The following is a 72,089-nucleotide window of genomic DNA, read 5'->3' on the forward strand; positions in this document are numbered from 1 at the left end:
GAAATGAAATAAACAGTTCCGACCCTATGCATTCAGAGATAAAAGTGTAACTCCGCTTGAACATGCTATTTCTGCCTCCTCTGGGTTATCGGTGGACGACCCTCTACAATCGTCACCATTGACAGGTACCACTACTCCTAGCTCCAACCCACCAAGACACTAACCCGTGCTCGCACCTGTTGATTGACTATGAGTGATTTTTCTTGTAGGTATCGGAAGAATCGATGATTCTGGAGTTCGCTCATCTATAGATCACCAGGTACAGGCGTTGTTAGCCGTCCTCCGTCGCTACGACTGGCCGGCTTTCTCCATCATCACCAGCGAGTTGTCTGGCTACAAGGACTTCCTTCACCTGCTTCGCCAGAAGACGCGCTCGTCCCAGCACTGGTATGGTATTGGTGAGGACGGTACAGATCTGCGCCGCAGGTGACCTTCTCGGTTTCTCGCTATAGCTTTCTAAGTAAATTCTGAGTGGGTGTTCAGTTACGACAGAGTTACGACCACCATATGTAACACACCCAGGGTGCTCTGCGCGCCTTGATTGGTTACGGGTTGTGCACTAATGACGATGAGTCTGTTTTTCTTTAATTACTCACCTTTTCATGCTGATGGATGTGTGCAAAGTGTTTGTGTGATCACAGCATGGTCTGTCTGATAACAGCCCTCATTAGATTCTATCGACAGCTCTTTGTTTCCCCAGCAACTTTATGTCCGGTGATTTTAGCGATTTTGTTTTTAGGCCTGATTTTACTCAGCCTGCATGTGTTAACCAGGGTATCTGATACCGCATGCCGCATGTCGATCAGGTTTAGGGTATAGGGTAATGCATGCCGCATGCGCATCAGACTTAGGGTATAGGGTACCGCATGCAGCATGAGCAACACTGCCGATGATTCCTTCCTTGTTTTATGTTCAACGAGTACCTGGAAATTGTTCTGCTTGCCATGTTGTCAGACATCTGGAGAACGTAATGATGTGCTACCAGCGGAATAACGGTAAACTGACAGGCGTGACCGCTCTTTTGACCTCTACAGCAGCAACGCTTTAAGAAGCCTGCCTGTTGGCTCTTAATCATCTCATTGAGGTTGGCCAGCCTCTTTCCGCCCTCCAGTAATGACCCTGTAAGCATGATAATCAGGGAAGAGGTTAACATATCCAGTGAACACCCCGAAGCGCAGGTATGGGTCACTGCTGCTATGATCTTGTAGCCTGTGCGCTTTCCTGCCTCTGCATGGGCCCACTGTGGGCCACACCTCTGTCACAGCAATAGTCACCGGTTACGTTGTGTGAATAAAACACTTGCTTTTCGTGAACACCTGATCATTCCCATGACCATACCTGACTATCCCCCTGGCGGTACCTGACTATCCCTCTGGCGGTACCTAACTATCCCTATGGCGGAACCTATCCCCCTGGCGGTACCTGACTACCCCCCTGAAGGTACCTGACTAATCCCCTAACGGTACTTGACTAATTCTCTGGGAGTACTGGACTTGCCCCGTGACGGTACCAGACCACCCCATGATGGTATCTGACTACCCCATGATAGTACCTGGCTCGCCCCATAACGGTACCTGACTACCCCACGACCGTACCTGACTACCCCATGGCGGTACCTGACTATCCCCCTGGCGGTACCGGACTCGCCCAATGACGGTATCAGACCCTGACGGTACTTGTCTGATCTCATGATGGTACCTGACTATTCCCCTGGCGGTACCGGACTCGCCCCATGACTGTACCTGACTATTTCCCTGGCGGTAGCTGAGTCGTCCCATGACGACACCTAATGCCCCTGGCAGTACCTGTCTGAGGCATATTATCCTCTTGCGGCCCCCGTGGCCGAGGTAAGCGACGTGCCTGTTCTGCATGCTGGCGGTACTTGATTATCCCCATGCCGGTGACTGACTATTTTCCTAACGGTACCTGACTATCTCCCTGACGGTGCCTGACTATCCCCTGACGGTATCCCTCTGACAGGCTCAATATGACATGCTTAGTATGACAGGCTGATTTTGCCAATGTGATTTTGCATTGTAGTTATGCTGGTGTAAGTAAAGATTGCAGACTAATTACATATCAGTATGACTGTAATGTTTGCAATTTTGTTATGTCGCTATGACCAATAAGGGTTGGATACTAACCACACCATGATCCCTTGTGCCGATATGACTGTAAGGCTTGCCCTCGCCTTATGCCGATATGCCTGTGAGGTTTGCCCTCGCCTTATGCCGATATGCCTGTGAGGCTTGCCCTCGCCTTATGCCGATATGCCTGTGAGGCTTGCCCTCGCCTTATGCCGATTTGACTGTAAGGCTTGCCCTCGCCTTATGCCGATATGCCTGTGAGGCTTGCACTCGCCTTATGCCGATATGACTGTAAAGCTTGCACTCGCCTTATGCCCACATGCCTGTGGGGCTTGCACTCGCCTTATGCCATATGCTTGTGAGGCTTGCACTCGCCTTATGCCCATATGCCTGTGAGGCTTGCACTCGCCTTATGCCGATATGACTGTAAGGCTTGCCCTCGCCTTATGCCGATATGCCTGTAAGGCTTGCCCTCGCCTTATGCCGATATGCCTGTGAGGCTTGCCCTTGCCTTATGCCGACATGCCTGTGAGGCTTGCACTCGCCTTATGCCGACATGCCTGTGAGGCTTGCACTCGCCTTATGCCGATATGCCTGTGAGGCTTGCACTCGCCTTGTGCCGATATGACTGTAAGGCGTGCTCTGCACCTTATGTCCATATGACTGTAAGACTTGCCCTCGCTTAATGCGTATATGACCCGTTAATACTTGCCCTCGCCTTATGCCAATATGCCTGTGAGGCTTGCCCTCGCCTTATGCCGACATGCCTGTGAGGCTTGCCCTTGCCTTATGCCGATATGCCTGTGAGGCTTGCCCTTGCCTTATGCTGATATGCCTGTGAGGTTTGCCCTCGCCTTATGCCGATATGCCTGTGAGGCTTGCCCTTGCCTTATGCTGATATGCCTGTGAGGCTTGCCCTCGCCTTATGCCGATATGACTGTGAGGCTTGCCCTCGCCTTATGCCGACATGCCCGTGAGGCTTGCACTCGCCTTATGCCGATATGACTGTAAGACTTGCCCTCGCCTAATGCGTATATGACCCGTTAATACTTGCCCTCGCCTTATGTATGACCCGCCCGTTAATACTTGCTCTCGCGTTATGGCGATATGACTGTAAGACTTGCGTTCGCCTTATGCCGATGTGACCCGTTAAGACTTTCTCTCGCCTTATGCTGATTTGACTGCGAGGTTCGCTCTTGCCTTATGCCAGTAAATCTGTAAGGATTGCAGATTAACCGTATCGGACATAGTTGTAAATTTGCTGGGGCCTCACGGCGATATGACTGACTGTGGGTTTTCTGTGCAGAGATGACTGTAGTAAGAAATATTACCTACCTAAATTTGTCGGTTACAAGCTGTGTAAAAACATGTCGTTCTCAGCTGTTACGATGTTGTGCTTTTGACACCGATTTGTTTTAGACGCGTTGTGTTCTCCATAGTTACGGGATGGTTATACTGATATGACTGTAAGGGTTGCTGGCGCCTGATGCCCATATCAGTGCTGGCGTCTAATTTCAAAATGGCCGTGAGGTTTATACCGGTAAAACCTTATGCAGATATGACTTTAAGGCTTGCTGTTCAGCTATGCGGATAAGGCTGTTAGGGTCACGAGCTCGTCATGTGCCTATGTGACTAAAGGATTTTCGAACGCGTTTTGCAGAATTTTGCGTTGTATTGTTTTGTGTGGATCTTTCTTTGAACTAGAGACGTTTTTATAGTTGACAGGCATGTCTTTACTGGATGCTTTATTTGTGCTACCCTACCAGAATGCTCCCCCTTCACATGTAGACAGCACATCCCTAGACACCAACCAGCGGCAGCGAACACCAGCGTTCTGGCCTGTCTCATAGTGAAGGATATGCAGAAGGTCACAGCGTCGAATTTCTCCAAACAATAAAACAATATGAAACCCAAGAACTGAAGAGCTATAAATCGTCTTCATAAAATCAACTTCTGTCAGCAATCTGATTACCTTGGGATTTTGCTAAAATTGTTCATTTCCTTCGAACAATAAGTGCAATTCAATGCTTCAGACACGGTATCACTGACGTTTGCTTCCGTCTGAATGTGGATGATTTGCATCTTAGGAGGAATCAAGTGTTGTTACCAGCTCATACATCTACATATATCGTAGTCTGTATATTTGAAGTCATCTGTAGTTAAACACAGCACTACAAATAGCGAGTCTAGTAGATAATGTTCCGAGTAGTTAATCCCTTGGTTACAGTGTAGAAGAGGTATAACATCATATTTTACATAGAGACTGTCGGTTCCCGGAAAGTGATGCGTGTCTGTTCAATCATCTCATTGATACCGTTTTCATAATAAAATATTCCCTGACAGTAAAATATATTTTCCTATTTTCTTATCTTTTTTTCATCATTTTTTCGTATATGCATATATATTTCGGTGTTTTCAGAACTACATAAGGTAATTTGTCATGATTTTATATTTATGTACAAGTAGTTTTAGAGCTTTGTTAATTTACTAAAAAGCTACTGATTCTGTTATGAATAACTTGGCCAGTTTATATTGGTTGGCATGTATCTGGGAAGAGGAGGAAGTACCAAATTTGAGATGATGAAAGAAACAAATGCTGTGAGGTGGGGTCGGGGATATAGGGGTATGACCAACCAACCACGACAGATGGGGTGAGAGCGGGGGTAAGAGGGTAGGACCAAACAAACACGACAGATGGGACGAGAGCTAGAGTAGGGGGGAATGACCAAACAAGCACGATAGATTGGGCGAGAGCGAGGGTATAGGGGAAAGGCCAACCAAACACGACAGATGGGATAAAAGCCAAGCGGATAGTGATGTAGCCGACCAAACACGACAAGTCAAGTGAGAGCGAGAGTATTGTGGTATTTTCTACGAAAACACGACAAATGGGTGGAGAGAGGGCAGAGTGGTACAGCCGACCAAACAGGACAGGTGAGGCGTAGTGGTATAGTCGGCCAAGCACGACATGTGGGGTGAGAGCAGGGGGTAGGGGTAGTGGTAGAGCCGACCAAACACGACAGGTGGGGGGAGAGTTTTGTGGCAGTACCTATGAAACACAACAGGTACGTGGGGTGACAGCGGGCATAGTGGTATAGATGAGCGAAGTTTTTGTGGTATAGCCAGTCAAACACTAGGTGCGTATTAGTATCCCCTATTAACACAGAACTCTACCCTGACTCTGAGCATTTGCAATCTGCGGTGGCTTCTTATAGTAAGCATAATGTTACTCTTTTGCACAAGAAGTGTAGAGACAAGACTAGTAAGGTAATCGTTATGATAGCAACATGAAAGAAATATCTAATATGGGCTGCAAATAAAATAAACCTAGTTTGGAAAGACTGGGTTTAAGGGGTTAAATCTTTAAATTAGCCCAATTTATTATAACGTGAATTGCAGGAATGTATTTCTTCTGTTACGTCCCATGACATCACTCTGCAGTTTTTCGCCCGTCTTTATTTCCTTCCATAAACACTTGAGTTACTTGACAGACGAGCAGTAACCATACGTTGAGGAGGCGTATAAATCCAGATGGTAACAAAGTTTCAATCGTAGGAGTGTAGGCCTACTCAAGTTTTCTCTTCCACACACACATGATTTCATCAATTTAAAGAAAACTCCAGAAAATACATCTGAAGGAACAAGACTCGTACAAACAGATCATGTGTGACATTTATGGTTGTGATTATATACAGGGAGGCTTTCATTTTGTTAAGTTTGTGTTAGGCCTGCTTTTGGAGTCAATGCCATTGACTTTGTCCTGTGGTCTGCCCGTGTGTATGTTTGGCCGTCAACGTTTGTAATGTTCAACGTGTCCTTTGCTTTTCACATCTTGTTGTCAGCTGTCTAATTTGGTTAGTTTCCAGCTGAGTCATTACCCTGGCAGAAAGTCATATTCTGGATGACATATATCATTTACATTTCACTCTTTACAGGTTTGAAATTTTGAATGAATTAATTTTAACCGACGACTCTCAAGCGTATCTTCAGCGACAGCTTTTAAAACTGAAGAACTCGGACACAAGAATTATCCTACTTTATGCTTCCACGTGAGTGTTGTTTTTAACTCTATTAATACCTCTTCATAAATATCGCCCACACCGACTGTACTACTGTACAAATATGTGTAATGTTACTTACATACTCGACGTAAGCTATTTCACAAACACTTGTATAAATGTTACTATTATATACTTTTAATGTGTTACTATACAGCTATGTGATAATGCTGTTTTGATATCTAAACGCCCATATATATGTTGCGGTGTGTTAGAAGAGTCAGTACATGATTTTTTTTATACGACGGCGGCCAGTATTATGGTGGGTGGAAACCGGGCAGAGCCCCGGGGACCATCCGCAGGTTGCTGACAGACCTTCCAACATACGGCCGGAGCTGGACTTGAACTCACAGCGACCGCATTGGTGAGAGGCTCCTGGGTCATTACGCTGCGTTAGTGCGCTAACCAACTGTGCCACGGAGGCCCCGTCAATAGATGAAGGATTAATGTCGTGGTGGAGGGACAAATCGCTAAATAGATGCGTGAAGAATTAGGTTATGGCGGGACCGGCCTGTCATTATATGTGGACGCGATGAGTGTCATGGAGGGTATGTCAATAGATGCTGTTGAAAGTTATGGTGAAGGATAAGACCTGTCAACAGATGTGGAAGCGATGAATTGCGCGTTGGAGGGACAGGCCAGTCATTAGATGTGGAGGCGATAAATGACGCTTTGGAATGAATATCGCGAGGGAGGAACAGGCTTGTCAATAGATGTGTAAGCGATGAATGTCGTGGAGAATATGTGAATAGATGCGGATAAGAGATATAGTGAAGGATAAGGCCTGTCAGCAGATGTTGAAGCGATGAATGCCCTTTATGGACAGGCCTATCAATATATGACTGTCCTGAAGGACACGACAGTCATTAGATTAGGAGGCGATGAATGACGCGTTGGAATGAATTTCGCGAAAGAGGATCATGTCTGTCAGTTGATGTGGAAGTGATGAATGATGTGGAGGGACAGGCTGCTCAGTAGATGTGGAAGCGATATATGTCGTGGAGGATCAAGCCTATCAAAAGATGTGGAAGCGATGAATGTCACGGAGGAGAGGCGTGTGCAAAAAGATGCGGAATCGACGAATGTCGTGGCGGCACATGCATGACAATAGATGTGGACAAATGCTATAGTGAAGAATGACGCCTGTCAACAGATGTTAAAGCGATGAATGTCGTTGAGGGACAGGTCTCTCAATAGATGTGACAAGCGATGGGTAGACTTGGAACCGATGAATCTCCAGTTAAACATGTATATATTAGTAGCCAAGGGCACTATGGCGTAATTGCGGTGGTCATAATTGATAGATCCATGACTGGCGACATTAAATGGCTAATAAATAAAAATGAAAAATTATATGAAAAGTCAAACTGTTGTGCCACTTCTTGATATTGAATTTAGTAGGAAATTGTCAAGTGCAAACGAAATGTCTCGGGATGTGACCAGACAGACTTGGAGCGAGTCTGGGGATGTGACCAGACAGCCTTGGATCGAGTCTGGGGAAAAGTTAATTGGATAGTACATGAAATAAAAAATTTACTAACTTCATCCCAGTGTGGGGTCTGCTGGGTAGTAACTCTATGTTTGATGACACTTTTAAAATGAGGTCCAGCTGTTACCGTCATTATTTACATTGGGACAATATCTCCAGCTGAGACTCGTGCTTGTGGTGAAATTACTCCCTCAGATTACAGTTTGCTCATTTGCCGGCCACACCTGAGCCAAATGCTGAACTGCTTGTGGAACACCCGGTGTGAACGGCTCAAGCGATTTGAAGGCGCGCCTTCATCCCACCAAGGGCTCTGTTCCAGGGGAGATAACTCTTCAAGCTTCCCATCATCGGCCGAGTATCGTGCAACTCTGGAAGGAAACATGTGATTTAGCCTATGCAAAGTACACATGATAAGTGAATATGTATGAAGCCACGCCCTCTACAATAAGACCAAATGGCAGTTTACTGTTCATTATGAAAGTGTGTTTGCTAATGTGAATAAATGCCTTGTGGTTAGTCCAGGGCTAAAAAATATATCGTGCAACTGGTATACCACACAGAAAGCCAGTCCTGTGATGAAAAATATCAGACGCTCATCTACCCCACGTGTTGATTAATTGTTGTTTGTCTCGCTCATGTGACTGCCGAGACAGCTGATAGCTGCGACAATGTAATGATCATACAGACAGGATAGTTGTAGACCTACTGTTAAAGGTGTTCTGGAATATTTCAGAATGTCTCGTGTACTGCCGCCGCGGTGTTAAATAATGCCATAAAACGTCTTCTCTGATACCTCTGAAGGTGTGTTCTGCAGCAACGTAAATGGGCTGTAAGACTTATATTTTCACAGAAGGGTTTCAATTATGGGTAAATTCTAGACTATACATGACATATGTTTGCTGACTTCAGGAAAGAAGCTCGTCACATCATGACGGCTGCGGCTAACGTGTCCCTGACAAGTCCTCGCTACATGTGGCTGGTCACCCAAGCAACCGTGGAGCGACTGGAGAGGAAGGCGTCAGCCGAGTTCCCAGAGGGAATGATTGGTAAATTCATTGTGAGATTTCAACGGTTACAACTAATATTACAGACAATATATAAAAATTTTGCTGTTTTATTTTCACTTTCATTTAAGGTAATTTGAGATCGTAATTGCAGGGTTCGTGATCACGAAACCTCCTAGGTTTTTTTTCAGATATTCCAAGGTATGATGTCCTCATCAATCTAGTCTGAGATACACCAGAGTATGACCTACTGTCTCTAACTGCAAATATCTAGTCTGGGATACACCAGAGTATGACTTACTGTCTCTAACCGCAAATGTCTAGTCTATGATATACCAGAGTATGACTTACTGTCTCTAACTGCAAATATCTAGTCTGGGATACACCAGAGTATGACTTACTGTCTAACCGCAAATGTCTAGTCTGAGATACACCAGAGTGTAAGTTACTGTCTCTAGCCGCAAATGTCTAGTCTGAGATACACCAGAGTATGAGTTACTGTCTCTAACCGCAAATGTCTAGTCTGAGATACACCAGAGTATGAGTTACCGTCTCTAACCGCAAATGCCAAGTCTGAGATACACCAGAGTATGAGTTACTGTCTCTAACCGCAAATGTCTAGTCTGAGATACACCAGAGTATGACTTACTGTCTCTAGCCGCAAATGTCTAGTCTGACATACACCAGAGTATGAGTTACTGTCTCTAAATGCGCAAACGTCTAGTCTGAAATACACCAGAGTGTAAGTTACTGTCTCTAACCGCAAATGCCAAGTCTGAGATACACCAGAGTATGAGTTACTGTCTCTAACCGCAAATGTCTAGCCTGAGATACACCAGAGTATGACTTACTGTCACTAACCGCAAATGTCTCGTCTGAGATACACCAGAGTATGACTTACTGTCTCTAAATGCGCAAACGTCTAGTCTGAGATATACCAGAGTGTAAGTTACTGTCTCTAACCGCAAATGCCAAGTCTGGGATACACCAGAGTATGACTTACTCTCTAACCGCAAATGTCTAGTCTGAGATACACCAGAGTGTAAGTTACTGTCTCTAGCCGCAAATGTCTAGTCTGAGATACACCAGAGTATGACTTACTGTCTCTAACCGCAAATGTCTAGTCTGAGATACACCAGAGTATGACTTACTGTCACTAACCGCAAATGTCTAGTCTGAGATACACCAGAGTATGAGTTACTGTCACTAACCGCAAATGCCAAGTCTGAGATACACCAGAGTATGAGTTACTGTCTCTAACCGCAAATGTCTAGCCTTAGATACACCAGAGTGTGACTTACTGTCTCTAACCGCAAATGTCTAGTCTGAGATACACCAGAGTATGACTTACTGTCACTAACCGCAAACGTCTAGGCTGAGATACACCAGAGTGTAAGTTATTGTCTCTAACCGCAAATGTCTAGTCTGAGATACACCAGGGTTTGAGTTACTGTCACTAACAGCAAATGTCTAGCCTGAGATACACCAGAGTGTAAGTTACTGTCTCTAACCGCAAATGTCTAATCTGAGATACACCAGAGTATGACTTACTGTCACTAACTGCAAATGTCTAGCCTGAGATACACCAGAGTGTAAGTTACTGTCTCTAACCGCAAATGCCTAGTCTGAGATACACCAAGGTATGAGTTACTGTCTCTAACCGCAAATGCCTAGTCTGAGATACACCAAGGTATGACTTACTGTCTCTAACCGCAAATGTCTAGTCTGAGATACACTAGAGTATGAGTTACTGTTACTAACCCCAAATGTCTAGTCTGAGATACATAAGAGTATGATTGTCTCTCCAAAATAGTACATTCTAATACGTGTGATAGAGGGTGTGATTTAGTGTCTCTCACCACAGTTGTCAGGTTTTGAGACAGACCATCGTATGATTTGCTTTGTCTCACCAAAATTGTTTATTTATGCCACACACCAGAGTATGATTTTCTCTTTCCTTTTACATATGTTCGGTGCACACCAGAATTATTTACTGTCTCTCATCGCAAATATTCAGTTTTGAGACACAACAAAACGATTTACTTGCTTTCCACAAACGTTGTTTTGAGACACAGCAGAGTACAATTTACTGTATCTCACCAACACCTGATGTTTGCAGGCATCCAGTTCCTGGCAGACGCCACGGCCATGTCCATGATGATAAAATCCGCCTCTCAGCTCTGGGTGAACGCCCTGAAGACGATTGCCGATGAAGGGGTTCCCAGAGAGAAGCTCAATACCATCAAGCCAAACATGTCCTGCTCCACATCGGCACCTCTCTACTGGAAGGACGGCAAAAACTTCTTCCAGTAAGATAACAATTAAATAAATAGGGTATTAACTCAAATAAAGAATTATAGCCAGGGCAAGAAATTCTGACAGTGCGATTCTACAGGAAATATTTACATTGGCGCCAATGTGCATTTTATGATAACAGGTCACTTAAATCAGTTTTTCTAGCCGCCGATTTTTGTCCTCATTTTAGATATTTAAAAAATGCCACCGTGCGGCCGGCAAGACGCGGTGACCCTGAGGTCAGCTTTGACGAGAATGGTCTTCTGAAATACACAAGCGTTAACATCACAAACCTGAAAGCGGACAGATATTGGGCACCGGTAAGGAACGCCTTTCACACAGGATTCACGTTTATAACCCCTTGGCTATTACACTCACATATGTATTTATTTATTTATTTCATTGGTGGTTTGAGTAGTACTCAAGAATGTTTCACTTATACGACGGCGGCCAACATTATGGTCCAGGGTGAGCTGGACATCAGCTCATAGTGACCGCATTGGTCTGACCTGAATAGTTTCGTATACTTGATGACTTTATGCCGTGTAGAAGATTGCTGTAATAGTTATGTGATAACTGTTTTTAGAACCTCTGTACTTTTCTAATGTCTCCAAAAATTAGATTTTGTTGACGAATGACTTACATTAAACTTACGTTAGTAAACCTAACACTTCATCGCGATAATTTTTTCTACCTGCATTAGATAACAGTGTAATGTGGGTAGATTTTTTGTCTCAGATCGGTACGTGGGACAAGGACGGGCTTATCCTGAACGACATCACTTGGCCTGGGGGTAGAAAATCACCTCCTTCTGGCAAGCCTTCCAAATACCACCTTCGTGTTATGACCTTAGAGGAAGAACCGTACGTTACATATAATGAGATGGAGCCGGACGGAACGTGTGGCAAACGGAAAGCATTCAAATGTAGGACCTGGATAAGACACGGAAAACCTGGGTAAGTGCTGAAATTAAGCGCACCCGCTTTGGAGTCTAGCCAAAAAACTGACAACGTACTAAGCCCTGCAGGAGGCGCGCCTGAGGGTGAGTAAAGGGGAGAGTACTCCGATCGTCAAGAATATGCCACAGTTTTGGCACATTAAACATTTTGTCATATTCATAATCTGTTTACTAGTATTGTGTGATTTCTAACCATTATATAGAAATAATTTTTGAAGAAAACTAAAGTGACTTGAATATTTCTCATATTGAATATTTGAATATATCCTTGCGAAGGCCTTTTTCAGAAAAGCAGAGATCGATAGTAGTATCCCACTGCGTGTGATGATAGTTCGCATGTCTTCACTTCGTCCAGTCTGGCTGGCCACTGGAGAGATGTTATCAAAACTGGACATATAGGTTTTTGGTGTTATTGTTCAATTCGAGCTTGAACCATAAACTCCTTAAGCTGTTCTGGGCACCGGCTTCTATTTGGTTACTTCGTCGCTCTAATTCAGTACATATTGCACCGAGTTTTATTGTGACATTTCGTTCTAGCCATTTTCCTGTATATGCCATAGCAGATTGCATTAGGGTGAGATCGTCTATAAATAGAAACGGGAACTCGGTTGTTTTCGTGATTGTGCACACCAATCAATTTGCCCGCAGGACGTAGATAGTAATTGTGTGAAAGAAGCCTGGCATACGTGTATTTATTTATGTAATTTTAAAAAAAAATATACTGTGAGCAGTTAATATAGTGTAACAATGAAGTGATTGCTGGCACAGATTTTTTGCATTCTTTCAGCCGTTGACAGATGTGTTTGCTGTGGTATAGGCTAGTAACTTTCTCCATCAGTAGAGCGAAGCGTTTGTTCTGGCGTAGGCCAGTCGTGCTGTTCCTGAAGTTGAGCGACGTTTTACAAAGTTGCGTTGATCTAACAGCTGTGTGACGTGTTTGTTCCGGCGTAGGCTAGACGCGTTGTTTCTGCAGTTGAGCGATGTTTGTGCTTACATACGCTAATCGCATTGGTCCAGTAGCTCATGAGCGACATGTTTGTTCTGACATAGGCTAGTCGCATTTTTCTGAGATATGCAAGATGAGGTGTTCTAGAAGTTGAGAAGCAAATTTGTGCTTACAGAGATAAGTCGCGTTGGTCCAGCAGTTGAGCGACGTATTTGTTATGGCCTTTGCTAGACGCGATATTCCAGCAGTTGAGCAAGGTGTTTGTACTCAGGCAGCTACTGTCCAGAGATGTCTTTACACTCACGAAGACTATTTGCTTTGTTCCGGCGATTCAGTGGCGTGTTAGTGCGGTTCCATAGTTGTATCGTCCCACGTATAGCACGAAATTATTGCCAAGTAAGTCTTTTGTGAGTCTAAAGACTGTTACGATAATAGATATTATCACCATATTGATTTGTTATTAGGGAGGCTGACTACTACACCAACGGTACGAAGATGATGTGCTGTACGGGGCTGGCAATGGACCTACTTGGAATGCTGAACCGTTCCCTCGGTTTCGACTTCACTTTGTTTGACGTGGAGGATGGGCTCTGGGGTGGAGAAAACAGGGTATGTTTTCACACACCACATGGACATTCAACACACAACACACGGACATATCTCAACATACCACAAGGACATATCTACACACACCACCTGAACAGGTTTTCACACGCCTCATGGACATGTCTTCACACACCACAAGGACATATCTCAACACACCACATGGACATGTCTTCACACACCACGTGGACATATCTTCACACACCACCTGAACATGTCTTCACACACCACATGGACATGTCTTCATACACCACGTGGACATATCTTCACACACCACATGGACATGTTTTCAAAAACCACATTGACATGTCTTTGCATACCACGTGCACACATGTCTTCATTTATTTATTTGATTGGTGTTTTACGCCGTACTCAAGAATATTTCACTTAAACGACGGCGGCCAGCATTATGGTAGGTGGAAACAGGGCAGAGCTCGGGGGAAACCCACAACCATACGGCCGGAGAGAAAGCCAGCATGAGCTGGACTTGAACTCACAGCGCCCGAATTGGTGAGAGGCTCCTGAATCATTACGCTACGCTAGTGCGCTAACCAACTGAACCACGGATGCTCCCACATGTCTTCACATACCACGTGAACATGTCTTCACACGTCACTTGGACATGTCTTCACACATCACATCGACATGGTCTTCACACAAACACGTGAATAGACAATACTTCGCTAAACATATGTCCTCGGGTAGTACAAGAGGATGACTTTGTCGCGTTTACCATTCACACTATATATTGGTGTATTGTTCTACAGGGAGTCAGTGATTATAAAACTTACGTAAAACAGTGTTTACAAACAAAATACGCCGTAAGTTACATGTCTTGGGATGCTAGATCAAAGTTTTAAGAAAGGATTTCTAGTCGTCTAGTTGTACACTTGTTCAGTTTCGTGGAGTCTTTTGTAAGTTTATTATCCAGATATATGGTCCACACTTACAGATAATATTAGCAAATTTTACCCATGTTATCATTAAACATAGTATACTATTATCATTAAACATAGTAAACTGTTATCATTAAACAAAGTACACTGTTATCATTAAACATAGTATACTGCTATCATTAAACATATTATACTGTTATCATTAAACATAGTAAACTGTTATCATTAAACATAGTATACTGTTATCATTAAAAATTGTATACTGGCTTTTCATTCCTTCAGGAAACTAAAGAATGGAATGGCCTTGTGAAAGCATTGATGGACGACAAGGCTGACATTGTAGTTACCTCTCTTAAAATAACGCCTGAGCGGAACCAGAAGGTGGAGTTTTCGGTGCCGTATCTGGAGACTGGAATCACCATCATTGTTGGTATCAGGGACGGTGCCATTTCTGCCACAGCCTTTCTAGGTATGTTCTCATCTATAACCTCTCGCAGTACCAGGCTCGATCTCGCTTATCCGGACTGTAACCTCTCATGTTGCCAATGGAACAACCCTCCAGCATTGACATGTCTGCTGCAAAGGTTTAATATTTAATTTCTTGTAATAATTTTTCTTCATCGTATAACTAAGTGTAAAGTGTAATTTGAGGAGTAAAACTTTTTGTCACATTCCACTTAATTACTTGGTCTGATTTGAGATGGTATTAAGTGTAATATGAAAATGAAATTTTTGTGATTAGAATCCCATATGTGACACACTTTTAAGTGTACATCCTTTTATCGCTAATCATCCATTATGTCGTTCATGTCAGAAACGGGCAAAACTCATCCTGTATTAATACAGACAGACACTTGGTAGTTATAGGCATAGCTATCACAAACAAAACCTCAAGGTTTCCACACAGATAAACCACACACTTCCACATTCAAGCCACCGGTCATTCACTGCATTAAGTACACCCGCTGTAATCACGGTTCATCCACTGTAACCATTGCTTCCCTACTGTAACCAATCCATGATGTGGCCTGACATCTCTCAAACATTCCTTGCCCTCCACTCTTCCCCCCACCAATAATGAACCAGTGCCCGGCGAACGTTTGCCTAACATCACACTTAGTGAACGTCTGTCATATGACCATTCGTTCAATCAATCTCTGATTTCCCGGACTGAACCGCATGTTGCTCAGGCATATTGAATCTCTGTCGGCAAACGTTTGCCTAACATCTGGTAATCACCTTTTGTTTCCGTATACTGAATCTTAGCCCAGCGAATGTTTGCTTAAGATCACTTAATCACTCTTTGTCCCCGCATGCTGAACCAATGTCCGGCGAGTGTTTTGCCTAACAACAGTTATCATTCTTTGCCCCTGTATACTGAACCACTGCCTGGCGAACGTTTGCATAATATCATGCATTCACACTTTGTTCCCGCATACTAAACCATTTCCACTTTAGCCAAATCATTTTCATGTGTTGCGTTTCAGAACCGTTTGATATGACCTCGTGGATTCTAATACTCCTGTTGTGTATCCACGTTGTGTCCATCTTGGTTTTCACCTTTGAGTATACCAGTCCAAATGGCCTCAATAAAGGCCTTTATGTTGGAGGTAATTTGACATTTGACCGTCTCGGGTGTTGTAACATATTTACATGTGTATGCGCAGTAGGACGTCCAGACTCACGCTTGTCGACAAACGTTCCCACTTACCATTTCTCTTGCTTGTATTTCAACACTCGTCATTGACAGTCCCTTTTCTATTGCTTGTATTTCGACACACGCCAATGACATTTCCTTATCATTCGTTTTATTTCAATACCCATCAGTTGCACATCCCATTTCAGCATTCACAATTGACATACCTTTATCTTGCACTCTCTCTCTCTCTCTCTCTCTCTCTCTCTCTCTCTCTCTCTCTCTCTCTCTCTCTCTCTCTCTCTCTCTCTCTCTCTCTCTCTCTCACCCACCATGAGCACACCTCTGCCTCACGCCCTCTCTCTCCCACATGTCTCAACACCCACCAGGAGCACACCTCTGCCTCACGCCTCTCTCTCCCGCCCGTCTCAACACCCAACATGAGCACACCTCTGCCTCATGTCTCTCTCTTCCGCCTGTCTCAACACCCACCATGAGCACATCTCTGCCTCATGCCTCTCTCTCCCGCCTGTCTCAACACCCACCATGAGCACACCTCTGCCTCATGCCTCTCTCCTCCCGCCTGCCTAAGCACTCATTATTGCCATATCACCTTTCTCTCCGGCATCTATCCCCACATTCTCCTTTTTGCGTTGCGGCCACAATCGCTAATCTTCAACTGCGATCAAAGAACATCCACACACACTTTATTTCAGTCTTCACTCAGGTGAGTCCTGACAACAAAAGCTTTATTGATTTGTTTATTTTATGTCTCTTTTTTATCTGGCTTGCTATCTTTCAGAGCCGTATGACTTCCCAGCGTGGTGTTTAATTCTAGTGTTTAGTGTTCATGCCATCGGAGCGTCTATTTTCATTTTTGAGTGGCTAAGCCCCCAAGGCCTCAATCAAGGGAAAACAGCAAAGAGAGGTAACTGGCTGAGGTAATTCTAGTGGTACTGGTGCGCTCGTCAGAAAATCGCACCGAATAGACGTAGAGCTACATGTAGTCTCCCTAGCGGAGGACAAGGTAAAGTGACACGGCACACAATCACTGCTCTAACTGTACATCGTGAATAATAACTTCTCCCATGTAAATGAAAACGTTTTCCTTACATATCCTAGAAAAAGAATAGGTGATCTACTTATTTATAAATGAAAGCATGTTTAAGCATGTAACACAAACCACTTCTGCCACAGGGGGCCTTATGACTACCACGGTTTGAAATTCAGAGTCAATATACAGCATGTCCATGAACTTCAACGCTATCGTACACCATTACTGATGACCAATTAGTCATATCGTAGACCAGAAAGCACGAGGTGACTACTGCTTTTTGTGATTTAAACAATGAGAATATCGATAGTTAAACATGGCCTGTGTTTTATTTTCTTCCTCACAAGGCCTTGCTGACAAGCCCACCAGCGGTGAGTGCATGTGTATTTTGAGTCAGTGTGTAAGGAGTAAAGATCACTGGGGTTAGGCAGGTTAAACCCACCCTAGCCGTAATATTACATGTAGCTAGCACCGGCGTGTTGTGGTCTGTTATGCAAAGAGTAGTTATGTTTACATGTAGTCTGTATCTCGTACATAAAACGGGAAAATACTCCTTAGAACCCAGTAGTTAGACTGTGGAATCACCAGCCCTTAAGACAACGCAAACAAAGCTACTTATTTCATGGTAATGCATTACGCGACCTGACGTTTCCTAAAACATTGCAAGCAAGGTCACATATGTTTTGTCAAAACAAGAAGTTAGCTATCCGTAAGGCAAAGCAAGGGTATATACACTGAGAAATCCCCCTACATCGTAAGCTATATATCTCCATTAAAACCTGAAGAAAGACAAAGCAAATAAAAATACACCAGAAAACCTAAGCAAGAACTATAAAGTAAAAAACTAAGAGAACTTAAAAAATTAAAATATGAAACTTACTCATGTAAGATAATCAGTTATCGGATTTCAGTGATTCCGGACAGACGCAAAGACTGTTCTTGGCGTAGAAATTTAATCAGAGCTCAAGTGGTGTTCAGTGCGAGAAATTCAATAATACAACTAGTAATGGTAATGCCACAAGCTCTGTAGACTCCGACCACACGTACTTACAAGAGGATAATAGTCTTTTCTAAATGTAAGAAACATAGAGTGAAGGAATTTGATGGCTTATCCTTTACACGCGTCTAAACAGTTTTCATAGTAATAACTTGTGACGTTGATTGAAATCATCCCAATAAACTCAGAATCTAATAGTGCAATAAGGTAAGATATGTAAAGGCACTATGTAGGCCCTGTGGTATATCCAAATAAGGATAAAAACTAAAACTAACAAGCCTGGGTAAGGGGAATCACCTGTCATTATATAGATGCATTAAAAAAAGATATATATCTCCACAAATACTAACAATCCCCCAGAGAGAGAACAAGCAAAGCTTTACATCTCAGTCAAAACCCGCAACTGGCCTGTTAGATGGAGCACAGGAAGCTACATATCTCTGTGAAAACCTGAAGCTGGCGACCGTAGCTCTACCAAGAGTCCGCTTACTTCAGGTTTGGAAGGAGACGTACATGTATGTAATGCTTTTCTTTGCCTGTTTTACACTGTCAGGATGTTTTCACTGGCTTTAGCTTTCTCGCACACAAGTGACTTTCTTTGCGCTGTCTTGAAGGCTTTGAATCTTAGTTACCTAGCAAGTAAAAAGTGTAATTATGGGGGAAATAGTAAAGTGCATAAATCTGTTATTCTCCATGAAAATCAGAAGCTAATAAGTTTTAATATAAAGCTACGCTCACGTTCCATCAAATATGAAAATTTCCGCTCTGTTTTTCCGTTTCATCTTCCCTTTTACCACGCATGATGTCGCTTACAAGGTGTCGTTTACTTCTCTAACACTTATTTCAAGGTGAACAAATCCACTTTAAGGAACACAGCAGTTAAAAGATTTATTACGTTATCATTTGAATGCTGGTCAAAAATTATATTTTGAAGAATGTGTATGTGTTAAGGGTAAAGAAACCTTGAATATGTGCTAAGAGATAGGTAAAGCTAAATGGCACAATGAATGTCTGGTGTAATGTGGTGTGTCTGTCTGCATGTTTCTATATCTCACTCCTTATTCTAAACTGCTATTTGTCTATAAATGCATGACGAACACGTTATTACAACATTGTGACAGTCGCTCGCTACAATACATGGAATTATTTGAACTGTAAGTCTTCTTCAATCATAGTTATTGTACATCGCTGTTGTGTGGGGTGGCTAAGGCGAAAGGTCATGTCCACAAACTGGCCTCTGGTCAATGATCGTGAAGGTGTCGGGCCCCACATAACCAGTGCATTCTGTATTAAACTTGTGCTAATATTTAGTAATACCCGCCATAGATTCTCTAGGATAACGATTTTAAGCGACAAAAAGGTTTACAGATAATGTAAAAGCTCAACTCTGCGGTATGCATGTACGTTTTTGACATTTTCCGCAACTTTGATGACGTCAGTTTGAATGTTAATGTGAGACAACCACATGGTATCATCAGATTCGACGAGAAGTTTCTTGACCGTGTTGTATTTTAGAGCACAAGTTCTCGTTGTTTCGCTCCTTCTGGCTTATCTGGTCGATGCTGTTCCAAGCCACAGTGACCGTGGACAACCCTCGCGGCGTCTCCAGCCGCTTCTTGGCGAACGTTTGGGCGCTGTTCGCATTGGTCTTCCTGGCCAGTTACACAGCTAACCTCGCCGCCTTCATGATCACTAAGGAAGAGTACTGGGATTTGAGCGGCATTACCGACCTTAGGGTGAGCTCATATCAATCTTTCCACTGTGAATTACCGCTTTTAAACACTCCCTTTAAAACATCAAACAAAACTGTAAACAGCTTGAAAATTTACAAAAAAATCAAGGAACTTAACTCATCAATGAATTTGTAAAGTGTCTAGCGTTGCTGGAGCATCACTTATCCTTTGCCAGTGTGTCTGTACAGATCACAAAGCTTTTTGCTGGACGTCGATGAGGTATTAAACTTAGGACGCTAGCACAGCGTAATGACCCAGGAGCCTCTCGCCAATACTGTCGCTGTGAGTTCAAGTGCAGCCCATGCTGGCTTCCTCTCTGGCCGTACGTGGGAAGGTCTTGCAGCAACCTGCGGATGGTTGTGGGTTTCCCCCGGGCTCTGACCGGTTTCCTCCCACCATAATGCTGGCCGCCGTCGTATAAGTGAAATATTCTTGAGTACGGCGTAAAACACCGATCAAATAAATAAATTAAGCTAGATTGATGCGACTTCCTCTTTCTGTCAATAAGACAGTCTGGTATGGAAAGCATGAGGTGCAGAAACAATCCTTGTTTATCGTCAGTGGTCATACAGCTAGTTTAGTACAGTCATTTCTAGTTTCTCAGGCAAGTTTTGTTAACTAAATTCAGTCTCACGATCTCTTTACAACATACATGGTATAGTTTTTAAGCCTGCACATTATTTTCCTTATCTTATTGCGGCAGCGCCATGTGTTCTAGTCTGATATAATTAAATACTACATGTATATGTTTTTTTTCTTAGATCAAGAATCCGTATGTGACAAAGCCCCCATTCCGGTTCGCGACGGTTCCGTACGGAAGCACAGAGACTAATCTCATTAACAATCATTACGAGGTGTACCAGTACATGAAGAAGTTCAACAAGAGCAGTGTCAACGAGGGTATAGAAGCCGTCAAGACAAGGTACGTCTTCACAAGAATCTGAGACAAAATTTTATTCCATTTCAGAAAGTACATATGGCAGATATTGTCATGATTGTGAAAGATTCCTTATTTTATGATAAATAGATGGATAAATAGAAGAACTTTGCAAAATATTCTATGTGTTTATTAAAAACACATAGTCATGGGTTTCCACTGGGTTCTGTCCGGTTACCTGCGACGATAATACTGGCCGCGTCGTACAAGTGAAATATTCTTGAGTACCGCGTTTAACACCGATCAAATAAATATTTATAACAAGCTTATGTGCTGTATTGTTTATTATTGAACCGTAACCTTGACATTTGATATACTTGCACAGTTCCATTGACGCGTTCATCTATGACGCCACGGTGCTGGAATACCGAGCTGGCAAGGACAAAGACTGTAAGCTGAGGACTGTTGGCGACTGGTACGCCCGCACCGGTTACGGCGTGGCCTTTCCCTATGGCTCGAAGTGGATCGACCCTATCAATCAAGTGATCCTCCAGCTTCAGGCAGATGGTATGTTCCACCTTAGGTTAATGGAAACTGACAAATTATTGGCAGCTTTTAATTCTTTGGATTACTGAAAAATGGCAATGTTTTGCTAACTTCTAAACAAATCATCCTAAATTATACAGATAGTGCATGCTGTGGATTGGGGCATCGGGATTTACAGCTCGAGAAAAGTGATGTTCAGCGAGTACTATATCCCATCCCTAGCTTGCAGTTTATATTTTATTGCACCGAAAAAATTGTACTTGCTCACCTGGAACTTATTTGCACAGAACTTGTTTGTCCAGAGCGGAGAAAGCCCTCGCTTTATTGAGTACTGTACGAACACGCAGACGACGCAAAGAACGCATAGGGAGACAAATACAATAGAAAAGACGCACGCAGTCGGTGGAGATTAGCTCGAAATCGTTGGTTATGAATTAGAGCGACGTTACTAAGCATGGGCGCGTTATCGTTGTGTGGCTGTGTATTGACCAATGGAAATTAAAAATCAGTATAGGAGGTATAACAATATTCATTATTATACCTCAAAGAGTGGTTCTTGTTTGTCATTGGTCAAGACACGGTCACATGATATCCCACAAAACATGATGTTCAACGATCTCGCGCTCAAGCAAAGTAACGTTACGCTCACAAATTAATATCGCACGTTCACCAGGCAATAGCCAACGATCTCGTGCTAATATCCAACGATGACGTACGTTTATTCTACCCCAGTTACCCCCCTTTGTGTGCCTCTCTGACGTCTGTTCGTTTGTGACGTAAACAACTGGACCATGGGTAGCACCGCTATCGGTTAACACCTGTTTTTCCGTATAATAAAGCATATAGTGCATGCTTGGGATGGAATAGCAGGAATTAGCAGCTCTCAAAAAGAGATATTAAATCACCCTCGATCGTTTATTATTGCTTCACTGGAGCTGACAATTCCTGATAGTTCATCCTTCAGCATACACTATTTGTATACTGGTGTCCCCATTGTTACCATCCAGTGAATATAATGTTTATAAATTATATTTATGACAGCACGGCACGATCGCAGTGAATGAACAGTTAAAGGGAATTAATATGTTTGTTACCAGACTTCACTGTAACAAATTTGCTTAGCCACTAGGGCTTTTGTTGACTGAGGCAGTGTTTGGGATTTGAGTAAGACCAGGATAAACCAGGAACAGAAAATGATGAAATATTGTACATGTAATCAACTGATTTCATACCGTCTATTTACACTGGTTTTTCATTGACGAAAGTTGCCAAATATGATTTATGTCCCGTCATCTTATAAATCGGTGTAAAAATTTCCTCTGTTTTGCTAGGCGAACTATTAGATGTAAAAATTTCCTCTGTTTTGCTAGGCGAACTTGAGCGGCTACAGCGGTTCTGGATGGCGGGCGCCTGCTCCAAGACCAAGAAGAAAGGAGAAAAAAGTCATAAACTGGGAATACCGAACTTCACCAGCGCCTTTATCCTACTTTTAGTCGGCATGTTGCTGGGGGCCATTCTCCTCACAATGGAACACTCCTACTTTAAATTCGGTCGTGGGTGTTTACGGAAATGGGACAAGTGTGGCTGTTGTGGTTTGGTCAGCTTGGTAAGTCCAGAATACCTCTCTCTGTGATTTTGTTAGCTTGGGGCGTCCAGAATATCTCCTTGACATATTCAGCCTAGTAGGCCCCGCTTTATAATATTAAATGTGTTTGACTATACTGATTCATTGCCAGCGACACCTTGGTTGTTCACCCAATTTGATCCTCATCAAAATAATGATCGTTTCTAGCTGATAACAGTATAACAGCATGACCTTTATTGACTGTTTGTGCATCGCGTTTATTGTTTGTGTTTGCATCTTTAGCCAAATACATTATGTGGTTGCAGAGTATGGGAAAATCTCTAACTTTTGAACAGTCAGTCATGGAGGCCATAGCTTTCCACAAAACTCACAAATGTAAGGATGCCAGGTGTGAGACACAGCTGTGGAAGGTTAGGCATGAGTTGGATCTAGCGCTCCTCAAGATTGACCGTCTGCAGGAGACACTGGCGTGAGTGACTTTAGCTTGTTATTCTTTTTTCTATGGACCATTTTGTTAACATATCACGGAATGTAACTAAGTCTGACTCGGTTGTTTAAGTATTACACCAAAACCCAGATTTTCGGAACCAAATGTGAGGATGTGTAAATGTGAGTGAAACCGAGGCGAAGAATGGCCATTAATTGTCACATGATCCTTGCCACAAATTCTCACAATTTTTTTTCTTTGTTTTACCAGAGACAGCGGCTTGAAAACAGATAGACGTGCCGTGTGGAGACTGGAGAACGCCGACGGGGAAGGAAGGCGGCCTAATCGGAGGCTTCAGCCTAACGGGATGACGCGGCTTGAAGGGGATCCCAGCCAAGTCGGGGAGTCCTCCCAGGCCCGGTCCCTATCCTCCGCTGAGGACATAGAAGGTAGCAGAGACTCGCCTCACAAGCTTGACTACACACCGGGCACGTGGCCCGTACGCCGTTCGCCCAGCTACACGTCAGCCATGCTGGGCGCTGAGCGTAATAAGTCCCCAACCAAGGTGCGTTACCATAACGGTAACTATTACGTGGAGGTGGACGATAACATGGAAATGGAAACAGTCTTGTGACAGTAGGACAGGCAACTTCCGGAACCAAACGGGTGTGCGTCTGACGCAGTGGATTACCAAGGACTAGTTTACCTGCACTCAAGACGTTAAACTGACACGGCCATTAATTCTTTCTCATTGAATACATCGAAATCATCCTGGCCGTGCAATATACTGCCCATCTCATCCAATCATGTTGCTCATACTAAACAATTCTACAGGTTTGACCAAAGTGGCCACGCCTCACCAGAAGAGCTTCCAGGACCAACAAGCTGTGATTTGTGTATATGTCATAAGGCTTCCGACTTTTCTCACATCAGACCCCCGATTTCTTTTTGATGACGATGCCTGTGTCTGTTGTAGACTGTGGCAGGAGAATGTGTATGATAAGCTGTTACGTCCAATCTGTCACCATCATGACCCCAACACCATGGAGCAAGTCTTCAGGGCAGTGGTTCTTCCATCCTATGAGGGATATATACATGCCATCTTTTGTAAATTACTTTAGGTATCATATATAGTAATGGCGCTTGCCAGATTGTGTACTCATGCGCAGAGCCCTCGACACTTTAGTATCACTGAACTTGCAGTCATCAGTAGTTTTTGGCAAACGCCAGAAGTGTCAACAAAGTCTAAGCTAGATACTAATGCAATTACACTTGTGCGTGAGAGTAATTCAGCGCCACTGACGCAGGACAAGACAAATACGGGCTCGTGCTGCATTGTTTCTTGTCGTGCTGCTCACCATCAGCTCTCATGATGTGACGTCGTGGCTGTGACAACACAGAACAGTTGCTTGACACTTGCCACTGTTGCTGTGACACTACGAATGAGCACGGGACGCTTAGCTATTGTGACAAGACTACGGCAACCCAAACTGCGTGACACTTGTGGCTGTGACAACGCTGATATGCGGGGCTTAACCATTGTGACTGACGACATGAACAACACGTAGTGCTTAGCAATGATAGCTGTGACCACACTGATGACCATGTGGAACTTAGCCATTGTCGCTGTCACAAAAGTGTAACAGTCATTGTTTTGAGTTAGAGCGCAGTACCGGTAGATGGTGACACAGTAATTGGTGTCCACGATGCTTACTCAGCAGACGTGCTAACTACGTCTTTTGGTGTCACTTACATGTACATAGGGCATATATGCCGAGCTTCAAACATGAGATTGTGAGGACATCCACCATCTAAAATCGTTTTACCCGTACAGGTGTTCGCATTCTCGGTCATTCACACCATGGACAGGGGCTATGGGTGAGAGGCACGCTATCAGGTGCATGTTGGGCATTCAATTTCCAGTAGAGACGTTTTACATGTACCTGTATTATTTTTCTCAGACATATACGCCATGCAGACCTTGTAATTTAGAAATAATGGACTGCAGTGGATTTACCGTGTTATCATACATGATCTGAAATGCGCTACCAGCGATCAGTGTTCACCTTGATGCTAACGGAGGTCCAGTGAACAAGCGCAGGGCTGTGTATCATGTGACGACTGGGGTAGATATGTATGATTGCGGCCAGGTTTGATACATACCATCTTAATAGAAAGTGAGCGTTTCCTTTCCTAAGTGAATAAGCCTTCGGATTAAGTAATAGACCTATTCGTTGGTCATTAAATATTACAGTTTCCAGAATTATTTCCTGGTTAGAAATATTGTTTTTTTATCAACTATAAGGACAGTTTCTTATATAGTCAGGAGGTATGTTCATCATAATTGCATGAATGGATGCGGAAAATCTGAATTGATTGGAATGATCTGTGTAGACTAGATTCTGTATTGCTCATACACTAAGGCCAGCTGTACCATTCGAATGGAATTGATAATATTCAGTAACTTATCTCAATAACGTTGTAAAAATAACATTTGAGATATTTGGTCATTGTGTATGTAAGGGGAGAGTTTGTGATTCAGCAAGTATTTTCATTCTCAGATAATATTGTCTTGCTGTTATACTGTAAATAAGTTAGATGCATACAGACATTATTTGGCACCGTGCAAATTAGCTCCCAGTCGCACTCAAGGCGTTTTTGGTGGCCGCTTAAAGTACCTCCATTCAGTTTGTATTTGTAACCCTTCAAACTAGCTCTCTGCCGCGTTCCTTCTGTGTTTGGCACCGTTCAAACTAGCTCTCCGCTGCGTTCAGTCTGTATTTGGCACCGTTCAAACTAGCTCTCTGCCGCGTTCATTCTGTATTTGGCACCGTTCAAACTAGCTCTCTGTCGCCTTCAGTCTGTGTTTGGCACCGTTCAAACTAGCTCTCTGTCGCCTTCAGTCTGTATTTGGCACAGTTCAAACTAGCTCTCTGCCGCGTTCAGTCTGTATTTGGCACAGTTCAAACTAGCCCTCTGCCGCGTTCCTTCTGTATTTGGCGCAGTTCAAACTAGCTCTCTGCCGCCTTCAGTCTGTATTTGGCACAGTTCAAACTATCTCACTGTCGCGTTCATTCTGTATTTGGCACCCTTCAAACTAGCTCTTTGTCGCATTCAGTCTGTATTTGGCACCCTTCAAACTAGCTCTCCGCCACGCTCAGCCTGTATTTGGCACCATTCACACTAGGTCTTTGTCGCGTTCATCTTGTATTTGGCACCGTTCTAACTAGCTCTCCGCTGAGTTCAGTTTGTATTTGGCAGTATCTGTGTACACTCAATCAGTATGCTTTTAATGAGACATGGATCTGGCTTGACTGACGCCAAATACTGGCTAGACGTGCCAAGCAGTCATTTCAGTCCATACTTAATACTGCTTTTATGCCACAATAAGTTAGCATGATACTGTGACCACAGACAAGCTTTACCACCCCAGCTTACTGTTCTTCAGTCACCGAGGACCAGTTTAAAAATGTAAAATACCATGGTTTCAGGATTCGTGAAGATTGGGCAGGCGAAAGATAGGATGTTTTGTAGTCGCATCAAGGAAGCAACAGAAGGTCAGTTTGACCCAAGTAAAAGACTGTAACCATAAGCTGGTTTGATTACACTGTGATCATCTGGGCCACGTGCAGAATATAGCATTATCTATGGTATAGTGTGTTATGTTGATTTAGACAAGCCCCCTTCTGTTCCACCACGCCGTTCTCGCTGAAACGGGTTGTATATGTTATGATATACACATTACACTTGGCTGTTTACAGGGAATCAAAAAAAAAAAGAATACTCCAGTACCCTTCATATTGACACAGTTTAGGGATTCCTTCGACCTGTGACTTAGACAGCGGAAGGGCTCGACACTGGACTTATACACAGAGAGTATAAAGTTCTCGCCTCCGGACTTGTCATAGAGACAGCGTGTAACGCTTGTTTCTGCACTAGTCACGGAGAAGGCTCATAGTGCTCGCCTCTGGACGCAGTCAGTGTAAAGCGATCCCCTCTGGACACAGAGACAGCATGTTCTCGCCGCTGGACGTCACGGAGACAGCATGAAGCGCTCGCCTTTGGACTTGTGATGCAGACGGCGTGAAACGCTCTCTTTCGAACTTGAGACGCAGAAGTAAAACGCTCCCTTCTGGGCTTGCGAAGACGACTTGTAACTCGTGAAATTTGGTTTGTGTTGGACAGAAATAAGATGTCCAGTTTGGGGAATGGCGGTTTAATGCTGTGTCAAAAACTGTATACTTTTTGCCATATGACTAAACCTTTAACTCTGACCATATATTTGGCTGCTGTGTGTGTGTATGAGTCAGAACAACTACATGTAGACTTCTCTGTCCAGTGTCAGTACAGGATATGTATATATGTCCAAGTGACCATCTACCATAATTATACTAAATTAAACTTTCTATTCCCTCCCTGTTTTTGATTCACTTATTGAAACTTTTGACATTTACAAGTATATCATGATAAATATGCCATTTTCTTTGTTTGCTTGTCGTTAAGAACAATTACCTGTACATTGTGCTCTCTCAGCTCATGAAAGTTATATGGTTTTATGTTACTTTGATTTACTCGCTGAAATGGGGCATTTTTATTTATTATTTGATTTCATGTCTTGCCGTTTTGACGCCATTTTCAAGCAATAAAACGAGTAACAACAGATCGTGTTGACTTTCATCGTAATACATAGCGGGTATAGAAGACTGGAGAGCGCTTAAAAAGTGTCAGATGACAGGTCTCCTCGACTTATGGCTTAATCAAAATTGGGTTAACAATGCAGTGAAGTTGATTAATATTTGATAGTCATCACTGGACTAGAATTACTCAAACAGCTATGTTGTCATAACATAAAGAAAGCTAAGGGATAAGGACTCGGGGACACCATAGTCCACCAGTATAGAAACCTTGTTCATGCGGGAATAATAATATATAGGTCTTATGTATATAAAATTCTTAATCGACGAAGTGATTGTGAACTGACTAGAGACACTGACCTAAAGGAATCGTTCCAAATCATTACTGTAATATCCTTGTTGTTGTTGCTGTAGGGCACTAACTCAAATGTACTCTCTCAATGGCCCAATGGAGCGCTGCGCATGGGCAGAAATAGTGACGTCCCTTTGCTCACGAGAGTGCGTTGAAAAAGCGGCTACCCTCAGGTGCTATGCTTTGTGAACGTTATTCAGAAGTCATTATTAGGTGAATGAGTGGCGATATTGGTAATCAGGCAGCTATCGATTAACCAATCACAGTTGACATCCTTGAATGAAACACAGCATTACGCTTGTCATTTGAGTACGATTTAGCTTTGCTTTTAACATTGCTTTTAACATTGTTTTTGGCTTATATCAACACAGTGCAACAATGCTGTGTAGTCTTGTTTCGGGACGTACACAATGAGCGGTTACGCACATACTGCTGCCTTAGTGAAGGAGCCCTCACTAGTTTTCCGTAAGCGATAATGTTAACGTTTAACATCCTCTCCGGACGTATGAGGGAAGGTCTGTGAGCAACCTGCGGAATCGTGTGTATCCCCAGGGCTCTGCCCGGTTTCCTCCCACCATAATTCTGGCCGTCGTCGTATAATTGAAATATTCTTGAGTACGGCGTAAAACACCAAGCAAATAAATAAAATTTCAGTTAAATGACGACGAGAAATCATTAGGTGTGTAAACATATATACTGTGTGTTCTTCGTTTGTTTCGTTGTGCTATCCTCTCAGTGCTGATCACCAAGCGAGGCAGCAACAAGTACCATTCGTTGTGCTATCCTCTCAGTGCTGATCACCGAGCAAGGCAGCAACAGGTACCATTTTTAAACTCGGGTTTAACCCGAGCAGGGCTTGATCCTTCTAGGCGAAAGCTCTAACCATTAAGCCACCGAAGCGGTCCGTTCAAATTTGTATCAGTGAAACTCATACCTGCTCAAAGTTTGCTCAAAAATACATTATCATTATTATTTTTATACCAAGCATGTGTATGTACAAAACAAAATTTGAAATAAAAACATTCACATAATTACTTTGGCGATCTAAGGCTCCTGATTACTACCATGTCACCCACCCTGTAATATGTCAAGGACATTGGTTTGACCAGCCCTTCCGGCTCTCTTTGCCAATCACGCGTTGTCAAATAAACTACATGCCGACTGACTTGCGGAGTGGAGAAAAAGAGTTGGATAACAAAAGGAATAAGTGGATCACAACTTCTATTTATTCAGAGAGCGACGATTTGGTATACTAGGTACTAATACCGTTATCAAACATAATGCTTTAAGCCGTATGCAGGAAAGCATTATGCTTGATAACGGTATTAATACATTTACCGAAACATTGCTCACTAAATAAACAGAAACCGTGATCCATCTATTCGTTTTCTTACATGCAAACTGTAGGCAACCTTCATAACAGAGGAGTCCTTTGTGCAGAGGTGTTGATTCAGAACAGTGATTGTCAAGGTGATGGTTAACTGCGTTATGGCGAGCGGCGGGCCACCCACCCTACTCACAATGTCTTCATGTAACGCTCTACACTGAAAGCATATAATATTTTTGTTGTCCCCGTATGTGGGATACACCACAAAGAAGATCCCTGCTGTGACATAGAATCAGTTATTAGCAAGAGGTATTGGCTCGTAAAGGGCATTTGTTCTTAAGACATTGATTTTCCATCTGGCTGACAGAAGTTGAAGTCAGCAAGGTGAACGCCGGCCAGAGATTACTTTACGCCCGGTGGCCGTCGTCCTTTATGTTGAGTGGCTTCTCAGTTCAGGACTTTGCGTTCTAATCCACCGTTCTATAACCAGATCGTTAGACCGAACCACGCAGCTTTCTCAAACACCCTTTCCGGATACGACTTTGTGACAGGTAAACGCCATTTGTTATAACGGTTTCTGGAACGTAGATTAGACACGAAATACAACCCATGGAACAATTATTTTTCGTGAATACAAGCAAACTTAAGTTAGATGATTGCGCACACCTTCAAGTTCAATAGTGCATTGTTCAGAGCACAAAACAAAGCAGTAACACACTTGAACACTCTGGTATTCAGACATATAATACGATGAACGGTAGGATATCTACTGCTCTTCACGAAAGTAAGACAGGGTCAGAAAGGATCGTAGTTGTAAGACAACAGAAGGATGCAAACTGAAAGATTTGTGCCAAGTGAAGTGTTTATTTATTGCCATTTAGTAGGTCATACGGCATAAAACACCAATCAAATAAATAAATAAAATATTTATTGCTGGTACAAATCATATAGCAATTATTTTGGGGTGGTGAAGGATGATAACATTTTTCCATAAAACAAACTAAGAATATGATTCTGAAACAGAAATTATATTTATTAGTGTCATAATGATGCTTAAATGATGTATAGACATTCACAAAGAGGTCACATGGAAATAGAACAACAGTTGTTGAGAAGTTTGATATGGAGAATATCAAAATAGTTAAGAAAATCATATACTAAATGAAAGGCTAAATTGTACGACATTTATTGACAAAATTAGCTAAAGATTGGAATACTTTGTTGATATTTATTTCCGGCTTCATTGTTGCTGCATGGTTTATACACTCCTGCACAAACAAAACACGAGTGAAATTCCGGCCTTTGGACTTTTATCTTTCCTCAGTTAAACTGATAGTGACAGAGGGATTCTCGTAACAGACAACCTGGGAAAATTGGATTTTACTCGAACTGCAGTTAAAAGTGACCTATGCAAGTGTTTGAGGTCAGGGTGGTTAAAATTAAAATTAAAATGTCCACTAATCAAAAGGGTTCTAATCTCTTTGCATCACTAAAAGACAAATAAGTGATAATACAAGAAAGAATAAAGGTCTTCCGGATTAGTTGGCATGCCTTTTTCCATAACGAACAAACCACGGCATGTTTGGAATCTGAGAACAATTCAGGATTTTTATTGCACCACAAAAGGCCCAGCATTTTCATCTTTCAGTCACAACTTACACGTTATAACGCCCCTCGAGTTCATTTTGTTTATAATGACAACAAATGTGCTATCATCTTTAACGAATAGACAATATCCCGTCTTACTTATGGCTGAACAAATATTGAATCAGTTACCACACTTAAGGAACGCCCAGCCTTACTTAAGGCTAGACAAAGATCGAATGATCCAACAAGGTTTAATAAAGAACATTCAGTCATATTTGAAACTGAAAAACACCGAATCAGCTACCACACTATACACACCAGGAACACCCAGTTCAAGGACTGGACACACCTGAAATCTTACATCATATTCGTACTGATAAGAATGGAATTGAGCTTGGAGAAAGAAAGAACATCGAATGCTAACGTTAAATTAAGTTAGGCCAGCTACAGGTATGGAATGCTCAGTGAAGTCAGAACAAATATTGAATTTTTTTGTGAAGTTAGAACAAGAAGGAATCGTCCATGAAGTCAGGAACAAATATTGGACCTTGTAACATGCTGTAACAACAGACATTGAATCTTTCTTGATTTTGCAGCAATCGGATCTTATAGCAGGATTAAACAATAAAATATTACACCGGCTTCATTAATCATCACTGTCCACATTGACTTACTTTACGTTAGAAAAATCGAGTCTTACTCCTTGTATAGAATCTTTCTTCAGATTAGAATAACTATCTGATGTTACTTGACACTGGGGCAACAATGAAGGTTACTTAACGCTGTTACAATCATTTATTCTTTATTGTTCAACCATCAAATGTTACCTAACGCTGAGACTGGAATCGAATGCTACTTAACGCAGAAACAACCACAGGGTGAGACTTGACGCTGAACCACCATCGAATGCCACTTGGAGCTGGAACAAGCACTGAGTGTAGCTTAATCCAAGGGCAACCATAAAATGTTATACCTCACGTTTCACGCAGAAAAACCATTGCATGTTTCTTAACACTGGAACAACCATTCCATGTTACGTGACGATGGAATAACCACTGAATGTTAAGTACTTGGCGCTGGACAACAATCATATTTTATATGACAATGGATCAACCACCGAATGTTCTGTAAAAATGAAACAGCAATCAATTTCTACTTGATGTAACATACATCCGACTCTAGATCAACCCTCAAGTCTTACTGGACACCAGGAAAAAGAAGAATGTTACTTCACGATGGATCAACCTTCAGATGTCACCGGACGTTGGGATAACCACCGAATATTTCTTGATGCTGTAAGTTACACACTTGAACTAAAGGATTCGATACAACGTTTTCTGTCGCCGAGAACATTTTGTCCCACGTAAGACTTCCTACACGGTGACTCTTTTCTTGCTTTCGTTCGCCACAGCCCCCTCTTGTAATGTCGCGTGTTCCGATGTTTACACACACAACATCTACAAATAAGCAGAGACTTGAACCCCAGTTTGAACGTGTTACTCATCCAGTAATAGATGAAGGGGTTGTAGCAGCTGTTGCTCATAGCCAGCCAATGGAAGGAGATCCAGGCGATGGGCATGAAGGGACGATCGTAGAGGGCCGGATTCTGGTCGCCTAGCAGAGTGACCACGTGCAGCGGAAGCCAACAAATGGCGTACAGTATCACAATGATCATCATAATTTTCACCATCTGCAATATAACCATATCATGTCATCAGAGTTGTTGCCACCCTTATATATCTGATCTCGCTAATTGGCTTTTGTAATAGCTTCTGACCGAATATCTTAACGAATGAAGTCATCTGTTCGAATCTAGCTATTGCTGGTTCGGCTGACTACCTTTGAATAAATAGGGTGGTTTTTAGAGGAGGGAAAGGGTTTCCCTCTGGCACATTCAAGTGCAGAAATGCTTAGTATCCATGGCTACACAGTCAACATAAATTGGACGTTTGCATTCAATGTGGACGGCAAACTCACACAATAGAACAAAGTAGTTCGGCGTGTGTGTAGTTTTTGATAGGGTGATTTTTATCAATTAACTGTCGTGAGCCAATAAGGTAGATCTCAACATTCTTCCAAAGACGGGGTACAATATTTATCTCACTCGCTTTATCCCATGTCCAGGGTCACATTTATGGAATAAATAACCTTATATAAGTCTTTTTGAGGGAAGAATAGAAATATAAAGGGAACTATAATGGAAGCCATACTACCATCGTTTATTAGAGGAGGTGAAGTTAATTTGAAGAAAAACACCTTGATAACCCCGCAGATGTTTAAAGGCCATACACCCTGTGGAGGATCGTCTGACTTTCTCACCCACTAGCGCACGAACAGATGGTGCATCGACATGAGGTAGAAGCATAGCGTCATTAATTCCGGACACCTCACTCATACAATGAGTAGCACAAGAACCCACCCGTAAGACTTTAGGCTCATGTTCAGTTAAAACTCACACACACAAAATCAACCTATCGAAAAAAGGTACAACCAAAAATTTCCTTCCCCCTTGTACTTTCGTCTCTTTCATCTCAGATCCATCATCAGTATACTTTTGTCTCTGTTATCTCTGACCCGTTATCAGCATACAGTAGGCCTGTTATCTCAGACCCGTCATCGGGTGGTCTCGGTCATCTCAGGTCCGTCATTAGTATACTGTAGTTCCTGTCATCTCAGGCCCGTCAAGAGTATACGATAGTCTGTGCCACCCCAGGTTCGTCATCAACAGACGGTAGTCTCTTTCATTTCAGGTCAGTCGTCAGCATATGGTAGTCTCTGTCATCTCAGACGCCCTCATCAATATACCGTAGCCTCGGTAATCTCCGTCTGTCATTGGTATACAGTCGTTCCTGTCATCGTTGTACTTAAGTATTTGTCATCTCAGGCCTTTCATTAGTACACGGTAGTCTTTGTCATCTCAGGCCCGTCATCAGTACACGGTAGTCTTTGCCATCTCAGACCCGTCATCAGAACACTTTAGTTTCTGTCATTCCAGGCCCGTCATCAGCATACAGTAGTGTCTGTCATCTCAGACTCGTCGTCAGCATACGGTTGTCTCTGTCATCTTAGGCTCGTCATCAGAACTGGGTAGTCTCTTTCATCTCAGACCTGTGATTAGCATACTGTAGTCCCTGTCATCTCAAGCCCGTCACGAGTATACGGTAGTCTCTGTTATTTCAAGTCAGTAATCAGCACACGGTAGTCTCTGTCACCTCGGTCATCTCAGACCCCCCATCAGTATACTGTAGTCCTTGTCATCTCACACCCCTGATCAATATACCGTAGTCTCGATCATCTCAGGTCCGTCATCAATATACCGTTGTTCCTGTCATCTCAGACCCGTCATCAATATGCCAAAGTATATGTTATTTCAGGTCCATCATCAACAATCAGTAGTCTCTGTCATCTCATACCCGCCATCAGTACACCTTGATTTTGTCATCTCGGGCCCGTCATCAGAATACCGTGGTCTCTTTCATCTCAGGCCTGTCATCAGCACACTTTAGTCTCTGTCTTCTCACGCCTGTCATCAGTATAGGTAATCTCTGTCATCTCAGACCCGTCATCACTATACCGTAGTGTCTGTTATTTCAGGCCCATCACTAGCGTACAGTAGTCTCTGTCATCTCATACCCGCCATCAGTACACTTTGATTTTTTCATCTCAGGCCCGTCATCAGTGTACCGTGGTTTCTTTCATTTCAGGCCTGTCATCAGCATAGGTAATGTTTGTCTCTCAGGTCCGTCATCACTATACGTTAATCTCTGTCATCTCCGGCCCGTCATCAATACACTTCAGTGTCTGGCATCTCTGGTCCGTCATCAGCATACGGTAGTCTGTCATCTCAGGCTCATTATCAGTACACTTTAGTCTCTGTCATCTCAGGCCCGTCTTCAGAATAGAGTAGTCTCTGTCATCTTAGGCCCGTCATCAGCATACAGTAGTCTCTGTAATCTAAGGCCCGTAATGAGCATATCATTTTAGGTCTCTATCATTTCAGATCCGTCATCAGCATACAGTAATCTCTACTATCTAGAAGGCTATAATCAGACGTTAGCCTCTGTCTATCTACAAACATGTCATCATGTCAATAGCTTGTCATCTATAACCATGCCATGAGCGTATTAAAGTCTCCGTCACCAACAAGAACATCATCAGCATACGTGGTCCCTTGTCATCAGCATCAGCACACTTTAGTCTCTTTCATCTCTGGTTCATCATCAGCATATGGTAATCTCTGTCATCCCAGGCCCGTCGTCAACAGACAGTAATCTGTCATCTCAGACACGTCATAAGCATACGGTTGTCTCTGTCTTCTCATGTCCGTCATCACAATAAGGTAGTCTATCATTTAAGACACGTCATTAGCACACGGCTGCCTCTGTCATCTCAGCCGGTTATCAGTGGACTTGATACACAAGGCCAGCAGTAGTCACCATCAGACGATAGTCTCTGTCATTCCAGGCCCGTCATCGCCAAGCAGTAGTCTCTGTCATATCAGCCCGTTATCAGCGTACTTTAATTTCTATCATTTCTGACCAATCATCAACAGACGATCAAGCAACAATCTCTGTCATCTCAGGCCCGTCTTCAGCATGTGGCAGTCTTTGTCATCTCAGTTCCGTCATCAGTATACTTTAATCTCTGCCATCTCAGACACGTCGTCAGCATATAGTTGTCTTTGTCATGTCAGGCCCGTCGTTAGTACACTTTAGTCTCTGTCATCTGATACCCGTCTTCAGCCATCGGTAGTCTTTGTCATGTCTTGTCCGTCATCTGCATACAGTAGTCTCTCTCCTCTCAGGTTCGTCTTCGGAATACGGTAATCTTTGTCATGTCTTGTCCGTCATCAGTATAGGGTCGTCTTTGTCATATGCGGTCCATCATCAGCATGCGGTTGTCTGTCATCTACGATGTGATCATCAGACGCCAGCCTCTGTACCCTACAATCCGCATTTTGAAATCTTCGTCACCTACAAGCCCGTCACCAGCGTACGGTGGTTTCTGTCATCAGCATACGTCAATCTATTTTCTACAATGCTATCATCAGCATACGGTAGTATCTTTCGTCTATAAATCTGTCATCAGTATTCTGCGGTTTCTGCCTTCAGCATATAATGATCTCAGTCATCAGCACATAGTGGTCTCTGTCATTAGGATGCGGCCCCCATGTTTTGGTTCCCATTAGGTGTACATCCCTATATCACTAACTGCATTGTACAATTACCTGCATATCTGTAAAAGCTGACAAAAGCTGTTCGTATCAAACAGAAAATATCCAGTATTTTTCCAGCGGGTTTTGTATACAACGGTGTAAGGGCTCCTGTATACGGGAGCCAATTAGATGGTTCAGCGAAATTGTTCAGATTTCGACTGATTTAGTCGTATATATCCAGGAAATTATAGACGAGTGGATGTGTTGAGGTTTATTGTTTTTATATACTAGAATGACACGTTCACAAAAACCTGGAAAATAACAACTTATTACATGGCAATCTATCTACTTTTCTCACACCATTCATGTCATTGATGGATATATGATATCGACGGCTGCAATTTCGTGGGACTTATTTTTTATTGACTAAAAAGTATTCGATCTTCTGAGCTAAGATATTATGATGCAAAAGTTGTCGATTTATCAATTAAAGGACAATGCGATAATGGCTCTTTCATTTGTATACTATCGAATGTGTTACATTGTCTGCACATCACAGGGCACAAATTGTGTAAGAGGCGTTCCCGTTTTAGAGCCACTGTCGTTTTTTTCTCTGTAGGCCGCTATTAACGATAGCTTCTTGGCAGATGACTCTTTTAAATTAAACTGCAAAAGATAAACTGAAACTGAAATATAAGCTGAAATTAATTAATTGTCAACTTGGAAATTTGAATGAGAAAACAAAAATTTATCTAAACGATGAAAAGACTAAATTACGACCAACAATAAACAACTACGCCTGGAAGATGCAAAAGTTAGTTTATATGCATTCAACAGAAAAATGGAAATTTGGCACACAATAATTAAACAGTGGTCAACTTTAATTCAAAATAAATGCGAGCTCATTACGACCAACCATAAACGATTATACCCGGAAGATGGAAAACTTAACGTATATGCATTGGATAAACTCTGCAAATTTTCCGTACAAAATTGTTTGGTATAGGCCTATGTATTCAAAACGATCCTTCAATCTTCATCTTAGAATTTAGCTAGAATTTAAATGCTCTTACGACACAATACCACTTTTTAGTTTTATTCTTATTTTTTTTACCATCTGGAAAAACTGTACGCAGAGTGTTAATAATAGACAAGACAGTTTATTATTAAAGAGATCGGCATCGGCATGGGTTTTTTTTACGTCTAAAAGCATGTCCTTAGCATGATGTCACCATCAAGTCTGCACCTGCCATCTACATAAGTGGTTCTGTGCTGTCTACATAAGTGGTTTTGTGCATAAGATGTTCTGTGCCATCTACAAGCCTTCAGGAAATGTTTGTACACCAGCGAGCCTACCACCAAAGTCACTTATTTTTTGAACAGCATATCTGAGAATCATTTGTCAGTCGTATATTAAGACTTTTTTCGTCTCACGGGTTTGATTTTAAAGGCGTCGTCTGTCTCTGATTCAACAAAAGAATGGTTGAAAACAACCGTGTTTGGTTGACTTGAATAAACCATCGCCGTTTTTATAATCTGAAAACATCTTCGATCGGGTTTAATACTGATCCCAAATGGCCTAGAATGAAGGTATGCGGTTGATACACAAGGCTACGCTGATCCAGTTGACGGGTAACCTGGCGTCCCAAATCAATACGCGGATGGTGGCAGGGGAAGACTATATACAGATTCTGGAAGTGTCTGACATTAAGAAAGCTGTAAAACTACCATTTACTTCAGTAAAGAGTAACCGCACAGAGATCTAGTTCTCTTGACCTAGACATTATAACTCTGAAGTATCTGAAGCAGAGGCTGCTTGACATGTTCTACGTAATGTTGGCATTAATTAGGTTCAGGCCTCCTAGACTGTTTGTAAATGTTAAATTGGTTGCGGTCGTTTTTAGAACTCACCTTTTGTTTATTGTTGGTAAGCCTGGCATCGGAAATCCGTTTGCTAGGACTCTTCCTGAACCAGATGGCCGCGGCAACACGACTATAGGCAAACGAAAGGAACAGGATGGGCAAAAAGTACTGTAATACCATAACCACCAGGCTGTAATGATACTTCAGTAGTGATTCTTGCCAGTTTTCCTGACATAATGGGACACCGTTGTCTAGCGTGACTGTGGAGGTGAGGGCTGTGGGTAGAGAGATAGTCAGAGACAGTCCCCACACTCCAATAATCATGAGAACGGCGTGTCGCTTACAAAGACGGTACCGCATCGGGTACACTATAGCAATGTATCGGTCAATGCTAACAGCCACCATTGTATAGGCGCTAACAAAGACAAATACAGTCTGGAGGTAACACACCAAGGGGCACATGATGGCCCCAAAAGGCCAGTACATGAGTATCAGGTTGGACACAAACGTGAAGGGAATACACACACTGGCCATTAGCATGTCACTACAAGCCAAGTTAACAATGAAATAGCTTGTCACGTTCTTAACTTGCTGGAACCACAAAACTGTGTAACATACAACAGCATTGCCACCAACAGCCACGAAAATGACCGTGACATAGAGAAATGTGACAAGTAGCTTAGTTTTAGTATCCGGCAGACCGGACACCGTGTTCAGGTCGTCGTTTTCTGCACTCTGGTTTGCATCTTTTAGTTCCGTTATGTCGGTAGAGTTACACATATAGTCAACAATTTCCATGTCTTCTCTACGATATGTTTGCACTGTGGCACACTTGTTACAGAAAATGGTAGAGTGAGGAAAATTCCGCATAAACAGCCCTGCAAACGATCTCTGCTAATTGGCCAACTGGGTCGTCGTATTATCACATATTACCACCCAGAGTACGTCAGGTGCAGCATACGTCGTATCACTCACAGTCACATGATGGTCTTCAGCACCTGTGCATGTGTAACACCCAGCCATGTGTCTGGCTTGGCTTTGACAAGCTTGTTGTATCCATCACGATGACGTAATCCTGCTGTGCTTGTGAATGGACTGTGGCATGCGCCTTTCCACAAGGTCCTGTGCAACTCGGCATTCCTTAAACTACTTACTACGAGAGGCCAAACTTACACCAAGCAAAGCCCGTCCCTAATACCCGGGGAAATTCTCAGACTGGGTTCGTCATTTCGGTTAAAGAGCTCAGGCACTTCAGTCTATCTAATCGACACTAACGTTCAGTAACCCTGACAGATCCGAATTTTCCGTCCCTTTTTTTGCAGAACAAAAGGTTGAGGAATGGAGCTCTTGTCACCTGATGGGGCAGGGTTTTCTAGAGGCTTTTTGAGCACATTACTGTTACTGAAAACCTGAATGGAAAAACGAAGCCATCATAACGAGCTACAAGGCTTTGAAAGTCATTGGAAACGAAGCGCCCTGTAACAACGCTACTAACTGCGGTGGCCTAAAAATTAATACCGATTTGCAGCCGAGAATCCTTCATGTCAAGACGATAAAAGGGAGCAGAGCTGCCATTGTCAACAATGACGTCAAATCACATACCCTGAAAGGAGACCTCTGAGTAATGAGCAGGCTGGATATCAACAGGCGAACCATACGTCTGCATGTATCGCCTTTTTTCTACAGCGACATACATGTACTTATCTATTTATTTATTTCATGGTTGTTTAGTGATTTTAATGATATTTAATGATTTTTCAGCCCCATGTATACACCATGGTGGCCTTGTCTTGGATGGAGTCAACGTGGCAATATTTTTTTCTGCACGGAAGAAAGCACCAAAAAAATAAATACTTCAGTAAGTACTGCAGACTGTATCCGGATACTAAAGGCGGGCACTAGTTCAAAAAGCAAATGCATCGTAACAATAAAACCAATGACCCATAGGAAAACGTTGAATTATTGGTAGGTCAACTTTAAAATTCCACTGAAAGAAACATGCCTCGTAGAATATGAAATTACATAGACCTACCTTACTATAAATAGGCAGGTGAAAAAGCAACAATTATAGTTAATATGACCACGCCTTGACCAAATAACTTAATCCGATTTGGAATGAAACATTGCACTTATTATATCCTTGCGCATCCGCAAGTGCGTAGCATAATCAAAGTGTCACCCTTTTACACATACAGGCTTGTGGCTTTAAGGTGATAATGCACAGATACCTATCCCCCCCCCGCTCAATTTCTTAATCAGTGTGTGGTATGATCTTAGCATGTGTATATATTTCCGTGTGCATACGTGCATTCCAGTTCTTCTATAAGCCGTTTTAGAGAATTAATTACATCTGTGAATTTAGCGTATACAGACCTATTCACCTGACATTTCGTTTTTAGTAAAGCAGTAAAGAGATCATAGTGAACGCCGAAATTTGTCCTAGGCTTTCAGGGGAATCTGCCTATAGCATATACATGTATAACCCCTCAGGCTTGAAGGCAAAAGCTATCACGCACCGCATCAAATCGATTTGCGTGCACGGATGTACCACTAGATGTATCGTCCTAGTGAACTTTTAGCAGTGATGTTATTCGTAATCAGGATGGCGATTTGATAACGATCGACTTAAACGAGCCGCTCAATACCCAATCAAGTCGTTGATATTTTCAAGATTGACCTTCGTTTATTGCGCTGTACTTTATTAGGTTGGTGGCCTGTTCACACAAATATGTTTAAAGACTGACAGGACAAGCTGATTGTTAATCCGAGCTCGATAAAGGATCTCAGGATATCGCTTGATTCTGACTGATAGTTTTCTGCAGTGAATTACCTTCAAGATTACGGCAAATTATTTGGAAGAAACAGTAAAACTGAAATTCAAAATGTAGCGAATAATTCGCACATACTTTTAGCGACACCATTTTAGCATCTGGTGATAACAGGATGTCAAAGGCCGATGACAGGTATGTCTTCATACATTCCACATAATACTTGCACGCATGCGCTCTACGAAGCCACCACCCCGTTCTTGTATCAGTTATGCCGTAATCACACGGACTGGTTATTCTTCTCGACCAAACCTTTGCTAAAATAACTCTTTTAACTGAAACATAGGACTGTTTCTTCAACACATTGACTAATCGTGATGGATTGTATTTTAAGCTGGCTGTATCGTGTGTATTGTCCTTCCATTTTGTATTTCTTACAAATCATAGTGCATCCAGAGAACCGGACAGTTAAATTCCACGACGAGCCAGAACTTGGCCCGGAACAAATCGTGATAAATCGTATCTATTTACCACGGCGTCTATATCTAATGCGCACGTGTGCACAGAGATGCGTAAGATTTATGTTTTTTACCCCTGTTTACGCCTCCGGTAAACGTTTTTCATCTTTTCCAAGCAGATGCTCCACTATTCTACGCAGTGTTTATTTATTTCTTACAATCAGTGATTTGATGTGTTTGTAGACAGCGCTCAGGTCGTTAAGAGTGGTGTTTCAAATGGAATATGAAAAATTCAGGAGAAGAAATGCCTGGCTGAGAATTTCTTCATCTAAACGCAGTATTAAGTTCTATGACTTTGAATGTGAGTAGACTACTGTTAATTATATAAATTCCGGTGGTATACATTATCAGCTATTATCTCCTTTATAGTGTCTGTCTGATTCTTATTATTCCGAGCGCGTTATTCTCTGATACACATCATCACCACGCGGGCAGCATGATATAACTAGCCTGATGTGTAAAAAGCACATTATTGACTAGAAAACGTGTACTACATGTGATCACCATGCGGACAGCATGAAATAACTAACCTTTTGTGTAAAAGACACATTATTCACTAGAAAACGTGTACTACATGTGACCACCATGCGGACAGCATGATGTAACTAGCCTTTTGTTTAAAAAGCACATGGTCACCATACGGACAGCATGATGTAACTAGCCTGTTGTGTAAAAAGCACATTATTCACTAGAAAACGTGTACTACGTGTGATCACCATGCGGACAGCATGAAATAACTAACCTTTTGTGTAAAAGACACATTATTCACTAGAAAACGTGTACTACATGTGATCACCATGCGGACAGCATGATATAACTAACCTTTTGTGTAAAAAGCACATTATTCACTAGAAAAACGTGTACTACATGTGATCACCATGCAGACAGCATGATATAACTGACCTTTTGTGTAAAAAGCACATTATTCACTAGAAAACGTGTACTTCATGTGATCACCATGCAGACAGCATGATATAACTGACCTTTTGTGTAAAAGACACATTATTCACTAGGAAACGTGTACTACATGTGATCACCATGCAGACAGCATGATATAACTAACCTTTTGTGTAAAAAGCACATTATTCACTAGAAAACGTGTACGACAGGTGATCATCATGCGGACAGCATGATGTAACTAGCCTGTTGTGTAAAAAGCACATGGTCACCATACGGACAGCATGATGTAACTAACCTTTTGTGGAATAAAAACCACATTATTCACTGGAAAACGTGTACTACATGTGATCACCGTGCGGACAGCATGATGTAACTAGCCTGTTGTGTAAAAAGCACCTTATTCACTAGAAAACGTGTACTACATGTGATCACCATGCAGACAGCATGAAATAACTAACCTTTTGTGTAAAAGACACATTATTCACTAGAAAACGTGTACTTCATGTGATCACCCTGCGGACAGCATGATGTAACTAGCCTGTTGTGTAAAAAGCACATGGTCACCATACGGACAGCATGATGTAACTAACCTTTTGTGGAATAAAAACCACATTATTCACTGGAAAACGTGTACTACATGTGATCACCGTGCGGACAGCATGATGTAACTAGCCTGTTGTGTAAAAAGCACCTTATTCACTAGAAAACGTGTACTACATGTGATCACCATGCAGACAGCATGAAATAACTAACCTTTTGTGTAAAAGACACATTATTCACTAGAAAACGTGTACTTCATGTGATCACCCTGCGGACAGCATGATGTAACTAGCCTGTTGTGTAAAAAGCACATTATTCACTAGAAAACGTGTACTACATGTGATCACCATGCGGACAGCATGATGTAACTAACCTTTTGTGGAAAAAAAAAACACATTATTCACTGGAAAACGTGTACTACATGTGATCACCCTGCGGACAGCATGATGTAACTAGCCTGTTGTGTAAAAAGCACATTATTCACTAGAAAACGTGTACTACATGTGATCACCATGCGGACAGCATGAAATAACTAACCTTTTGTGTAAAAGACACATTATTCACTAGAAAACGTGTACTTCATGTGATCACCCTGCGGACAGCATGATGTAACTAGCCTGTTGTGTAAAAAGCACATTATTCACTAGAAAACGTGTACTACATGTGATCACCATGCGGACAGCATGAAATAACTAACCTTTTGTGTAAAAGACACATTATTCACTAGAAAACGTGTACTTCATGTGATCACCCTGCGGACAGCATGCTATAACTAGCCTGTTGTGTAAAAAGCACATTATTCACTAGAAAAACGTGTACTACATGTGATCACCATGCAGACAGCATGATATAACTGACCTTTTGTGTAAAAAGCACATTATTCACCGGAAAACGTGTACTACATGTGATCACCACGCGGACAGCATGATGTAACCTCCATGTGACCCATTTTTTCTGGAACACGTTCAAAGAATGTTCAAAGAAAGCTAAATAAAGTTTTTTTATCAGGACTTGAATTACTGGAGCATTACGCAAATGATATCGTCAGACGCATATTTACAGGGTGTCTCATTTTTCTTAATTGTTTAATAAAAGTAGAAGATGTCAGATAACGAAACATAACAAGTCCTTTTTGTCATAAAGGTTATATATAATCTATCTATCGTTAAATGTAGCTGGCTAGACCAGCGGCAATGTAGACAAACTGTTTCAGGCTGTCTCATATGATGTTTCCTGAAGCGAGGAAGCTCGTTATATACTTTATTGAGTTAGGGCTTCATATATCACAACCAGCTTATACAGCTACATTTCCGATCATATGGCACTTTACTGCACACGAATAAAAATTGGAACAATTTGCATTTCATCAAATCACAGGAAGGCATGCATGACCCCACTCTAGAGCACGATACATGTTTATACTGGGGACATCAATGCAGCACAAACATTGCAATGACGTAACACAGCGCACGTAGAACACGTAACAGCCAATGCCATGCAACAGCTATCGCCGTGTAAAAAAACAAGCGGTAACAGAATTTGCAATGTAACATATAATGACACGTAACATTAAACAACTTTTAAGAGTTAAAACCAAGTATATAGAATAAATATCGATGTGTACCAACCATATAACAGTTAACGTTATGTAACATTTATCTCAAAATACAAAAGAACTAAGAAAGTATATGAGGCACGAAAATAGGACGGAATCTTGAAGGCACGTCAAATAAAATAACACACAGAACACTGTAAATATATCTGTTTTCGTCTGTATTGTATTCACTTTCACAAACAGGAGCATCAGCACAAATTCTGTGGATAGTTTCCAAGGAATTAAGACTGTTAAAACAGTAGTGCCTACCCTAGATTGAGCTTGACCGGTTTCCAAGTGACAGTCCTTTTCTGTCAGTGGTACATAGTCGATTGCGAGTACTGTAGCCAAAACTAGCCAGATCGATCAAAATGACTATTCAACTGATGTCTTATATACATACAGTTGTTCTAGGTTAATTTGAAATACGATCTTAAACCATATTTTGGGTATTAGAAATTAAAATTGTGTCCACTTCATCAATGTTATTTTAAACGAAGCGTGTCCAAATTTCAACTTCCAGCACCAAAAACTTAGCATCGTAAAGAGTTTTTAAATTTTGTCTGAAGTCAGAAATAGCTTTGTGAAATCGGCCCTAGACAACGTCATAAAACAGTTATTAACGTTAATATCGGCAATTGTTAACGTCATGTAACAGGTAACGTCATGTAACAGGTAACGTCATGTAACAGATATGTAACAGGTAACGTCAAGTAACAGATAACGTCATGTAACAGATAACGTAATGTAACAGGTAACATCATGTAAGAGAAAACGTCATGTTACATTTGAGGTCATTTTCACCGCAATATGTGCATGCCAGTCAAACAGCACTAGTGACATGAATTTTATCCAAACACGTAATATTAAGAAAAAGAAGATTTTTAGCATTCTATCAGTTTTATTAATAAGTTTACTGAAAAAAGTTACAACCGCATTGGCCTATCGGTTTACTTTCACTACAGTCGACTTATTCTGTGAAAGAAAAAGCTGAAAGCATTATTTTCTTAACGATATTATTTTAATCAGAGACAAAAAAGAAATGCAATGCTGACAAATATGTTCTAGGTGACATGGAGAGTATAACATATGAAGCAGTATTGTCACGTGATTGTAATTATAATATATCTTAAACAAACACACTGTTTATGATCGACAAACAAACTTTATCACACAGGTTGGAGCTGCCATGTGGGATGTTGCTGAAATCTTGTTGCCTTTGGAACCTTAGTTTTTATTTTCATGCATGCATGTGGATACATCAGGTGAGACAATTATACAACGTTGCTTTGATTGCAAGGGATAACAGGTCTCAGGTGTATACAAGCAGCCCCACCAGTGTTATTAGGTACTAGTCAGGCTTACATCTGCTGGGCATGGACCTCCTGGGTCAAGATGAGATGTTGTGCTTATGAGCTATCACAGTATGTGCGGGTAGGGCAATTAATTCCGAGAACAGCACGCAGGTTACGTTATAAGAGCTGATTTCTTGTAAAGCATTTTATCTGCAAGCAGTTAGCGATTCAGTTTTTCGTTTACCCCCTTGGCTAATCCGACTTTGCCATCGGCATACGAATGTAATACCTTCTCATCATTAATAAGCCTTTCAATTAAAATAAATAATCTGATTTTATTGGCCACTCTCTGAGTATATTTTATAAACTGTAATTCGTGTCCAGGTAACCATTCAAACTACGTGCCCGAAAGCCTATTAGAAATATCCAAATCTCACGAACAATGTGGCTTAAAGAATAGTTTTGGGCATAAAAGGGCGAATAAAATTGAAACATCCTGACCACTGTCCTCAGTTATCACATCCTGGTTACTGTCCTCTGTCATCTAATTCTGGCCACTGTTCTCAGTCATCATGGCCTGGCCACTGTCCTGTCCTCAGTTATCACATCCTGGTTACTGTCCTCAGTTATCACATCCTGGTTACTGTCCTCTGTCATCTAATTCTGGCCACTGTTCTCAGTCATCATGGCCTGGCCACTGTCCTGTCCTCAGTTATCACATCCTGGTTACTGTCCTCAGTTATCACATCCTGGTTACTGTCCTCTGTCATCTAATTCTGGCCACTGTTCTCAGTCATCATGGCCTGGCCACTGTCCTGTCCTCAGTTATCACATCCTGGTTACTGTCCTCAGTTATCACATCCTGGCCACTGTCCTCTGTCATCTAATTCTGGCCACTGTCCTGTCCTCAGTTATCACATCCTGGTTACTGTCCTCAGTCATCACATCCTGGTAACTGTCTTCATTCATCACATCCTGACCTATGCCCTCCGTTATCACACTCTGATCACTGTCTACAGTCATCACATCTTTAATACTGTCCTCAGTCATCATATCTTGACCACTGTCATCCGTCTTCATACTCTGACTACTGTCTTCAGTCATCAAACCTTGAATCCTACCGGGCCTCCGTGGCTCAGTCGGTTAGCGCGCTAGCGCAGCGTAATGACCCAGAAACCTCTCACCAATGCGGTCGCTGTGAGTTCAAGTCCAGTTCATGCTGGCTCCCTCTCCGGCCGTAAGTGGAAAGGTCTGCCAGCAACCTGCGGACCGGCTGTGCCCGGTTTCCACCCACCATAATGCTGGCCGCCGTCGTATAAGTAAATTGAACCCTACCCTCCGTTCTAACTCGTTACTCTGACCACTGCCCTTAGTGGTCATATCCTGACCACTGTCATAGGTCATCATATCTGATCACTGTCTGTGGTCATCACATCCTGACCACATTTCTCAGTCATCACATCCTGGCCACTTTTATCAGTCATCACATCCTCACCAATGTCCCCCGTCTTCACATACTGACTCTTGTCCTTAGTCATGATATTCTGACCACTATCCTCAGTCAGCACGTCCAGACCATTGTGCTCAGTCATCACATACTGACCACTGTCCTCAGGTACCACATCCTGACAACTGTCGTCAGTCCTCACATCCTGACCTATGTCATCCGTCATCACATTCTAACTAATGTCCTCTGTCTTCACATCCTGGCCACTGTCCTCAGTCATCACATCCTGACCATTGTCGTCAGTCCTCACATCCTCACCATTGTCCTCAGTCCTCACATTAAGACCACTGTCCCCAGTCATCACATCCTGTTTACTGTCCACAGTCATCACATCCTGACCAACGTCATCAGTCATTCCTGTTCTCGGAATTAATTGCCCTAAGACCACTGTCCTCAGTCATCACATCCTCACGAATGGCCTCCGTCTTCAGATTGCTGACCATTGTCCTCAGTCCTCACATTAAGACCACTGTCCTCAGTCATCACATCCTGACCATTGTCGTCAGTCCTCACATCCTGACCATTGTCCTCAGTCCTCACATTAAGACCACTGTCCTCAGTCATCACATCCTTACACTGTTCGCATGTACGTCATAGGCTTGTCACCGCCGTGTACATGGAGGTACCTCATGACGGGGTTTGTTTCTGTGTACGACATCTAACTGTCGTACCGCCCTTTAGATGAAGGTACACATCATGATGAGGTTTGTTTCTGTGTACATCATCTAGCTGACGAATTGCTCTGCATGCACATGAAGGTGCACATTATAAACTAAGTTCCTTTATGTGTACGTCATCTAGCTGACGAACCGCCCTGTACATGAAAGTATGCACCATGATGGGGTTAGTTTCTGCGTGCGTGATCTAACTGACGTACCGCCCTGAACACAAAGGTATACATCATGATGGAATTAGTTTCTGTGTTCGTGATCTAACTGACGTACCGCCCTGTACATGAAGGTACACATCATGATTGGGTTTGTTTCTGCGTGCGTGATCTTACTGACGAACCGCCCTGTACACAAAGGTATACATCACGATGGGGTTAGTTTCTGTGTTCGTGATCTAACTGACGTACTGCCCTGTACATGAAGGTACACATCATGATGGGGTTTGTTTCTGTGTGCGTGATCTAACTGACGTACCGCCCTGTACACAAAGGTATACATCATGATGAGCTTAGTTTCTGTGTTTGTGATCTAACTGACGAACCGCCCTGTACATGAAGATACACATCATGATGGAGTTAGTTTCTGTGTTCGTGATCTAACTGACGTACCGCCCTGTATATGAAGGTATACATCATGATGGGGTTAGTTTCTGTGTGCGTGATCTAACTGACGTACCGCCCTGTATATGAAGGTATACATCATGATGGGGTTAGTTTCTGTGTGTCTAATTGACGTACCGCCCTGTACATGAAGGTATACATCATGATGAGCTTAGTTTCTGTGTTTGTGATCTAACTGACGTACCGCCCTGTACATGAAGGTATACATCATGATGAGCTTAGTTTCTGTGTTCGTGATCTAACTGACGAACCGCCCTGTACATGAAGATACACATCGTGATGGAGTTAGTTTCTGTGTTCGTGATCTAACTGACGTACCGCCCTGTATATGAAGGTATACATCATGATGGGGTTAGTTTCTGTGTACATCATCTAGCTGACGAATTGCTCTGCACATGAAGGTACACATTATAATGGGGTTCCTTTCTGTGTACGTCATCTAACTGACGAAAGAATCAGAGATAACTCCTGCATTTCGCTCGTGCATATCTGTGTTCTAATTTTTGTTGACAAAGAAATTCTTTTGTAGAGCAGTTTTTCTTTAGACTTCTGAATAAAAATACATCCACATAGCAATATCTCACCTTTTATTTGTTGCTTTCTTGTATTTTCATTTCGTTTTTTTAAGTCAGAAATTTTTCTTGTCGATCCAGTTATTTCTTTTTTTCTGAGTTGGCGTAACATGTTCATTAAGAACTGATATGACAAGCCATTGAACAACAATTTTGTGCGGTTTTTGTTTTGTTTTTTTTTCTTTCCCCAAGCGTTGTGGTGTTTCAAATATAGAAGTATCTAAGGTGCAGCTCTACACCTCGGCTGACGCACATTGTCCATACTCATTTCTAAACGATAAAGGATGGGTGGAAAACTTCAGATGTGATAAGAATATATTAATTCCATAAATGCATAGGGGATTAATCATGGGGTGTGAGACTTTTATCACTGAGCAGTTTTCATTCCTGATCGTGGAATTAAGTCTTCAGTGCAATAGTGTAGTTAAGATGGGATTCACGTTTGCCTGTTTTTCACAGACAACAAGCTAATCAGATTCGTCATATAGACTAAAAGTGGGGTTGCCTTCCAGCCAACTAATGTATTAGTGTATTCACCCTGGAAAAAAGTCAGAACTGAAACAAAAAAAAATCATACACGCCATCAAAATTAAGAGCAGTGAACCGTAGGGTAGTGAGTCTGTGCTTCTACGTTTATGTTTTATTTGTGTAAAAAAAATCTATAAATCAGCGATATAGGATATTTGTCTACGCTGACATCATAATTTATCAGTAAGACCCGACAGGAGGTAACGGAGAGTGGTAAAACCTGAGCTCCGTACATATCTCTCTGCTAACCCACGGACGCTAAATCCAAACGCCGGCTCAAAACAGGTAAGGCATAAAACCATGCGCAGAACCGTGTGTTGTAACTACTGTCAACACTAATTTGTGCTAAAACCTGCTGCAATACTGTTATGTTTGTAAATGATATAGATTCAGTTGATAAGGCAGAACTTCATGGTCACCTTTCTATGATAAACAGAAGTCAGTGCAAGCCTGGAAACCAACGTATCGATTACTGTTGAACGGTTTGTGACTCAGTATTTCTTGTTTACAAATGATAAAATGTCTGTTGTCATTGATATCAGCGGTTTTACTTAAAGAGATTTCACTGCAAGTGTGTAGTGTCATTAAATGAACGCATTCGACATGTGTCAGGTATATATAGGTGATCGTCCGAGTAACACCTCCCTTGTTTATATAAAGGTGAAGTCATACTTCATGTAGTGTTGTATCACTTTTTATACCTGGAATTTAATATGGCATTACTTTAATCCTATCTTGACGGTGAAACGAAAAACACCGGACATACAGACCGCGTCGGTCAGCGGTTCCATAATTATACGGAGCACGTGTTGACAGCTACAATGGTAGGGTTTCTCTCACTTAATATACAGCCTACATTAGAACAGAAATATCACATAGTGCGGCTTTTCTCTGATGTGTGCATCAACACACAGCCAACATCAACATAGAGAAATATCACACAGTGCAGCTTTTCTCTGATGTGTGAAGCAACACACAGCCTACGTCAGCACAGAAATATCACACAGTGCAATGTTTACTCCAACATCCACATCAGCACCAGAAATATCACACAGTGCGATGTTTACTCCAACATCAACATCAACACCAGAAATTAACCTAACGCAAGACACAGTGACATGGTTTTTGTCGCCTCTACACACAGCTTACATCAATATTGAAATATCACACTGTGGCGTGTTTTCTCTTGCAACAGATACAAATTATATCAACATAGAACTATCACACGGTGGCGTCTTTTTTCTCTCACCTACATACAGCTTACATTAACACTGAAATATCACACAGTGCTGTGTTTTATCTCGGATCTATGTACAGCTTACATCGGCGTAGAAATATTACGCAGTGCTATATTTTCCCTCATATCTATATACAGCTTCCATCTGGCCCTCCTATTTATCTATTTTGCATGACTGATATTTCAGGTATATTTTTTTTACCCCGTAATTTTTAAAGAAATTTAAGTAAGGTTTTTATAGTTTTTAACCCTGCTTGCCGAAAAGTCTCTATGGTCTGTTTCTTTAATTAAAGTCCTCATATCGGAGGAAGGTGAACACGTATTTACCAATGGAGTAAATATTCAATGAGGCATCTTATAGGCCTACCTTCTTATCTAACTTAGCACAGCTATTTGTATTAATCTCAGCATCTTGCCAGGCTCTATCTCCCTGGATAATCAGCTATGAACGTTTAATGTTATCTTGGGCGCTATCTCATCAGTGATCTGAAGTTTGTTAGTCTGAGGGAATACTTTTACGCCACGGGCCAGCAAGTCTATTTACTACCGCCTTTGTGCCCTAGCAGGAGAACAAAAAATGTAGTTCAACCCAGTCTGCTAATCAAACATGTAGTATCTAAACCTGCATTTACCATGCCTACATACCCTACAACTAAAAGTGTACCTAACTACATTACTCTACAGCTAAAAAAGTAGACAACGAAGATGTCAGTCTACAACAGAACCACACAGTCGGCCTATCTATTTCGCCAAAGCTACTTACACTACAGCTTAATGTGTAGACATAACGAAGATGTCAATCTACAACAGAACCACACAGTCGGCCTATCTAACTTGGCAAAGCTACTTACACTAGAGCTTAAAGTGTAGAGATAATGAAGATGTCAAACCGTAGCGAAAAATAAACATCTACATGTAGGAATCATCACGCCTAGAGTAAAATTAAATATCAAAGGAATATATAAAAACTACTGAACAGCACAATTGAAGACCACACGTGTAAGGAAGTTATCAAACTTTCAGTACAAACAAGCGTGTACAATTAGATATGCACATACTTAACCTATGATACAACCATACGCATATAAAGATATCAAATCTGCAGTGAAGCCAAACGTTTATGACAAAGAATAAACATAAAGCTTAGTGCAACTAAACATAAAGTGAAGATGGCGAGCACACGAATGCAACAAATTGAGGAGGGAAGGCTTCCAACGTGAAGTACAACTGCCCACCAATGGAAAATACTGAGCTTACAGCACAGCAATGCTTGCAGTGCTGACATCAAGCCAACTATACAACCACGTGTGTCAGAAAGGTGTCACACTTACAGCTCAATTAACCGTGAAAGAGTCAATGAAACATGCAGGGAATATACACATACACTACAATATAGCGTCTCGGGAAAACTACGAGGAGTTGGAATAGTGGGTATGTCCATGTAGCCAATAGGTTCTCATGGTGACATGAATCACTGTGGCAACCTTGTGATGTCTTCTTCATATTCATATGTAAACAAAAACAATGAACGGATGGTGATGACACGTGAATTAACTGTTAGATGTACACAGACTTCATATCTAAGTTGAACATAATAAGATGTAGCCCGCGGTATTGTGTTCTTTGAACCACGGAAAGCAAGGTTTATAACATCGTAATAGATCACATAAATTAACTGGATATCATTTACTTTAAAAAATTTCCTAATTATTTAAATTTTTTTAACTTTTAATATTTTTCTTCCTGTCTTGTCTACTTTTGTCATCGTGATCTCATCGAAAAGTGCTTGATATGGTTCTGCAGTACCAGATCTCGGCTACTTCGGCTGTGAATAAAACGTGAAAAATGAAGGCTTTTTAAAAAGTCTTTAAAGACATTATGTGACGAGGAAAGAATGTCCCTCTGGCACAAGATACGATTTAACTTCAAGCACATGCCAATGCCATCACCTTAACGAGAACATCTTTATATTTTGAACAACATTTAATATATCGCAGGATATCACGTCTTTTCCAAATTTCGATTTGAATTGACCTAGAAAGAATGAATGAATGAATGCTTGGGGTACTTAGCTATTTTTCAGTGATATGCCAACGTGGAATCATTAGCTGTGTGTATATATTCAGCTGGACTGTGTCTTCTTGTGACAGGGCGGGTTCTGGCCGCCAAGGTGCTGCTGCCACTGAACCGGTCGTGTTTCCGTGCTGTAACCTGTGCTGAGGTAGCAGCAAGTTCATTGGTATGACCTAGTTTTGATCCCGAGCCTCCCGACTTGGAGGCGGATGCTCTAACCATCATGTCACCTAAGTGTTCAACCTAGGAGTGATTGAATGGGTGCTCAGGATGTGAAAAAGTGCTTACAATCAATTCTTCATTAATATGACGAGGAAGGAGTCCTTAGAGAGCATGCACGTTTAATGTGCCTCCTTATTGCAGGACAGACTTCCAACGCTCTGTTATCTATTGCTGCTTGACTGAGACGACTTACCGAAGGCAAGTAAGCCCCCCACGAGCCATTATACTGATACGGGTCGACCAAACATTGCACTATGCCCTTATTGCTGAACGCAGAGCGAGGAAGCTACAACTTCCTATTTTAAGGTCAAAGGTGTGGTCCGACCCAGGATTAATCCTGGATCTACCGCGACGAAGAAGACGCTCTGCCAACTGTCCCATCGAAGGCCGGTCGGTTAACCTAGAAAGAAGTGGTTACTCTGTGAACGCTCCTGGGAGGTATGGGTCACTCTGTAAATATACCTGGGAGGCTGAGGTTACTCTGTCAATGTACATGGGAGGTAGTGGTTACTCTGTCAATGTATCTGGGAGGTTGAGGTTACTCTGTCGATGTACCTGGGAGGTTGGGGTTACTCCGTCAATGTGCCTGGGACATTCGGGTTACCCTGTCAATGTACCTGGGAGGTTGGGGTTACTCTGTCAATGTACCTGGGAGGTATAGGTCACTCTGTCAATATACCTGGGAGGTTGGGAATACTCCGTCAATGTACTTGGGAGGTTGGGGATACTCCGTAAATATACATAGGAGGTTGGGGATACTCTGTCATTGTACTTGGGACGTTCGGGTTACCCTGTCAATGTACCTGGGAGGTATAGGTCACTCTCTCAATATACCTGGGAGGTTGGGGATACTCCGTCAATGTACTTGGGAGGTTGGGGATACTCCGTAAATATACATAGGAGGTTGGGGAATACTCTGTCAATGTACCTGGGACGTTCGGGTTACCCTGTCAATGTACCTGGGAGGTATAGGTCACTCTGTCAATATACCTGGGAGGTTTGGGATACTCCGTCAATGTACCTGGGAGGTTGGGGATACTCCGTAAATATACATAGGAGGTTGGGGAATACTCTGTCAATGTACCTGGGACGTTCGGGTTACCCTGTCAATGTACCTGGGAGGTATAGGTCACTCTGTCAATATACCTGGGAGGTTGGGGATACTCCGTCAATGTACTTGGGAGGTTGGGGATACTCCGTAAATATACATAGGAGGTTGGGGATACTCTGTCAATGTACCTGGGAGATATGGTTACTCTGTAAGTGTACCTGGGAGGTTTGGTTTACTCTGTAAGTGTACCTGGGAGGTTTGGGTTACTCTGTAAGTGTACCTGGGAGGTTTGGGTTACTCTGTAAGTGTACCTGGGAGGTTTGGGTTACTCTGTAAGTGTACCTGGGAGGTTTGGGTTACTCTGTAAGTGTACCTGGGAGGTTTGGGTTACTCTGTGAGTGTACCTGGGAGGTTTGGGTTACCCTGTGAGTGTACCTGGGAGATTTGGGTTACCCTGTGAGTGTACCTGGGAGGCTTGGGTTACCCTGTGAGTGTACCTGGGAGGGCGAGGTTGCACAATAGGAGTGACTGGGCTGTGGACCTACCCCATTGATTTAACTGGGTAAGTCACCTCGCTCTCTGCCTGGGTAACCCGCTGGTATAACTGGGTGTTAGCTTCAAGGGTAACTTCGAGGGGTCAGCTCACTGTCAACCAGGGCTACCCACTGCTATAATTGGGTGAGTCAACTCACTCTCTACCTGGGTATCCTCACTCACATAACTGGGTGAGGCAACTTGATCTACACCTGGTTAGTGAGTGAGTGAGTGAGTGAGTGCTTGGGGTTTAACGTTGTACTCAACAATTTTTCAGTCATATGACGACGAAGGAATCCTTAGGGTGCATGTACGTGTAATGTGCCTCCTTGTTGCAGGACGGATTTCCACCGCTCTTTTATCTAGTGCTGCTTCACTGAGACAACTTACGGAAGGCAAGTAAACCGCCCCGCCTGAGCCATTATACTGATACGGGTCAACCAGTCGTTGCTATATCCCCTTCATGCTGAACGTCAATCGAGGAAGTTACAACTTCCTCTTTTAAAGTATTAGGTGTGACTCTATCAAGGATTGATCCTGGATCTACCGGTCCCGAAGCGGACGCTCTACCGACTGTGCTATCCGGGCCGGTCACCTGGTTAGCTCCGAGCACATGATTGGCTAGGTTCTTCACCCCTGCATTTCTGTGGGTATGAACTGGTTGTACATCGTGCAGTTGTGTAGAAATGATTTATTTCGTGACCAAATAAGAACAGGAGGAAAGTTTCATCTTGATGTATTATAGTTTAAGTTCAAGTTAATTTGATTTGAGGGCATTCGCTCCTCGTCACATACATATAGACATGTGGAAAACTGGCGGACAGCATGGACAAATAAGTCAACAGTCTAGAAACAAACGAACAAAAAGAGATGAAAAGTAGGGCACGTGAGAGAGATGAAGTTGGGAAACGAGAACAAATCTCATCTAACATCCTAGCTAACACTTAACGTCGGGGACCTTTGAGAAACACTCTGACTCATTTTCTTTTTAAATACACAGGCGAAGAGGGAGATTGACTCCCATTAATGTTGATAACGGGAATCAAAATATACGATCTGATCCCTTGCAGCAGATTAATTGTTTTTTGTCAAAGCTACGTCATAAATTATGCATAACGTGTTGCCTTTACTTAATTAGACCGTTCACGCAAAGCGGATTTACTATCTTCAGTTAGTTTATAGGATAATCGTTATTGGCTTACAGATAGGTAAAGAGATTTCTTCTGAGTAGGGGTGTGAGAATGGATTTCTGTGGACCCGTCACGCAAGTCTGAACAAAGCATTCCGCCGTAGCTATAACGTGGAAAGAGCGTAGCGAGAACACTTTTTTGTGGTAATATGTCATGTTCGTCACATTTGGGGCTGGTAAAGATGACTCAAGTACTATGTCTAAAACAAAATGTTTATACCTACCGTTAAAGTGTTGTCTCTCTGCAACTTTCAGGCCCTTGACCGATGAGCTCGTGTGATCGAATTAAGCTCTCGGTTTTGACAGGTTAGTCAGGTAAGGTCAGTTGTTTACCCTGTGCAGCCCGGCTTCCCAGACCCATAAACCAAATCGCCGACTGCGGCGTTAAACATCAAACAAAATACATATAGCACACCGAACATGTCCTGTAGAAGTTGAACTCGTCGAATTGTCCCTATTTAAGTCGAATTCGTATCGCAGCGAAGTATTCGAGAAGTTGGAGAATGCATCGGAATCGGCCTCACAAACTGGGGTCAAGACTAGAGAATTGATCTCATAAACCGGAGTCTGGGCTAGAGAATCGGCCCATTAACCGGGATGAATTTTACAGAGTTCGCTCAAACCAAAACTCAGTGTTAGAGAATCCGTTTTATATGCCAGAGTTAGGATTACAGAATCCACCTCAAAACCGGACGGGGCCTCCGTGGTTCAGTTGGTTAGCGCGCTAGCACAGCGTAATGACCCAGGAGTCTCTCACCAATGCTGTCGCTGTGAGTTCAAGTCCAGCTCATGTTGGCTTTCTCTCCGGCCGTAAGTGGGAAGGTCTGTCACCAACCTGCGGATGGTCGTGGATTTCCCCCGGGCTAAGCCCGGTTTCCTCCCACCATAATGCTGGCCTCCGTCGAATAAGTGAAATATTCTTGAGTACGGCGTAAATCAAATAAAAATAAATAAATCAAAACCGGATTCAGTGTTAGGGTGTCCGCCTTATAAACCAGAGACAAGATATCCAAAGCGTAGGCAAGGTTAGCGTGCCCGCCTCATAAATCTTCTCTGAATGGGGATATTAATGTTCTAAATTTGAAAGCTACAGACTCCTGTAACATGTAATAATATAGTCATATCAAACTGATTACTATGGCTCCGTTACTTTCAAGATCTGTCCTTGTCAGGTACCATGGTCGTCATGTTGACCTTAGTGTCCATCTCGTTGCTGTTCCTCTGCCCAGCCCTAGCAGAGATTAAAGAAGTCGTATCCAGTCCGGAGTACACCTTCTGCATTAAAAACGTTGAGAGGGCCAGAGGAAACTTTACGGCTGGCATCAAAGGCAGCGAAGAACTGGCCGATTGGTATTGCATCCACAAGGTGTTGTGGCGAACGGCCCACGACGTAGGGGTTATGGCGCGCCTTACGGACTCCCAGAGGCAGTGGATCACCAGTCTCTTCAGTCAGATCGAAGATGACTTCAAGCAGAGAGAGTCCTCTCCCAACACCCCTGTGAGGGAGAGGAAGGAATTCCGCACACTGACGACAGAACAAAGACGAAACTTTGCAGAGGCGGTGAAGTCCCTCAAATCAGACACGGTATGGATAGCATAAGATGCTGTTACTATGCTAAAGACTTAACTCTGGCACGGCTTTGTCTTAATCATCATACTAATGGTCCATTTTGCAAAGTTTCTTCCCATGCCCCATTCCCTACGATAATTACCCATTTTCCAAAGTCTTCTCCCCGCTGAACGTATGTAAATATATTACTTCCCATACTGATTGTCTGTTTTGCGAAATAAGCTTTCACTGTTTAACCACCTTACCCTTTGTCCATTTGACAATGTTTTCCTTCGGTATCCTAAGCCTCAATGTGGTTGTCCATGTTTCAGAGTGTTCTCGCGGCATTATAACCGCATATGCCTACTGACTCTATGTTCTGCAGAGTAGTTTTCCAGGGCTTTAACCTTAAATATATATATATATATATATTGCAGAGTGTTCTTCCCAACAAGTACGACGTATTTGTGCTGATGTATAACGGGGTCATTTCTGCGCCTGCGCATTTCGGCCCTGGATTCTTTGGCTATCACCGGCTTTTTACTCTGCTGTGAGCTGACGGTCCTAATTCTCTGTCACATATAATATGTATAATGCTCTAATATGTATGTCTATCAAATACTAGTACACTATTGTCTACTTCGAATCTTTCTAGGCAAAGAAACCGACGAATGGGTCCTTATATTAGGTACCCGTCTACATTTGAGGTACTTAAACATTAATGGCCAAATGAAGTAACAAGAAATTGATAAATTTCATAAAATGTCCTAGTGTAAAGTAAAACAACTATCACAAAACCACTGCTTACCAGAAGTATCTCTTACCACTAGATTAAAATGCACTGCTTTAAGAAAAGGAGTATATTCCTTCTTCACTAGGTTTGAGACTGCCCTCCGTGAGGTAATGCCCGGGATGACCTTGCCCTACTGGGACAGTACATTGGAAGGCAGGCTGATCGACCCACGGGAATCCTCATTCTGGAGCGAGGAGCTGATTGGAAGCGGTGAAGGTCCTGTGCTGACTGGCCCCTTCCAGGGTTGGCAGACCGCCGATAGCTCTCACCTCACTCGTAACACTGGCACGGGAGGCGGCTTCTTCACGAACCTGGACATCGAGAGGATGTGTTTCAAGTCAAAGCTGGAGCAGGTGACCGAGCCTTTTTCTCCCACCAGCAGTGTATTCGAGAGGACACAGAGTCAGGTCCATCTGTTTGTTGGCGGAGAGATGCGGGACTACTGGTCAGCCCCCAACGATCCCCTTTTCTTCCTCCATTACGCCTTCATTGACTGTATCTGGGAGCAGTTCCGTGAACATCAGCGTAATGTCAACATTAACCCGGAAACAGATTACCCAGCTTTCTACGGCACGGCGGCACATGCGCCAGACTTTCCAGTGTTCCGTGATTTCCTCATCACAAATCAAGATGCCCTAAAAGACAAATATGGGAAGAGTCTTTATCGTTGTGCACCCCGACCTCGATGCGTGGATAACTTAAGTTGTGGTTCAGAATTTCTCCAGTGTAACTTCGAAACTCTCAACTGCGAGCCAACAAAACGAAATTTAGGCAACTTTTGTCCTAACCATGGTACATTTCAGCGAAAAGGTTATCAGAATTCGTACTGCGCGAATGGCGTGTGCGACACCGACCAGTTGGGTTATATCCCCATAGAGGTGGTGTACGGGCGCCCACCTGACTTCCCTGTGTACAACTCCCACCCATACGATAACGGACAGCCGAACTTTAGTGAGGACATCTACAACCCGAAATGCTACAAGGAATCTCAGATGTTCAGCTCTCGACTGAGTCGTCATCTGGACACCCCCGAGTTCACCGACTGTGGATGCAAGACCCGGGGTGTCAACCACGGCGGTGTGTACTTACAGTCCCACGGTATCAACTATCAGGGCAGTTACCGGGAGTATGCCGTCGTGGACAGACGACTGGCTGTGTCTTCTAGCGTGGGCATTGTGGCCGTGAAGAAACCCGTGGGAGGGGAGTCACTGGCGTTTATCCGAGCTTATGACGACTGCGGGAGGATCTGCCGCCCGGTCTGCCATATGCCTAACACCGAATGGTACGAGACCTGTACAGGTGTTGTGAAGGTCTCATCTACCCAGCCCCTCCAGTACGCCAACTCATACGAAGGGGCCTTCCTGGATCTGTGGGACTTCAGTCGCGGTCCCTTCATTCCGGTCATCAACATGGACATGATTCGCCTGACGTTCTACTGTGACTTTAGTGGCGCCTGGCCGTGGATGTTCTACCAACCTGCAGCCCCCATGACTGCCACGCTCGCACCCATCACTACCACTGTGCCCACCCTCATCGGCTCAGACCAAACCAGGGAGGACGTGATGCACACTGCACCCCCACCAGTTACTACGACAACGACAACCACATCCACAACGACGACTACGACGACTACAACAACACCTCGCCCAACAACCACCTTGTTACGCACCAGAGCCCGGATACCCCGAACTACCACCACTCTGGCACCCACAACCACCAGATTCGTCGATCCTGGTACGTACACAACTTCTGCTTGTACTCCTTGTAATTGTGCCATATCCTATCTCTGTGGCATGTTTCAATGCAGAAAACGCAGTGCAAAAAAGCCAGATCTTTGGGTGTATCGTTGAGGTGCGTGTTTTTGCCTGGGTTGGGTTCCATCCCAGCTTCGGCCATGAGTACACATTGAGATCATTCTCCAGGTAAAACTCTATGCGCCCCTTTGGGAAAGTTCGTCTTTTACCAATTTACTGCCTGTTATTCCCAATCCCTAGGTTCCCTTCATTAAACCAGCTTCGTATTTGAGGAAAATGTTCTTGAAACGGCGTTAAATACCAACTATCAGTTATAAATAGACTCTTTCTACATATAGGCTCTACGTTTTGGAAGTATAACTAAAACGAGAGTAGGAAATACGACTTGACGAATAGATTGACAGCCCAACAGATCCCTTTAAATACTGCCCTCCAATATCGTATATGTCCAAAAAAAAAAAAAAAGAGCTGTGATTGAAAATATTGTGACGAATTCTCCAAGTTTGAGTTCTGATTCAACTACATGTTCTGACAGCAATACAGATACATGTATTTATTCATGTATTTGGTTGGTGTTTAACCACTTGCTCAAGAATTTGCCACTTATACGACGGGGTCATATTTATGGGTGGAGAGTAAACCGCCGACCTTTTATCAGGTGCCTGACCAACCTCTTGACTTAAAGTGGAATCAGCAAGAATTGGTTTCGAGCACGCGACTTCACTGATCAAGGGTATCGAACCAGCGCTTTTTAGTCATCTGAGCCAGCGAGACCCCAGCGAGATACATCTGTAATTAGAATATCAGAATATTTGTGTTGGTAAACGCATGTATCAGTATGGGGAAGTATGGACTTTATCAAGGTGTCTTATGAGATTTTTAACTGGTGTAACGAAAAATGTCGATGTGAAATAACTTGGTAGGTGAATGTAAAAGAACTAGTTATGTCCATATTTAAACCGTGCATTAAGTGAGCATGCAGTCAACTGCCGAGTGTACTGACCTAAATCAGATTTTTGTGATGGGAAAACACCTGCGGGTAAAACTGGTTTACAATAATTATGCCCTTGAAAATGTTAACAAGTTTATTTCATTTGTCTTCTTTACACCAGATTGTTATCAGAGAAAGATATTAATGTTTTAATCTCGATGTATCAAATGTACTTTGGGTGTTCAGGCTATTACTTTTGTTATATGGACGTTTACTATCATCACAGACTGAGGGCGCGGCCTTGCTAGTAGCTTTGACTATTATTAGCCATCACATAATGTTCTGGTATTTTATAACACCACACAATGACAGAGTGGCCTTGCTTGTAGCTACGACTTTTGGCATACGTTACAACCATCACAGGATGCTCTGGTATAGAGGTTTTGTGTAACCACCACGAACGACAACACAACACAACGACAACACAGACTGCAGCTTGTGAATTTTAAACAAGTCTCATCTAACAGGATGTTCGAGTTTTCATGACACCACACAACGACAGATTTGCCGTGGGACTTTTCACACAAGCCACAAGATCACAGGAAGCCTGAGTTGGAGGTTTTCAGACATCGCGAAGTGAGATCGTCGTCTTTGATGTAAAATTTAAGTCTTTTCGAAACGGTATGGCTTCATAATACCTAATTGAGCTGTAGGAATAAGTACTACATTTTACTGATTTCCTTGGTGGTTAGATTGCCTGCAAAATCAGCATACTCATTATTCACTATCATACCAAAGACTTGCTTTAATACTTGATGCTGCCTCGCTTGTCGCTCAGCACAGAAAGGTCAGAGCAAGGAAACAGGAATGGATCAGCCCGTCTCAGTATAATGTTACAGGGTGGGTTGTCAAGTATGGTGTCTCTGGCATGGAGGAAGCACTTTTGCGCCATAGACTTGCCCTGTCACAAAAAGACACAATAAATATACACACACCTTATGACACACCATATGACTAAAAATTGTTAAGTACGACGTAGTACCCCAGGCATACATACATACATACGTACATACATACTTACATGTATGCACATATACATTGGTTCCTAGGGGTCAGACCTTAACCTTTGTCTGGTTTCATACATGTCATCTACTTTTCACTCAGACTTATTGATACATGGAACTCAGGAAATTCACTTCGTTTAACACAATTTGCATTTGTACTTTTTTTTTACAGCCTGCTTTATCCCAGACATGTGCTACAAGGGTAAGAAGGAAGTGGATTGTAAGATGTGCGTGAATAACGACCTCGTACCTTGCCCGGGAACGTGTGATCGTTTCTTACAGTGCTCCCAGGGTTACTGGACAATCATGGACTGCACAGGTGGCACCAGTTTTGATATGCGCTCGCAGAACTGCGTCTACCCTCACCATCGACCTCAGTGCGAGCTGGGGATAATGCCCAGATATGTGGGTGACAACCTGACCTAACAGAGCGGGCCTACATACACAACTATACACTATGGCATTACCTTTAATGGACAGGTTGAGAGTGTTTCGCGTTGTATAACTTTACAATAACATAAGACATTGTTCATTTACATAGTGCTGCTCGCTTTTCTTCTCTCTGAATTTTGTGGTCTGTTCATTAAAGTTTTACATCAGTACCATCATACAAAGTAGTTGATCTTGTAAACTCACATTCCCTCCCTGTCCTGAGACCGTAGTGAATTAGTTTATGGCCAGTCTATCTCCTGTGCCTGGAGTAGGCTACTCTCTATTCATTATAATAGTGCCTCAGCATTGTATTAGCTTCGACCCACAACAGCATTGCCTCGTCACTGCAGTAATCGTCGCTATAATAGTCTCTCCTCACTACAGGAGTCATTACACTAGTACCTCGTTACTACACTAGCATCTTGTCACTATGGTATCCTACACCAGGTAACTCCAATAAGGCCAGGGCCGCGTGGTTAGCTTTTTCTGCCGCCATAATACTGGCCGTCGTTGTATAAGTGAAATGCTCTTTCAGTACAGCATAAACAACAATCAAAACAATAAATAAATGTTATTTACAGAAGCGGTCTCTCGTCACTATGAAGTCACTGCAATAGTGCTTCGTTACTAGAATAATCTCTTATTACACCAGACTCCCATTATTACAGTAGTCCATCGTCACTATGTTCTCATTTTCAATCTTAAACTACCCGTGTAAACTCTTGGTGTGGTTAACCGGTATCAAGGATTATCTTCATTTTGCGAATCTATTAAACATTGCCTGTCGGTTCAAAATACATAGAATTTACAAATAGGCGTTGCATATTCTGAATAACGGGAACAAATATATATGTGCAAACTAATACAAATGGCTGAAAAAGAGTGTTTATCGTCATTTCCTGCGTCTTTCTTGCTCAAGATTTCTCTCCGCCGTTCACTACGAGTGGCTGTCATGTACAAAACCATGTGAAGGTACGGGAAGTTCCGATCCGGAGGTCTGCGGCTTCGCGTTATCCTTGAATGCATTGGACACAGGCATATACAACTGGATTCCTTATCATGCGAAATCCGGAGCTTGAGACCCAGTCCAATCAGTGAACAAGTGAATTAGGGGCTGCTGATGCACAATAACCCATACTTGCACAGAGCGGGTCAAAAGGGGAAACAGAGAAACGGTGCTCATAGCGAGTTATGCCTTATGCTATAACACTGCTGGTTAACATTTCAGTTCAATTGAATTGTTTCAGCTGCCTAAAACTTTCGTTTTACTTGAAGAGCGAGAAATTGGCTGAGTTTTGTAACTGTTACAAGAGTTACAATGTTTTAGCATAGGTACACAAGTCGTTGCGTATTGGGGTGTGTCATCCTGCCTAGAGGCCCCTATCTACAGCACTTATTACACTGTCTCTACACACACACATAAAAATTCACTGAGGCTTAAATACACTAGAGAAAATATACAAGTCACAAAAATAACGCATTTAATTTTTGCTTTTACACGTATCTATACAGGCATTTCAGAAATGAGGACTCATCTACGAAAACTGAATCTGCTAAAGTACTTGCGGAGCTCCATCCAGTATTCGTAATTACACACTAAAGTCTGCTGGTCCCAGACCAGTCCGGCAGGACAAGTGTGGATGTGCCAGACGTCCCCCAGACCACACTGACGAAACTGTTCCTTTATATCCAGGCACGGCGAGTAGTCTCCCATCTGACAGCGGATACATCCGGTCGGTTCGTAATTTATGTAACACTCCGCCGATATGAAACAGGCTGTAAGACAAATAACAAAAAAAAAAAAAACATGGTTAACACCAGGTTGAGGAATACAAGTGGAGGTTTGGGTTTATGACCATTAACCAGGTGTGCTAGAATGTATCATATCGCTAAGGTCTACTAGAGCGCAGCCCATCACAGAGGCGTGCTAGAATATTTCCTATCCTTCAAGTGTAGTATAGAGTGTAGCCTAATTCCCTGGTGTACTAGAGTGCAGCCTATCACAGAGGCGTGCTAGAATATTTCCTATCCTTCAAGTGTAGTATAGAGTGTAGCCTAATTCCCTGGTGTACTAGAGCGCAGCCCATCACAGAGGCGTGCTAGAATATTTCCTATCCTTCAAGTGTAGTATAGAGTGTAGCCTAATTCCCTGGTGTACTAGAGTGCAGCGTATCACATAGGCGTGCTAGAATATTTCCTATCCTTCAAGTGTAGTATAGAGTGTAGCCTAATTCCCTGGTGTACTAGAGCGCAGCCCATCACAGAGGCGTGCTAGAATATTTCCTATCCTTCAAGTGTAGTATAGAGTGTAGCCTAATTCCCTGGTGTACTAGAGTGCAGCCTATCACATAGGCGTGCTAGAATATTTCCTATCCTTCAAGTGCAGTATAGATTGTAGTACTGGTACTCACTGTTTGGCTCAATAAGCACCGTTGTCGTAGGGGTTGTTGTTGTAGTGGTTGTTGTTGGTGTTGTTCGGATAGTGGTTGTTGTTGTTGTCAAGGGCTTCTCACCAGGACCATCTGTACGAACAGGCTTGTCAACGTTGGGATCGGGTATATAACCCATGGCACCGAAAGGCCAGTCACCATGAAACGTGCAGTAAAATTTTAAGTCAAAATTATCTCTTGTCTTTGGAACGCTTGATTCAAAATCCCACGTAATGTACAGGGCGTTCTCTAGATCCTCTCCGTACCCCTTGGTACCTGTCTGATCGACCTGCATCACCCCAGAGCAGTTAGCATACTCCGGCGGACAAACGGCCGTACAGATCCGCCCACAGTCGTCGTATACCCGCACCAAGACGCGGGAAGCTCCACCCACGGGTGCCTTCACCGCCACGTAACCTACTACAGAGCTGACGGGAAGTCGGCGATCGACAGGCACATACTCCCGGTAAGAGCCCTGATAACTTAGACCGTATGACTGGATGTAGGCACGACCATAGTCCGAACCGCGGCATTTACAGTCCCTGTAAACAGGGTTATTGGGCCGTTGCCTCATCACCACGCGGTAAGGATAAGAGCGATTGAAGCGCAACGGTGAGTAAATGTCCTGACTGAACACCCAGGTGGGTGTGAGCAAAGGTCGGGAGTTGTAGGTACCGTAGTCTGGTGGGCGATTGTAAACGATCTCTATGGGCAGATACACCCAGTTAGCCACATTACAGTCGTTCCCGTCCAGACAGTAGTTGTTCTGGTAACCGACAGTGCCTTCACATGACTGCTCCTCCCCAAGAGGGGTTCCCACCGTCTGTGTGATACACGTGCCTGAATTCGCGTCACATCGTAGATTTGAGGACAAACAATCGCTGTTTGTAAGACAAACCGGGATCTCCTCACACTGGTATATACCCGTGAAATCCACCGTCAGAACGTCGGCGCTTCGGTAGTTGTCGATGAGACCGAGGAACGCGTTGGCGGAATGATTACCGTTACCCTCGTAGCGCCAGGGCCAGTCTGTTTGCGGATCCGTCTGATTCTGCCGGAACTTCTCCCAAACACAGTCCGTGTGCGCGTGGAGCAGGAAGTACACAGGATCGTTAGCTGCCGTCGACAGCCGGGCCATGTCACCGCCCACCCAGAGCTGAACTCCAAACGAATGCAGCTCGAGATTGTCCTCTAATTCCGCGTTGGGAAATGAGATTTCACCCAAGCGCCGGTTTGACAGAACATTTTCGATATCACTAATTTTCAGCAAACGACCGCTTTCCTGGATGTTTCGGATGAGTGGAACACCGTTACTGGTCCATCCTGCGAACGGACCCGACGTTACCAGACCGTCTCCGTTACCAAGGTAACCACTCGTCCACAATATAGACGATTTAGGGTTTTCCAGAGGCTCATCCAGGCTGGAATCCCAATATGGCAACACAACATTTTGATTGTACTCCCTCAAGGCGTTTTCAAACCTATAGCAAGTAAAACCAAAAAGTAATGAAACACGGCTACATTGAATGAATGTTCGATAATTAATTGAGTTAAACAGCATACAGATGGATCCTGGTAGTTCAGTACAATATGTCAATCCGTTAAATGACCAAGAAGCTGACATCTCAGTGGCAGCCTACTCTGTATGCACAAAGAAGGAACACAAGGAAGAAAACGGAAACCACCTTGAATGTGTTTATGAACAATGCAAGAACGTTACTGGACATTGCAAGTGATTTGCTCTCGACTTCACACATGGTTTTGAGGAGCCTTAACATTGTGGTCTAGATCGCACTCACAACACAATGGATGGGCGCGCAAAAGTCGTGATGTGTGTGATAGATACACAAAGGTCATTTCTATTTAAAGTATTTTGCTAAATAATTCACTTTAGTAGAAAAGGCTGAATTACATTTCTAGGAGTACAAGTACGCCGATATATGATAGCGAATGGTTAGGAACAGAAATTATACAAAACGTGAACATACAAGAGTAGGTAAATCCTGTGCCAGGTGAAGAAGGCGGGACCTCTGTGAGCACTTCCGGAGGTCGACCCAACATGAAGGCTCGCCAAGGCATTATATTTTCCCTGTAAAGACACACAAAATTATTCAGGCTAACAAGATCTGCACAAACGAAGTATTAGTTTTTGTGACGCCGACATTATTTTGATAAATCTGTATGACCCAGCAATAGGTCATCTGATAACACATAACCACTCCAAGAAATGTACGTAAGAGAATAGCTGTAAAACGTACCGCGTCATTTTTCAGTTGGTTGACAGCGTTATGGAATGCTGTTCTTTCCGTGGCACTCAGCATCCTGTACTCCTTCCTGATCCGGATGGGTCTTGTCCCCGCCTGGGTGATGTCTGTCCTGGTCTTCTCTAACAGCTGATTCAGCCAGTTCTGCTGGGTCGTGGTGAGGACAGGTTTCTGTGCCCGTGGGTACAGCAGCTTCTCGATACAGGCGTACTCCAGCACTTCCTCGTTATAAGGGACGTAATCTTGACGAGAATATTCCCTCAACATGATGTCCTCCAGACAGATAATGTAATCCCACTCAATGTAAGTCTCTTGCACGGAAGCTAGTCCCTGATGTCGGCCGGGGGGTGCTGCCACCATGAAGGCAGCCAGAGCTAACATGTGGTACAGTGCCATCTTTGTAATACTGTGACAAAGAAAGACAACTGTTGTAACAGACTCCTCTGCCTTCTTGACGTAACACTTTAAAAGCGACCTTGTATACAAGTATTCACAGACAATGGTTTCTCAAGGATCCAGGTTGTCAAAACATTTGTATACCAGTTTATTTATTTATCACATGTAAGTTGTCGATAATAAAATGTGTATCTGTGCGATTTGATTCCGACTGTTCCAATATCCTACGCGGCGATCTAATTCAACACTACGAATATACTAACTTCTGGTTAAACCGAATAAGAAACGATTATGAAGCGCCCAAAACTTTTGATTCGTTTGATTATCGAAAAAACAAAGGTAAGATCTGCTAAGTTGATTCCTTGGCATGCGTTCTGTTTAGTTGTCCACAATTTATCCATAACACATTTAAGGATAAGAACTCAAAATTACTTGTAAATCTATTTTTTATTGCTGTACATAAATGCAAGTTTTTCATTCAAGAGATGACAATAAATCCTCTGTCTGAAATTCTTGATTGTTGAGAGTAATTTTTCAGACTTACTCCGGCCAATATTGCCGGGTAACAGTCTGCTATGTAGCCGTTATGATTTCTTTGTTTATACAGCAAGGCAGATATATACTGTAACTCATTCAGAGTGCTCTGTGTGTGTGACCTGTAGGGTCATCAGCTCTTTGTCGTGTCACATTCCTGCCTTCATCCAGTCACCGTGACAGTAGGCCTATACCGGGTACATCACTGTGGGCAGGAAACATAACTTACTACTGGTCATCAACTCTTTGTCGTGTCACATTCCTACCTTCATCCAGCCACTGTGACAGTAGGCCTATACTGGGGAGGTTTATTTATTTATTTATTTATTTATTTCATTGGTGTTTTACGCCGTACTCAAGAATATTTCACTTATACGAGGGCTGCCAGCATTATGGTTGGGGAGAACCGGTCAGAGCCCGGGGGAAACCCACGACCTTCCGTAGGTTGCTGACTGACCTTCCCACTTACGGCCGGAGAGGAAGCCAGCATGAGCTGGACTTGATCTCACAGCGACCGCATTGGTGCGAGAATGCGCGCTAAACAACTGAGAAACGGAGCCCCCCTATAGGCCTATACCGGGGAGATCACTGTGGACAGGAAACATAACTTACTACTGGTCATCAGCTCTTTGCCGTGTCACATTCTTACCGTCATCCAGTCACCGTGACAGTAGGCCTATACCGGGGAGATCACTGTGGACAGGAAACATAACTTACTACTGGTCATCAGCTCTTTGTCGTGTCACATTCCTACCGTCATCCAGTCACTGTGACAGTAGGCCTATACCGGGGAGATCACTGTGGACAGGAAACATAACTTACTACTGGTCATCAGCTCTTTGTCGTGTCACATTCCTACCGTCATCCAGTCACCGTGACAGTAGGCCTATACCGGGGAGATCACTGTGGACAGGAAACATAACTTACTACTGGTCATCAGCTCTTTGTCGTGTCACATTCCTACCGTCATCCAGTCACTGTGACAGTAGGCCTATACCGGGTACATCACTGTGGGCAGGAAACATAACTTACTACTGGTCATCAGCTCTTTGGCGTGTCACATTTCTACCGTCATCCAGTCACTGTGACAGTAGGCCTATACCGGGGAGATCACTGTGGACAGGAAACATAACTTACTACTGGTCATCAGCTCTTTGCCGTGTCACATTCCTACCTTCATCCAGTTACCGTGACAGTAGGCCTATACCGGGGAGGTCACTGTGGACAGGAAACATAACTTACTACTGGTCATCAGCTCTTTGTCGTGTCACATTCCTACCTTCATCCAGTCGCTGTGAGAGTAGGCCTATACCGGGGAGATCACTGTGGAGTGGAAACATAACTTATTGTTGGACACCAGCCCTACCTCGTGTGACATTCCTACCGTCAATCAGTCACTGTGACGGTATGCCGGGCAAATCACCGAGGACAGGAAACATAACTTACTGTTAGTCATAACCTCCTTGTACTGTGACATTCCTACCGCCAATCAGTCACTGTGACCGTATACCGGCCAAATCACTGTGGGCAGGAAACATAACTTACTGTTAGTCATAACCTCCTGGTACTGTGATATTCCTACCGTCAATCAGTCACTGTGACGGTATACCGGGCAAATCACCGTGGACAGGAAACATAACTTACTGTTAGTCATAACCTCCTTGTACTGTGGTACTCCTAATCAGTCCCTGTGACGGTATACCGGGCAAATCACCGTGGACAGGAAACATAACTTACTGTTAGTCATAACGTCCTTGTTCCGTGATATTTCTACCGTCAATCAGTCACTGTGACGGTATACCGGGCAAATCACCGAGGACAGGAAACATAACTTACTGTTAGTCATAACCTCCTTGTTCCGTGATATTCCTACCGTCAATCAGTCACTGTGACGGTATACCGGGCAAATCACTGTGGACAGGAAACATAACTTACTGTTAGTCATAACCTCCTTGTACTGTGATATTCCTACCTTCAATCAGTCACTGTGACGGTATACTGGGCAAATCACCGTGGACAGGAAACATAACTTACTGTTAGTCATAACCTCCTTGTTCCGTGATATTCCTACCTTAAATTGCCCTGTTTTCAATCACAGAGAATCCGTGGTCGTCTTTTTTCTGTCTTAACACATCTGGTCAAGGGAGTGTACGTCAGTGCCTTCCAAAATCACAGTATAACTTCCCTTAAATTACAGAAATCTAGCATATGTAAGTGGTTGATCGTCCCAGGTACACACACCCCTATGTCTTATTCTTTAAAGTATTTGCCATGTGTGTGTAAATATAGCGGCTGTGACCTATCGGTTAACTCTTTTCACTCCGCACCACTCACCTCAAAAGGCTGTCACTCCGCCTGACTGGCTCTTTGTGACGAAACCTGTTGAAAGAGTTCAGGTAGAAGGGAAGGATTCCAGGTTGCTCTGACCCCTCCACTTCCCTCCTCTTCTTCCCCACCCCACCCCCGGAATAAGTAAGAAAAGAGTGAGTGAGTGAGTGCTTGGGGTTTAACTTCGTACTTAACAATTTTTCAGTCATATGACGACGAAGGAATCCTTCGAGTGTATATAATGTGCTTCCTTGTTGCAGGACGGATTTCCACCGTTCTTTTATCTAGTCCTGCTTCACTGAGGTGGCTTACCAAAGGCAAGTAAGCCGCACAGCTTGAGCCATTATACTCATACGGGTCAACGAGTCGTTGCACTATCCTTCATGCTGAACGTCAAGTGAAGAAGTTACAACTTTCTCTTTTAAGGTCTTACGTGTGACTCGACCCAGCATTGATCCTGGACCTACAGCTCCCGAAGCGGACGCTCTACGTACTGTGTTATCGGGGCTGGTCAGGAAAAAAAAGAAAAAAAGATAAAGCACCACCGAACATACTGTGGAACAAACCTTCCCGACACAGTCATATAAAAACATTCTGGATATTTCACAGGTAATTTGAACCCACTTCTGGGATATTTATAGTGTATTTGTCTTAGTACCTTGAATAATAATCCCTCAGACATTTAGTTAAGTGTTATTAAAATGTCTGTATGTAGATGTCTGTAATAGAATAAATAGAGGATATTGAACAGTAAAGGTTCAGTATCACAAAGATTTTTCCAGTAAGAGGTGAAACTGATAACATTTGGGTTATCATTTCCACCTGTCACGAGAAAAATATTTATGATATTTACCCTTCACTGTGGAATATTCTATTTAGTATTTATATTTGGACAATATCATGATTTTGTGTATTTGTGCAAGCTTAAGCAATGTTTATAGTTGTAGGCCTTCACAGACTTGTGTATATAGAGTGACGTCTCACATGATGTCTTGTATGACGTCGTGTCTTGTTGCATGACATAAGATAGTTAATGTTGAGAGAACTTGTATTATGACGTCATTCTGCGAAGCTCAGATTCGTACGTTATAAACAAAATGTTTCTTTGGGACGTCATGGCGCCGGGGTGTGTAACTCTAGCCAATGAGATATCACTTTTATCGGTGAAGGAAATCCCGACATGTCACCTTTACATAAATAATAAAACAAACGCCATAACGTACAAGGAGACAGTTCGTGGTAATATACTGCATCAGACCGCTACGGCATGTCTGCACATGACCAAAGTCTACAGTGTACGCTGTAGGCCTACACGTTTTCCTGTACTACTGTAGTCAAGGTAACGTTCTGCACGGATTCGTACTCAATGTCCCTTCTGACAAAACTCACCATGAGAAAGGATTTCACCAGGAGAAACGAATACTAGCGACATTCTAGCGTTTGCCATAACAACATAATTTGTACGACTATGATTCAATACATATCATACATACCAGTAAAAATTGCGGAACTTGAGACATTTTCTCATTTTCGTTAAAAGTTAAGGAATACCAAACAAAATAACTAAGTTCAATCTTAGTGGAAACACCATTAGAAGTCTTATTTAAATCTGCGACATTTATATTTATCTGACTCATGCTTTTTCACAGCCAAAGTGTTACAAATGTATACACGTTAATCAGACATT

General features: G+C 42.9%; 4 protein-coding genes across 5 annotated transcripts; 2 read left to right on the forward strand and 2 right to left on the reverse strand.

Moving 5' to 3' along the window:
- Positions 1 to 6,032: 6,032 nt before the first annotated feature.
- LOC135477134 (glutamate receptor ionotropic, NMDA 2A-like) lies at positions 6,033 to 27,854 on the forward strand. The gene is made up of 15 exons (XM_064757292.1): positions 6,033 to 6,136; positions 8,544 to 8,680; positions 10,758 to 10,947; positions 11,124 to 11,253; positions 11,672 to 11,889; positions 13,302 to 13,446; positions 14,619 to 14,805; positions 16,775 to 16,900; positions 17,374 to 17,397; positions 19,539 to 19,759; positions 20,518 to 20,678; positions 21,019 to 21,200; positions 22,550 to 22,785; positions 23,070 to 23,233; positions 23,462 to 27,854. The coding sequence occupies exons 2-15, from the start codon at positions 8,563 to 8,565 to the stop codon at positions 23,823 to 23,825; spliced, it is 2,466 nt and encodes an 821-aa protein (XP_064613362.1). The 5' UTR covers positions 6,033 to 6,136; positions 8,544 to 8,562; the 3' UTR covers positions 23,826 to 27,854.
- Positions 27,855 to 32,391: 4,537 nt separating this feature from the next.
- LOC135471588 (RYamide receptor-like) lies at positions 32,392 to 38,907 on the reverse strand. Its single transcript, XM_064751274.1, has 2 exons — positions 38,158 to 38,907; positions 32,392 to 32,781 (listed from the first exon to the last, which is right to left on the reverse strand). Exons 1-2 carry the CDS (start codon positions 38,905 to 38,907, stop codon positions 32,392 to 32,394), a joined length of 1,140 nt encoding a protein of 379 aa, XP_064607344.1.
- Positions 38,908 to 57,105: 18,198 nt separating this feature from the next.
- On the forward strand, positions 57,106 to 60,120 carry LOC135473326 (uncharacterized). Its single transcript, XM_064753543.1, has 3 exons — positions 57,106 to 57,513; positions 57,915 to 58,027; positions 58,356 to 60,120. Exons 1-3 carry the CDS (start codon positions 57,106 to 57,108, stop codon positions 60,118 to 60,120), a joined length of 2,286 nt encoding a protein of 761 aa, XP_064609613.1.
- Positions 60,121 to 61,846: 1,726 nt separating this feature from the next.
- LOC135471794 (uncharacterized) lies at positions 61,847 to 70,337 on the reverse strand. Of its 2 annotated transcripts, XM_064751148.1 has the most exons (6): positions 70,146 to 70,337; positions 69,911 to 69,985; positions 67,139 to 67,550; positions 66,869 to 66,969; positions 64,863 to 66,361; positions 61,847 to 64,227 (listed from the first exon to the last, which is right to left on the reverse strand). In XM_064751148.1, exons 3-6 carry the CDS (start codon positions 67,538 to 67,540, stop codon positions 63,983 to 63,985), a joined length of 2,247 nt encoding a protein of 748 aa, XP_064607218.1. In that variant the 5' UTR covers positions 67,541 to 67,550; positions 69,911 to 69,985; positions 70,146 to 70,337; the 3' UTR covers positions 61,847 to 63,982. The 2 variants fall into 2 exon arrangements, with proteins under 2 accessions (XP_064607218.1, XP_064607209.1); XM_064751139.1 differs by lacking the exon at positions 69,911 to 69,985.
- Between the last annotated feature and the right edge of the window lie 1,752 nt (positions 70,338 to 72,089).

Source organism: Liolophura sinensis, chromosome 1 (assembly GCF_032854445.1).
Source record: "Liolophura sinensis isolate JHLJ2023 chromosome 1, CUHK_Ljap_v2, whole genome shotgun sequence".
In the NCBI taxonomy this organism is placed as follows: domain Eukaryota; kingdom Metazoa; phylum Mollusca; class Polyplacophora; order Chitonida; family Chitonidae; genus Liolophura; species Liolophura sinensis.

Coding starts and splice junctions, on each gene's coding strand:
- LOC135477134 (XM_064757292.1), top strand. CDS start 8,563: ATGACGGCTGCGGCTAACGTGTCCCTGACAAGTCCTCGCTACATGTGG. Junction 10,948..11,123: donor GACGGCAAAAACTTCTTCCA/GTAAGATAACAA, acceptor TCCTCATTTTAG/ATATTTAAAAAATGCCACCG. Junction 22,786..23,069: donor GTTGTGGTTTGGTCAGCTTG/GTAAGTCCAGAA, acceptor ATGTGGTTGCAG/AGTATGGGAAAATCTCTAAC.
- LOC135471588 (XM_064751274.1), bottom strand. CDS start 38,907: ATGGAAATTGTTGACTATATGTGTAACTCTACCGACATAACGGAACTA. Junction 32,782..38,157: donor TTACCAACAATAAACAAAAG/GTGAGTTCTAAA, acceptor GTTATATTGCAG/ATGGTGAAAATTATGATGAT.
- LOC135473326 (XM_064753543.1), top strand. CDS start 57,106: ATGGTCGTCATGTTGACCTTAGTGTCCATCTCGTTGCTGTTCCTCTGC. Junction 57,514..57,914: donor AGTCCCTCAAATCAGACACG/GTATGGATAGCA, acceptor TATATATTGCAG/AGTGTTCTTCCCAACAAGTA. Junction 58,028..58,355: donor CACCGGCTTTTTACTCTGCT/GTGAGCTGACGG, acceptor CTTCTTCACTAG/GTTTGAGACTGCCCTCCGTG.
- LOC135471794 (XM_064751139.1), bottom strand. CDS start 67,540: ATGGCACTGTACCACATGTTAGCTCTGGCTGCCTTCATGGTGGCAGCA. Junction 66,970..67,138: donor ACCAACTGAAAAATGACGCG/GTACGTTTTACA, acceptor GTGTCTTTACAG/GGAAAATATAATGCCTTGGC. Junction 64,228..64,862: donor GGTGCTTATTGAGCCAAACA/GTGAGTACCAGT, acceptor TTTGTCTTACAG/CCTGTTTCATATCGGCGGAG.